Source organism: Melospiza melodia, chromosome 1 (assembly GCF_035770615.1).
Source record: "Melospiza melodia melodia isolate bMelMel2 chromosome 1, bMelMel2.pri, whole genome shotgun sequence".
NCBI classification, from domain to species: domain Eukaryota; kingdom Metazoa; phylum Chordata; class Aves; order Passeriformes; family Passerellidae; genus Melospiza; species Melospiza melodia.
In genome coordinates, this window is record NC_086194.1 from 4,025,941 (window position 1) to 4,086,888 (window position 60,948).

General features: G+C 41.7%; 1 protein-coding gene and 1 long non-coding RNA gene across 5 annotated transcripts; one reads left to right on the forward strand and one right to left on the reverse strand.

Moving 5' to 3' along the window:
- Window positions 1-9,097: 9,097 nt before the first annotated feature.
- AQP1 (aquaporin 1 (Colton blood group)) lies at window positions 9,098-27,529 on the reverse strand. Its single transcript, XM_063174919.1, has 4 exons — window positions 27,005-27,529; window positions 12,778-12,942; window positions 12,562-12,642; window positions 9,098-11,065 (listed from the first exon to the last, which is right to left on the reverse strand). The coding sequence occupies exons 1-4, from the start codon at window positions 27,392-27,394 to the stop codon at window positions 10,886-10,888; spliced, it is 816 nt and encodes a 271-aa protein (XP_063030989.1). The 5' UTR covers window positions 27,395-27,529; the 3' UTR covers window positions 9,098-10,885.
- A 168-nt stretch (window positions 27,530-27,697) lies between these two features.
- LOC134428337 (uncharacterized) lies at window positions 27,698-59,491 on the forward strand. Of its 4 annotated transcripts, XR_010030389.1 has the most exons (5): window positions 27,698-27,882; window positions 46,418-46,562; window positions 54,000-54,083; window positions 54,171-54,266; window positions 56,517-59,491. It is a non-coding gene; the product is annotated as an uncharacterized LOC134428337 (long non-coding RNA). The 4 variants fall into 4 exon arrangements; XR_010030386.1 differs by lacking the exon at window positions 54,171-54,266; XR_010030390.1 differs by lacking the exons at window positions 54,000-54,083; window positions 54,171-54,266 and having other exon boundaries at window positions 56,517-56,598; window positions 57,037-59,491.
- Window positions 59,492-60,948: the final 1,457 nt, after the last annotated feature.

Below are 60,948 nucleotides of genomic sequence, written 5' to 3' on the forward strand. Positions count from 1 at the left end.
TCCATCATTCACAGTCCAAGTCAAAGCTGTTCAGTGGGGATGCAACTGGGTATTTTGGCAGGGAAAATGAAAAAGAAACTCCTAGTTTTACCTACTCCAAGATATGGGTGTCCTGAATACATGGATGTGCCAGAAGCCCTGTGAGAAGGGTGGGAGCTGAGCAGCCCAGTGCTGCTTGCCTGGTGTGCTGGGGGGTGAAGAACATCTGCTCTGAAAGCCAATGAGGGAAAGATGCTGCAGAACCGAGAGAGCAAATTCCTTTTAAGGCATTGACAAAGGTGTGAAATACATCATCATCATCATCATCATCATCATCATCATCATCATCATCATCATCATCATCATCATCATCATCGATGCCTTGTGAAGGCTGACCTAGAACAGAGGCTGGACAGAGCTAAAGAATAAAGCAGGGATTTATTCAAAGGCCTCCATGGATGCACCTTGGGCAGCACCAGAGCCCAGCCAGGACCAGGTGGAATCTGAGCAATCTGGTTCAGTAAAATGTGTCCCAGCCCATAGCAGTGGGTTGGAATGAAATGACCTTTAAGCTCCTTCTCAACCCAAACATTCTATGATTCTAAAATTGGGGCATGACATATTCCAATGTGAAGAAGAGGTGAAGCAAACCATGTCAGGTTAAAAGTTAATGAAGAATATCTGAAATAAAAGATAAAAGAAAGGGAGACATGCAAAAAGAATTCAGCATTCTGACAAGGGACGTTCTCTGTAGCACAGCCAGCCCCATCCCATCTCCAGTCTGCTTGGCTGAAGGAACAAAGCAGGACAACCTTCCTGAAAGGCTCTGAAAAGAATCAGAGAGCAGCTCCTGCTGTGGCTCATTTTTCAGTCTCCAGTTCAAACACCACAGGGGCTGTTTGTTCCCACAGTGCAGGCCTGACCTTAAAATCGCTCACGAGCTTTTACAAACTGCAGCCCAGCTGGTTGCAGAGCTCCAGCCATCTGCTTCTATTTTTAAAACTCCAGGTTGCAGACGGTTTTCCTTAGTTACCACTCCTCTGGGATTGCCTTAAACAGAAGTGCACAGAGCAGCAAGGCCGTGTTTGCATCCCAGGGATCCTGAGGGACTGAAGTGCAGCAGGAAAGGCAGCAGGGCCGACCTTGTACAAATGAGGGTGTTTAAGGGAGCATCCATTCCTGGGAAAATTCACAGAATTCACAGAATTACTAGGTTGGAAAAGATCTTAAAATCATCAAGTCCAACCCAGCCCCAACAGCTCAACCAAAACCTCGCACCCAGTGCCACATCCAGGCCTTGTTAAACACACCCAGGGATGGGGACTGCACCACCTCCCCGGGCAGCCATTCCAGAACTTTATCACTCTTTCTGTGAAAAACTTTTTCCTGCTTTCCAACCTGTATTTCCCTTGGTGCAGCTCGAGGCTGTGTGCTCTGGGTGTGTCAGTGCTGCTGCAGACAGAGCCCAGCCCCAGCTGAGCACAGGCACCTTTCAGGAGCTGCACAGAGTGATGGGGGCAGCCCTGAGTCTCCTTTTCTCCAGGCCGAGCACCCCCAGCTCCCTCAGGGGCTCCTCACAGGGTTTGTGTTCCCAGCCCTTCTCCAGCCTCTGGATGCAATCTCAGCTGAAATCTCAGCTCCAGAGGGGTTGGGAGGCTTCAGGCCTCCACATGTAACCATCAGGCAGAAGGTGGGACGGCTGAGTGAACTACCAACTGGATTTGGATAAGGGAAAATGGAACTTTTATGTCACTGCCAGAGATTTCTTGGCTTTAATTGGCTGTTGGAGGCCACAGACATGGACAGAGAAAGATTTATACAAAGACATTTAGCTTCCCCTCCTGTTAGAAACCTTGCTTTATATATCCAAATTCAAGGTTTCTCCTACAACCCATGACCCCTTAGTCTGTCCTTCCTACTTCCATCTCCACTAGAGCAGATTTTGGCTCCAGGTATTCCCAGGGAATGCCCCCAGTTGTGTCCAGGTCTCATGGAAGATTGAGATCCTGAAAATCTCTGCAAAGCAGCCAAACTGCCTCCTCCAGCCTGAGACACAGATTAATCAGACATCTGTGTACTAAAATTTTAGTGTTCTGCTGGATTTCTATTCCAGGACTGGCAAATAATTTCTGTCTATATCTAGATGTGATTGAGAGGCAGTTGACACAGTTGAATATAAAATCCTTCTTTCTCACCAGACAAGACTACATTTAAAGTCTTCTCCAGTGCTTGTCATTCTGTCAAGGAAATACATTTTATTTTTGATAATTTATATATTTGCCTTTTAGTTGTCAAACTCAGCTATAAGGTAAAAACTGGAGTGGAAAGATCCATGTCAAATACTGCAAATCCCTTTATTTTTGTTGGATTTTCTTTGGTTTTAAAAATTCTCTTCGAAACTACAGATCCTGTCTTGGTGTCCTGATCATATAAATCTGTACAGGCATATACAAGGGAAACAGGTTTCTATTAGAGTCTATCAGGATCCCATCAATATTGTCAGGGAAGTTTTCAGTTATCAGTTAAACCCAATTTTATCATCTGAAGAATTTTCATGTTTCACTGAGTGAATTCAGTAGTGACTTTATTGGGTCTTTAGAAAATCAGCTCACAAGTGAAGTCCTGCCTTGCCAACATCTAAATTTATAAGTCTTGCCTTGCAAGTCAAAATATATCTTCCCTGGAATAACAGAATTATGCAGTGTTCTAACATTTTAAAAAATAATAATCTGCTTCAAAACATTCATAGAATGCTGCATGAAGAGATAATGTTTCCCTCCCAAATAAAAAAAAGCTATCATTTAAAAAAAATCCAAAACCCTTAAAGAAACAATAAAAACTGCTATCTAAATCATGTCTATGAACTTAATATCAGCTGCCACCTGCATCTCCATCAAAACTTACAGAAGAATCGTTTTATATCTTCAATGGGCTAACAAGAGTTGGAGATGTGTGTCCCACACAGACTCATCAGTAATTTTACGAAACTCTGGCCCACATCTGTGCTTTTTTTTCCATATGTAAGACCCCATGCACAGTTTTATACAGCTACACCCACTTTTTATTGAGTCACATGGAAGTCAGATGCCAGTCTGAGGATCCAGCCTGGCACAGTGGGGGATCCCACTGGTTTCCATACCTCAGCTACCACTAAATCCCATACATTGCCAATTAATTAAATCTGCAGACTTTGCAGCTCTTCCATTTCTATTCCATCTTCTTTATTCATGCAAAACATCCAAGTGACCTTACTAAACAAAGCTCATAAGACTGGGCACAATTTAGATCATTTATGCTGGTATATATTTGGAATAAATGCAGAGTGGTGAAACCCTAAGGTTTTTTCTGAGGCCATTATTAAAATTTAACAATGAATTCAAAGTTTGAATGGGTTCAGGAAAGAGCTATTATGTATCAAGGACCCAAAGTCAAGGCTTTTTAACAATATCAGACAAAGGCAGTTAATTGGACAAACAATCCTTTAGGGAAAGAAAGAGGCTATTGTTCATGCAGTGGAAACCACAGCAGAATAATTAACCACTCTGGATGCTTTGACAAAAGGTCAGATGCAATAGAAGCATGAAGTGCTTGAAAATCCATGTGAGGAGTCCTCATGTGACAAGCCAAAGTGTTCAGTTAAGGACAGAAACAAAACTCAAACATGTGAATCTCAAGTACCCGAATCACCAAAGCATTCACACAGGGACCAGGTTGTCTTTAAAGCCCCTCAAAGCCAAAAGTTCAAGTTCTAAGCAGAATCACAGCTTCATTCCTGCCAGAGCTTGAGCAGGAGACAGAAATCAGTGATTTCTCCAAGTTCTCCAAAACCAGTCACTCCCAGACTGCTCATAACAAGAGGACAACCTTGTTGGAGCTCAGTTTTGGACAAGATCATTTCTGTGCACATATTGGGCAGAGAGAGGTGACAACTGAGAATGACACCCTCCTAAAATGTCACCAAGACATATTTCAGGATATGTTTAAAATAGTAAATTAAATTATCAAGTTCTTGTCTGCTAGAGCCAAGAGCAAGTAGTGTGATATACTTCTAATAAAACAACTAAAATCTACCCCTCTGCTGGGTCTAGCAAAACCAGCACACCCTCCTATTCCAAGGTGGCTTCATCCAAGCTGCTTATGGCAAATCTTGAAAATTCTTGAGCCTTTTGGAAGGGTTTTCTTATTTTCTTTTTCAGTAGTGAAGTACAACTCTCCCATTCCTTCCTTCTTTTCCCTACAAACCATGGAAATGGAAATGTGAACTTAGAGTCATAAAGCATTTTCTGTGCATTCTCTAGGCAAAGGTTAATTAAAAGTGATGTAAATCTGGCAGCCTCAGAAATGACACAAATGGAAAAAAAAAAATGTCCCAGAGACAAAATACCCACCTGTGGCAAATAAATCCCAGTCTATCAGATCAGGTGTCCTTTATCAATAATGTTTACAAAGAAAGGCTCCTTGAGGTGCACTTAGAAGATTAACAGAAATGGAATGAGATGGATTAGCAAGGAATATGTGTAAAATTGGCACATCACAGGTCTTTTTTCACAGGTTGGAATAGGTGTTTGAGATTCCTGCCCTTGCCTGGCTTGAGTCGTGACAAGACAGAGCTGAGGTCCGGTCTCTTACAGCCCACATGAAAGCATGAACTGCCTCTCCCTAGTATCACTAAAAAAACCATTTCACATTGCCATGGCAACACAAACCACTGTAAAGCCAGATAGGAATATAATTCAGTTCCTCTTTCACTCCTTGAACAATGTTAAATAATTTTGAGTAAATCAGATCTGGCTCCAAGACAGAAAACACAATAACACTCTTCCCACACAGCACTGATAGGATATAGCATCAGGCAGGTCCCTCATTTCTCTCTCTCCCCTTTATTTCATGCCAGGTTCTTCTTGATTAAGCAATAATGTGAAATGGTGAAACAAGAAAAAGTTGGAGATCCCCAAAGGAAATCAAATGTGTGTTGCAGCTTGTTGTTTTTACAGTCACATCTGTCTTTTGGACAGATTGATACCTGCAAGCTCTCCATTTACTTTTCAGGGGAAGAAAAAAAAAGAAAAACTATGACTGTTTCCAGCAATTGCACTTAACAGGCACTTTTAGTCAAGAGTTTCTGTTTGGCTCCCATGCTTCCAGGAAACATTGTTCTGTTTGCTTTCAATGGCAAAGGAAAAATGAATTATTAAATGGTCCCTCCAGGGTTTTGTCCAGGAGCAAGGATACACCCTTCAGAGCAGGGAACTGAGCACAAGCTGAAGGGAGAAGAGATTAAATTGAGAGATCAGCTCTAATTGATAATGGTCCTTGTCATGACCTTGAAAATAAAGTGTAAAGGAAAAGATGAGAAAGAGGCAGAAATTTTGTAGAAATGCTACAAAAAATGGGCCAATATTAGCACTACACTGATCATTTTCCACCAGCTTCTCAATTCCTGCTCTAAGACAAGAATAGAAACAAAACAGAGGAAAAGGCACAATGAGGGCAGCTCATGGCAAACTTTAGGGCATGACAGATCAGGAAGTTCAGGAAATCATGAGCAGGGGAGTGTATTGAGTTTCTGGGGTTCTGTTTTTATCCAAACCTATAAACCTGATAATAAAATTATTGAAAAAAGGTGAAAACCTCTTATTCAAACAGGTAAAACTCCAGGGCAGTAAGGCACAGAGTTCAACCAAGGTGAAAAGAGAATGAATCCTTCTGAGTGCTATTAAAATCCACAAACCAGCCACCGTGTGTGCCCTGTGTCACTTCCCTCCATCCATTCTGTGTTCCTGTGTTTATTTTGTCGCACTGCCCTTACCAAATTCTGGACTATACAGTAATTTATCACAGAACTACAGGCAGCAGGCCTGTAGAGGAACAGGAATGGCCATGGGCAGGCATTCATGGCTACTTGGGAGTGGTCAGGAATACAGGACCCTGGGAAGTTTTACTTTCCAATAGCAAAGGGGAACCTTCAATTCAGCAGAGATTGAGCCTTCTCAGGAGCATCTTTTATAGCCCTGCCTGGCAAATTAATTTCAAGAACCTAAAGTGATCTCATCTCATCGATGGCTAATGTCTGATTAGCAATTAATCTATTTAAGAAGAGGTTCTATTTCATGGTTCAGCTTTGGAAGGTCTATAAAATTATGCATTTTCCCCCAGAAAGAATTCTGGGCTAATTTCGGTAATATCAGACAACTTATATATAAAAAATTTGATACTTTCAAGGGCATCAAGCTTGAATGAATCCCAAAACCATTCTTGACACAAATGTTTGCACACAGATGTTTGCACAAGCACATGCTCTAACTGAATCATAACATCCATATTCCTAATATAATTTGTTGTGTAATACTTGGCATGTCCAAACTTCAGCTGGGTAAAAGCAGCAAAAACATTGAAATACGACGAGAAACTCTATATTTGTATTATTGTTTTACCCTAATTTTTAAAAACATGAAGCTGTGAATTGTGACTGGTGCAGCTGGTGGATATGGAAGGACAATGGAAGCTTCCTGGAGCACTGGCTGTCATTATGTTAGGTTTCAATTGCCTTTCTTTCCTTGCACGTGTTAAAAGTCTATGTAGAGTGGAGCAAGATGAAATCTAAAATTAAATTTACAGCAGTTACAATGGGGAGGCAGAATATGCATTTAGTTCTAAAGATAGGTGGGTAAAAGTTAGGGCCCAAATCTCCCTAGATTGTCTATAGAGCCAGTGGAGCAACAGGGGTTTCTCAGGGATGAATCCAAAGCGCCTTCCTCAGGCTTTTTGTAAATTGCTTTGTTTTGGAATAAGCAGAAGATGCTTTGTCACCTGTGAAAACCACAGAGCGGGAACACCTGCACACTCCCGGGATGGCAACATGCACTCAGAAAAAGCAGATTGGAACATCTTTGCTTTGCCCAGGAAAAATCTGGGATATTTAGGATGGCCCATACAGGCACCGAGACCCATGCTCATGGATTTGGGAATGTTTCCTTGTTCTTTTTTCCTTTCCAGAGAGTATGGGTGTTTGGGACGCTGTGGGATACCTGAGGCTGTGGTAGGGAGTTCCTGGATAATCTAGGGAAGCATCCACCCTTTATCAGCTTCACTCAGAGGGTGCTGAGGCCCTGGCACAGGTGGCCCTGAGAAGCTGTGGCTGCCCCTGGATCCCTGGAAGTGTCCAAGGCCAGGTGGGACTTGGAGCACCCTGGGGTTGTGGAATGCGTCCCTAGGGTGTGGAACTGGATGACATTTCAGCTCCCTTTCAATCCAAACCATTCCTCTGTCTCTGGTCCAGGGGGATTTTCCAGGTGCTTTCTGTACTGCTGGAGTCACCAGAAACTGATGCCTTGAGAAGCTGCCCTAGAACTGAGACTGGATAGCACTAAAGAATAAAGCAGGGATTTATTCAAAGGCCTCCATGGATGCACCTTGGGCAGCACCAGAGCCCAGCCAGGGCTGCACCCAAGATGAACCAAAATGGCCCCAAAATGCACGAGCGCTGCCGGGGTCTCTCCCTGGGATCAGTTCTGCTCCATTTGCACCTTGCAGTTCATTGTCCCATTCCAGCTTTAGCCCAGGCAGTCCCACCCTGCTTGTTTTTCTCTCTCCAGCCCACGGTGTTTGTGCTCTGGGGCTGAGATTTGGGTCATTTGTCCTTGGTGCCCAGCTGGAGCAGGAATTGTTTTGTCTCCCTGCTCTGTGCACAGAGCTCACCATGCCCTGATGTGAAGCCCAGACCCACACACTAAAGCAGCACAGAATCTGAAAATATAAAAGCTAAACCTGAGGCATCACTAGGATTCTATGGCCTTTTCCAGTTTGGATGTGTGGTAAATAGAGATGTTTGTGCCCAGGGAATCACCAGGGCACAGACAGCCCCCATCAGTCCGTGGATCAGGAGCTCTCAGTGCAGACGCCACAGGAGCTGGTTGAACAATGTCCCAGGTTTGCTTTGTCAGGGACATTTTGTTGAGTTTCTAGGCAATCACATTTGCCCACTTGACACTTGTTAGCAGTTTCGATATTTCTGCTTCATGCCTTTAATTCCTTTCCTGGGTATGTTTCAACTATTTTAATGAGTTGATGATAAGTTTGAAGGGTGCTTGTCTAGCACAAAGCAAAACCATTTGTGCCAGGAGTGGGAGCACCATTAGCAGCCTGAATCCCTGCTCTCAGTTCAGGGTCTAAGTGCCACAAAAGCACTTTTAAATACACTATTAAGCTTCTCCTTCTTTAAGAAGAATAGAGGGGTTTAAGCCTGGAATTCACCTTAAATACATTTTTTTCTTAAGGGCTTTACTGTAAATTGGTTAAACATTATCACTGTGAATACAGGGTTTAGTGGAAATACTCCCTGCCCACAGTAGTGGATTGGAATTAGATGATTTTTAAAGTCCCTTCCAACATAAAACTTTCAATGGTTTCTGTGATTCTACGAAATACACAAATAAATCACACTTCATTTACTTTGATTTGGTTTATTTGTTTGTTTCTTCACTAGTGAAACAATTATTGTACCTCTTTAATCTATTTTATTTATTATTTTAATGATCGTAAGCTAGAGCAGCTAATATGGTGCAGTTCTATCACAACCTGAATGGAAAGAGAGTGGGTTTTGTCTTTACAGTTTTGGACTTAGAAGCTTAAAAAAAATGAGCCAAATTCTCTGCAAGGTGTAGACTAAGGAACAAATTGTGAATTTCACATTTTCTGCACCATTAACTCTTAAGTTACCTGAAATTTTTCAAAATAAACTATTTACTGTGGGTGAGTTATGCAACTGTTCTGGCTCTTTCTCTGGCCCAGAGATTCTGTAAGGTAAGAAAGGGTTAATTTGGAGTCAATGAAGGCACTGGGACAACAGCAAGTAAAATTGGAAAGATATCCTAGAAAGTGGGTACAAGATCCTGGTTCTCTGCTTCATTTCTAAGTACAATTTGGAAGAGTTCACTTCCAGCTGAGGGTCTGCTTTGCCCGCCATAAAAACAAAGAGCATTCCTTTCCCGAAAGGCAAGCATCAAGTGAAGAGTGGAAAAGTAGAAATTGGCACAGTCTTACAGGTGGGCACCTGGAAAATGGTGCAGAAAATTAAATTGCATTACACGACAAATTAAAAATGAAGAATCATGAACAGTTTGTGTGTTAGCACAACTGATTTTGTTTATTTTTAAACCACCCCAAAATCCAATCATGCTCTATATACATAGGCAATACATGGGATAGCACACCAAATGTAGACAAAAAAGATAAAATATATTCTGGTTTATTTTGCTGATGATTTTCATTTTTATTCTTTTTTTGTTGTCCATCTGCTCAAGTTAATGAAATGATCAAACCTATACAGATCCCTATGCCAATGCTACCTCACCTCCCAATCCCACCCTCTCTCTCAGGGAGGAGAATCCATCCCATTACCTCTGGGGGGTTTTGCTGAATGCTGGAATGTTCTGATTTTCCATCAGTTCCTCTGGGCCTCATTTCTTATGGAAATTTTTTTAGTACAGAACAAGTATATCAGCACGTGTCTGCTTGAACTATATTCTATAGTTAGTAGGTAAGACCAGCTAATGCTTTGTGTTACTCAGGAAATCATAAGTAGCACTCACACACACAAATTTAAACAGAAAATAATCTTCCACGTCATTTAGAGTGTTAATTTTCTTTCTCATTTCCAGTGTCATTTATTTAGCTAAGCACTGCTGCAATTCTTTCCACTTGTCTTTATGCTCCTATTTTCTTACAAAACAGTACACTAGGCTTTCTGTATAAAACATATATATAAACATTTATATATATATATATATATAAAAAACAAAGCAACCACCCCCAAAATGGATTTACAGGTATGTATTTGTCCCTTATTAGAAAATATACCGTGTGTTCATCTGTTTGTGGTCCCTGAATGTCACAGCGCTGGTTATTGGGATAGGGGCACAGAGAAAGGGGAATTCTTTTCTCCTTGTTTTGCTTTAAATCACATGATAAATTTTACGAGGTGAACAAAAGCAGAGTAGCCACAGGAACCATCAGATCCTGTTTGCACACTGACACCAGTCGCTCTTGTTGCCATTGTTGCTGCTCTCCAATTTGAATTCTAGTTATTACTTCCCAGGAGTTAATATATCTTTTTTTTTTTTTTTTTTTTTTTTAATCACATACATTCTTCCCTCACAAGCAGCTGGATGCAGGTTCAGGGAGAATGAAACACTAGAAAGTCTGAAAGATCCTGTGACTCTGGAAATTCTTACCTTGCCTTACTTTTCTGGCCCTCTTTTTCTCAAAGATGATCAATCATTTAGGAAATTATGGGTAATTTCACATAGCAACTAATCTTTAGTAACCTTTCCTTCAAAAAGATGTTTTTGGATGCTGTTTTGAGACTGGCTTTTTTCCCATTCATTGCTGGCATTAGATGCCACCCTTGCATTTTTGTATAAATACTGTTTTTTCAAGTGTAAGGCCTCTGTTATTGGTACAGATGATTCTCTGTCCTCAATATCTATTCTTTCATGAAAAACCTGGTCATTGGAACTATTTATCATTACTGAGTGATGTGGTGGGAGAACCCCCCATACTAAATACACCTCAAAATTGGGTGGTACCAAGGGAAGGGTTAAACTTTAGCCCAATTTATTTAGGTCGTGCAAAGGTGACCTTAATAAACTTCACCCCATTTTGTTTACATCATGACTTCTCAACCTAAAGACTCTGTAACTGAAAAACCCCAGATATAAAAAATGCTATTAGGATTGGGAACATAAAAAAAAAAAAAAAAAAAAAAGGAAAACTGTATTGAATTTAAAAAACAAAGTACTGCTTGCTGGTTTACAAAGAGTCTATAACACTGATAAAATCTTCGGAAACCAATGTGCTGCTTTTTTTTTTTTTTTGCTTTTTTTTTTTCCCTCTCTCCATCCCTTCTTTATTTTGGCTTCATCTCCACCCGGGAGTTCATATCATCCCCTTCCAGGTCATACTCTTCTACTTGGCCACTGGTCCACACCTTCATGCGGTCCGTGAGGTCGCTGGTTCTGGGTGCCAGGATGAAGTCGTAAATCAGGGCAGCACTTGCTCCTCCAATGATTGGGCCAACCCAGAAAATCTGGAACACAAATCCAAGCAATTGCATCAGGTCTTTCTGCATTTGAAGCTCCTCTGAGTATTTTCACAGTGAAATTTTGCAGCCCGTCGACCTGAATGTTTACTTAACCATGCGGAATTAAAACCAGGAATTTGTCACCATGAGAGGTGAATAACTGTGACTATGCTGTAAAATTGTGATATTTAAAACCAGATGTCTATTGCTAAAACATCTCTGCTACTCCATATAGAGCTGGCAGGGGAGCATAATTTCTAAAACAACAGGGCATTAGTTTCCATTCTCCTATTGAATTCCAGTCATAGGTGAATTTGGAAGTAATACTTAACGAGAACTTAATTAGGGGCTTAATTTGACACTAGATGCTTCTTAGCTGGTGATATTGCTGTGATTGAACTGGCCTGACCACTTAAGAAAATTAAAATTTAGAAGGAGAGGTAATAAAAGGAATTTTAAATTTTAGTAGAAAAGTTGATTTTGTTAGAAATAACAGAAGATATTGAAGACTTTGCAGGGCCAAAGCACTACTGAGTCTGGAAACTCTTTTATTCAGTAATATCAGTAGTTTAACACAAATTATTACATCTATCTTCCTCTGTATCTATAAAGGATAATAATTTTCCTATTAAATTCTGAAAATATCAGCTCCTCAGTTACTTCCCTTTAATGTCCTAATAATAATGCTCAAGTGGTGTAGACTGCCAAAATTTCCCCAGGGTCCTCCTTTTATGTTTTATTCTTTAGATGAAAATGGAATCTGTATCTAAAATTTTCACAACCCCATTCTATTACCACTAAATTTCCTGTGTGACCTGTGACTGTGCAACTGGCTGCCAAAATCACGAGTTGGAGAATTGGAACAAGCCCCATTTTATATACTCAAGAACACATGTTCATTTACAACTTTATATCAAGCTTTTTTATTGAGCTTCAGTGAAATAAGTAAATTTTTGTGAAGACCCTCATTTTAACCACATTTAAACACAAGAAATAATCTAAAATTTATAGTGTTTCCAGAGCACTTATCCTTGAAAATACATAAGCAGACACTCAGCTTTAAGAGGGTGAACATTTTATCAGCTGTTAAATATTGGATGATCTGTTTCAGTTAATAAACCTGCTTAAGAATCTTTCTAAATTGGGTTTTACCAGATTAAGGAGTAGCATTTTACAAATTTAATTTAAACAATAAATAAACAGTACAGGATTCTGTGTAATAAGGCTTACACAATTAAAATGTTTGAAATAAATAAATATAAAGTGGAATAACCAGAGAAAATCTATTGTATTACTTTAAGCACAGAGACTGAATGAGCCTGAGGACTTTTTTGTTTGCCTGAGGGTGGGTCAGGATGTAAAGGAGAATATTCTTTGTTAGATGAAATGGAAATGCCAACTCTTTGACTTTGTCCTAATGATAGGTGTTGAAATGTTTCTGATCTTGTAGGTTATGTGTTTTTCAGACCCTCTTGTGAGTTAAACAAATTTACTCAACTTACCCAGTGATCTTGAAAGTTGTTGGCGATGAGCGCTGAGCCGAAAGATCTGGCTGGGTTAATTCCACAGCCGGTGTAATCAATCTAGGAGGCGGAGAGAGAACCACAGGTGAGGCACAGATGAAGCTTCCCCATCATCTCACTGGCCCACTCCAAGGTGGGAGAGGGCAGATATAACCTTATAAAGAGGTTATATCTTATAAAGAGGCTAAAACTTACAGCCAGAAGATGGCCCAAGGCAACGGAGAGACCGATGGCCAAAGGCGCCGATCCCGAGACGTCGTTCCTTCTCCGGTCTGTGGTGGCCAGGACACACAGCACCAGCTGGAAGGTGGCAATGATTTCAATTCCCAGCCCTTGGCCTGCATTGATTCCTTCTGAAAGCTGCATGGAGGCAAGAAGGAAAACGTTATTTCATATCCCTGCATGACTTCATGCAGTGTAACAAAGTTCTGAGGTATCTATTTCTTCAATATGAACCTGAACATCCATTTCCCTCCTGGGGTTCCTTTTGCTTAACAGGGGGAAAAAGAGGGAGAAATAGAAAAAATTGAAGAGAAGTTAGTTTTGAAACACTGCCTGCTGTACTCAAGCCTAGGCATAAGCAGTTGTTTGTGTTTTTTTTGAGTGCTTGCTTCTTCCAGCCAAGGTGAACACTCAGCCACTGGGCACAGTGAGAGTGGAATTATCTATGTGTGAGAAACAAACCAGCCAGAGAGTCACCTCCAGCAGAGTTTACTTTTCAGAAGTGAACTGTGGTGCCTTAGGACAGTCACTCATTGCTTCAGGAACTTCCACATTAATATTAAGATATACTGTTCCACCTAGACTGTAAATTAATATGCCCCAGGAAATACCCTGAGATTTCCACGGAGTTATGGGGGACTGGTAGATGTGACAGAAGACCAAAAGTATGTAAAACATCTCCAGATATTAACATTTACTTAATGTATCTCTAATTTGCACAGATAATGGTGTAGTCAGTGGAGATGAGATCCATTCACCTGATGAAATGAAGGAGATCATTTGAAAGCTCTGTCTTTTCTTTTAATAGATCTCATTTGACTACAAAGACCTTAGACATCTAACTCACAGCTGAGCTACTTTTTGGTGCCTTAGACTCAAACTGAAGCTCATTTAACTTCTTTAGGATACATTAAAAAACTCCCGAGTTAAGGAATCCAAAGGGGCTGATGGGAGTGCTTGAATTTCCTGCTGAAGTGGATTATCTAGAAAAACTGAAACTGTCAGAGATAAATATTCCAATGGAATTATTAGTCATGAAATCAGCAGAGTTTCTTGTAAGTGCTGTAGAGCATATTGAAACCATGGTGATTCACTTAAATGGACACTACAGAGCAGAAATGCTGTCATATTTCAGGAGTACTGCTAAAATTTTGTTCCTAACAGGAAACCATGGAGGTAAACCATTTGATGTTAAAGCAAGTTTTGAGTTCTGCTTTTAATCGCTGTATTCAGTGGTGTCTCCATTAAGTCAAGGCAAGTCTGTTACTGAGCTGAATAACTTGATGTTAAGCAGAAATAACTCACTTGTATGGATGGGGTGAAACGTGAGCTTGGCCAAAGGCCAGAGAACTGAGAATGAGACTCAGAGTAGGAAGCAAACTCTGCAAAACTTGTATTAATTTGTGCTATCAGTGGGTTATCACATCTGTCAGAGCCCCTGCATTGAAAACTGCTGGGTTATTCATGGCAAAAAACATAATTACATGTTGTTGTGACCTGTCCAGAACAATGAAACCACGGGAAATCCTGCTGTTAATCTGATTTTGTGGTTTATGCCCTAATTTCCCCAAAGCTAATATTTAAAAAAACCTTAAAACTTCTAGATGACAAACTGAACTATTTCACCTTCCACAGGTGCTGTTCACATTTCTTGTTTCTTCTCTGTAGCAAAGTTTAATATAAAATTCCTAAGCAATGAAAAAAATTCATTTGAGTCTTTCTTCAGCATAAATCTGATTTTTAAATCCTGCTATTCTGAAACACTGATAATGTATTTTTATAGCTTGTTCTTTAACATGCAAGAGTGATATCCTCTGAACTGGAAGTAGTTTATTCAAGAATAGAAGGGAATTCTGGTTGAAAGGATGGGTATTTTGGTTCCTTCAGCATCCATAGAGTAGAAACTGAACTCCATTAATGAAACCTTTATCATTATTAGGATTTATACGTGAGAAGTGTGAGTCTGACATAAATGCATCTATACAAGATGCACTGAAATTTTTAGATCTAGAAATTCCTGCTTGATATCTCTGAATTAATATGCTGTTGCTTTTGTTAGTTTTAAAAATAAGCAAATTTTTTTTCACAGTAGAAACTGTGGCATTTTTGTCTCTCAACAAATTAGGCTTCCAATGTTCTTCCTTGTATCAAAACTAATTTAAGACTCTGGACTCTGTACCCTCTGGAAAATCTTATCTCACGTTTGGAAGGCCAGATGGCCAAACTTAAAAGCCAGGTAGCAAATAAGTGACTGATGTGCACATGGCCAAAAGCAGATAAGAAACCAAATTCTTTTCAATCATAATGCAACCCCAGAGAACCCAGAGCTGAGGTCTGACACATCAATGTTAGCATTTGACAAAGCCTTGACATTTTAAAATATTAAATGCTGGCCAGCCATTGGGCTTTCCCTTCATTTGAAGGGCTTCTATAAAAGACAATAAGAGCAAAATTATTCTTTAAAAACCTGTGATAATCCTTATCTTTGAGAGGAGGAAATCATATTCTTCCTTTCCCTCCAGGAAAAACACATCCTACAGCTGACGTGGCTTGAGGTCATTCTCCCTGCTAATCAACACTCATTGATGGGCTGAGTGGGATCAAAGAAAACCTGGAAATATCATAGGAAACCTTTTGCTTTCCTCCAGCCATGTAATTTTACACAGCCTGCCAGAAACATTAAGATTCTACTGTGAGAGCAAGGACTCTGGGCCGTGCTCCAAAATGGGACAAACCCAGGCAAACCTTGGATGTCCTGCTTTGATGGGGCCTGTGGATCTGCAGTGTGTAGGTGTAGGATAACAGAATATTTATTTGCCTTCTTATCAGAGGTAAATTTTCACTGCAGCATCAGCCTGGGCCATCTATGGTACATGTGGAATAGCACCAGTATTCACCATCCCAAGCACACCCCAGAAAAGCTTTAGAAAGGGAAGAGGAAAGTACATTTCCTTCTGTCAAGTTTACATTTTAACTTGTGCATATTTACATTTACATTGTGCATATTCATATTTACATTGTGCATATTTTTATTTTTTTATATTTTTATATTTTTATATTTTATGTTAATATTATAATCCTCATTCACAGAGGATTTGCAATTCTTACCCAGATAACATTTTGCACCTTTTGAATCTGCTCTTTTAAGCTCTTGACAGAACCAAGGAGGCACAACCAACATGGGTTTGTCATCCTGTTCTTGTATTTTCTTTATGTTATTCAGATTTTTAAGGAAAGTTTGAACTTTTGTGGAAGATTTTGTAGAATACCAGGCTCCAGAAGCTTCAATGGTGTCTAAAGCTTAATCTGAATTTAGTAGGAAGCTGTACCACACTTTAGAGAACTGACTAAAAATCAACAGCTGTTCTTAACATCTGCCCATTCTGTTGCTGAGAATATCCAAAATACAAGGTGTCCAATATCTCTGGTTCCTAAATAGACAAAATAATGCTTTGAAACGTGACACAGCCACTTCTAGTGCAGTGTTGGGGTGAAGAGGACCCTCTCCAGTGACCTGTACCCACACTGCAATGCCTTTTTCCCTGCACTGATATCTCTTAGCAGTGGTCATAGGGTGTGCGGACTGACACTGCATCTGTCCTTGATGCATCTGCTGGCAAATCTTTGACATCTTCTCTTCGCAGTCCAATAATCCTCATTAAGGTAACAGAAAAATTGTCAGAGGGCAGAGAACAGCACAGAAACTCCCTGAGGTTTTTCAGGCTTCAGATCTGGGACACTTGAGGAGTGGATTGAGAGCTTTAAGGAACCAAACATGCTCTAAGGGGTTAAATGAAACACACAAGCCCGTATTCATCTCCAAGAGAGTCTACATAGGCTTCTTTTCCTTTTTTGTTCACATGAATAATTCCACTCAACTTCATTTCTAATGTCAGTGTTTTGACAGCAGAAGCACCAGAAACACACATAAGAATCACTGGCAAGATGGGAGAGCTGTCTGTGGACACATTTTTATGATCAGCTGAATCAATCTTGGCTGCAGCAGCCTGCAGTGAGTAATTCCCACTCTACCTCACAGCTCCCTGACAAGAAGCAGAACATGCAGACACCCCAAGGGACGTGCATCCTCCTGTGGGCTGAATTCCACCATTCTCAGCCTTAACAATCCCATGATTAATATTTTTATGATTTTCGGATTTTTCCCTCTCAGTTCACTGTGAATCTGAACAAAGTCATGGAATAAAAATCTACCAGAATTCAGTAAATGAACAGAAGTCACATCTTATTCAGAAAACTCCTGAGATGCACCTGACTGGAAACTAAGGAAGCACTGAAGGCACAGTGGCTCAAGAGACATTCAAATGAAGAACATTAAACCCCCCAAAAAATTATCTAGACATGACCATGAGAGCAATTAGTTGAGAAGAACACCTGCTTTATATCTTAGGAAATGGGCAGTGGCCACATCACTTCCAGCTCTCCATAACATCACACAGGAGATGGGAACTACAGAATTTGTTTCCCAGAAGTGCCCTTAACTGCCACGTTTAGCTGACTGCCTCCCACAGCAATCATTTGGGCAAATTAATGGCATGTTTTCTTTCCTTCTGAATTATTTTTTTAATTTTTATTTTTTTTTTTTTTTAGGACAGGATATTTATGAGTTGTCCGCCTTTGGAAGAGAAACGGGGACAGGAAATTAAACTGGCCCAAGGTAAACCCCACTGTGTACTTCTCTAGTGGCTTCATATTTTTCTCATTACCAGAGAAAGTATATCAAGTTCAAACCTGTTTCCCGTTATATGGATGAGACACTTTGTTATGCAAGGTGGTTCCATCACGTGGGATGGGCTGAGCTCCATCTCATCCAACAAACCCTCAGCCCTGGACTGGAGCTTCCAGGGCCCAGCTTCCTTTCATATAACAGGGATTAGTTTCTCATTGTTCCAGAAAAAAAAAAAAATTAAAAAAAAAAGGACTCTGGTATTGCAAAAGTCTATTTTTCAGTAGGGGAATGTCAGCTTTGCCCATTCTTATGAAAAACCAGAGCAAGCCCTGCCTGCTGGTGTGGTTTGGAGGAAGAAAATTTAAGCCACAGCATTTAAAATGGCTGGGACTTCTCTTCCTTGCATATCCTCACCATCTCACCTAAATTATTACCTTTTGTCTGCCTTGGCATTTTTCTTAAAATTAGCTTTTTATTAAAGTAAATTCTTGCCGTCTTACGGCATTTTTTTCTTATAGCTTAAAATTTCCCTTCTTTGACGTTTCTTATTTTACTGAATAAGGAAAACTCTTCACAATAGCTTAGATGGTTCATTTTCTCTTCTTCCCCCTCCTCTTTTGAAATATTAATCATTCTTTTTTATGCCAACTAGCTATTTAAGTGTGTGGCTGGCAAAGTTCTTTAATGGGATGTTCTACAAATGTAATCTCAGAAATTCATCTCCCGACTTCCCTCCAAACCACATCCCACTGTCTTGCCTGTCATTTTGTTTGACTTTTCTCACTCTTTCAGCTCCAACTCAGTCATTAAAAGAACTTGATGATTTCCATATCGATAACATACCTTTATTCTCCTGGAAGTCTATCCCACATCTCCATAGCTATAAACCTTGAGTCACAGTCAGAATTGATTCAGAGATTCATCCCTGGCTGTTTAAGTACAGTTATTCACTTCTACCCTTGCTATTTAACAGTATCACTGTGAAACTGATGTTTCTGTACCCATTAATTGAATATTAGGGATTCAGGGAGTACAAAAATCTCATTTCTTTAGTAAGGAGAGACAGGCAAAGATCTAAAGAGTTTCACTTAAAATTATACGACAGGAGGACTCAGAAGCTGCTTATAAATTAGCTTTGGACTTTATCCTACATCAACAATGGAAGCATTCAGCAGAACTTGGGGACAAAACACATTGTCCTCTGCTAGATTATCCCTCCTATAAATACAGCCTTAAGAGCTCTAAAGGGGACTCATTCAATTCCCAGAGCAGAAATCATATTTTCCGTTCCTCAGGCAGCAGACACCCTCCAGGAACGAGGCCCAGCTCCCTCCTCCCACCCTCTGCAGGCCGAGGAGAAGCTATCCAGGGCTTTGTGTTATAGTGTTATATATGGAGAGAAAGAGGGGAGAATGATTATTGTATTAAACCAGAGCACATAAAATTCGTGTGTCAGACCAAGATAGGCAGTAAAAGTTCCTCTACAGGACTTGTTTTTAGCACAGCTGGTCAGACACAGACAATTTTTTTTTCTTTACACTTTTACTTTTTTGATGTGCCTCTGGGAAAGTTGCTTGGGATAAACTATTTTTTTTTTTCTTGTTGTTAAATGTTGCTGCTGAGAAATAAACAACTTCTATTCAGAGGATGAGGAAATGTGAGGTTTTGTATTTTTTTTCCTTTACCCAGCAACACCCAAGCAAATAGTTAATTTTCTGTAATAGTTGAAGCACTCATTTATACCACAGAGCTTTTTATTATCTCCTCTATTACCAGCCCAGAAGGACATAGCATTTCAGTGGGGAATTTTGGGCATATGTGAATTTTGAGCCAAATAGAATCATCCTTTTTATGTTGTTACTGGAATAACACCTGGATTTGCACAAACCTCACTTTATGGCTGTTGGCAATTCCACCAAAGTAATATTCATTTTATATTTCTAGACAAACTCCAGCAAATCTGTGAAGTTCTCAAAATTTATGAGCCATAAATAAGCATTGAACACTTGGCATTTCCACGGGGTTAAAAACCAGCTGTGAGCCTGTGCCATGCATTTCAGGAATTGGGGGAACAATTCCAGCTCCTCCATTCCTCCACCTTTCTCATCAAGCAAGAAATCCTAACAAAGGAACGAAAAGGGGCCAAACCTGACCTTACCCACTCCAAGCCCTCAGGAGGAGCTGTGTGTGTAAACGTGCAAGGAAACATGCCACATTTCTGCTCTGAAAGCCTCCATTGACTCCACTTGGCGCAGAATTAGCCTGGAAAAGTTGAGTTTTCTGTGACACCTCCCAGTGGTTCCTAGAGAGGGGATGCACAGGACTCGTCCAGGATTTCTTTACTCCTTCCTAGTCTAGGAGTTGTGCCTTGCAGAGCTCCCAGGCCACATTTTTGCCCTCCTGCTGTTTATAGTTTCCTCCAGGATGCCTGTCAGGCTCTGTATATTTGATTTAACAGGTTGATGTTGTGCCTCAGCCTCAGATCTCCTCAGTTCAAGGAAGCTGCGGCAGTCAAACACCAGCCCCGGCTCTGGATGCCAGGAAGATCAGCATTTCCCCATCAATTACACATTAATAAATACTCAGGGCTCAGAATGTTCCCAGCCAGGCCAGAAAAACCTCCAGGAGACAACTGTGGTACCAGGTAAAGACCCCTCTGTTATTGAATTCTTTCCATTAAGCTGGAGAATGGACAAATAAGCAAAAATGTACTACTGCCCTAAAGAAAACAGGCAATTTCCTCTGGAGACAAACAGAAAATTTTTCAGGGGCTATCTTTTCTTCCTTTAGTACTTTTGATATGCTTTAAAAATGCTTCGCTTAAAAATATCTATACAGATAGTGATAGTTTTTAGGATTCTCTGATTAAAGAAATGGTATTCTCAGCTCCCTGAAGGTTTACATTAACTGCTAAAACCCACGAGCCCTGCTGCAAAAACCTAGATTTTTTTTTCTTATCATTGCACCAATTTAACCAGATTTAATCATATTCATTCTCTTGCTGTGGGCATTTCCATTTGTTCTCAGGCTGTGGTCCTGGCCATGTCAGATCTTGCTTCAGAACCCACACCCATTATTAGATTTTTTTTTTAACTTTCCAATTAATTTAGATTAAAAATTTAAATTTGGATTTATCTCATCTGAAGAATCTTTCTGTCCATCTGTCTCTGGTGTGTGAGTGTGTCTGGGGGTGTGCAAACACATAACACACAGAACACCCAAATATATTTGGTGTAATCAGAGAACTCTGTGGGAAGGAAACCAATTTAAATGGTTTATTTGCCACTCAGGAAGGCTGGTGGCAAAATGAATTTTACTTAAATCTTACTTAGTCTGACTGTTGATCTAACACAGAAAAGAAATCATTACCTGAAAATCCCACTCCACTTGTATTACAATATTAACTAACCAACCAAATTAATAATTTTTTTACATCTATGGCGGCTCACTGTTTTAAACACTTCTGTGCATCCTTTTCAGGAATTTATACCATTTCTAAGTAGAAATAAGTGAAGAAAACTTTTAGTTTGAGGCCTGCAGATAATTTCCAAATGCTCATCCTTTGATCCACTGGCACAAAACCCACTTTGATCTTCTCTGTTCTAGCACAAAAGGACAGGGCTGCAGGAGGATGAGCACCAAGGGCCTCTCCTTGTCCCAGAAAAGCTGTGCTGCTGCATCCCTCCAAAATCCCGGGACACGGCTCGATTATTGGAGAGGCGCTCAGCAAATCCTCATGGAAACGGAAATCAGATAAAAAGCTCTGAGATCTGAGATAAGGATTCGAGCCATAACCCCAGATTCTCTGGGGGATGGGTGATAACCATCAGGTTTACATCTCAGCCCAGATGTTTCTGCTGTCACTGTGTGAACCCATTAAAAAGAGGCCGAGACCGTGGCCAGTTTTGAGCAGGTGCCTTTCCTGTGTCCCACCTGCCCTGCCTGGGGCCCCTCAGGACAATGCTGGCGAGCCTTGAAAGCCCTCTGCTGCAAAAACTGACAGTGAACAATGAGCTATTGTTGTGGCAGTCTTTGTTAAGAAATAAAAATCCCAGATCTATGTCATGTACGGGAACCATTTTGCTCATTACAAAAATGCAGCTTGTGAATGTTGGAGTCCTCCAGTATGCAGAAGCAAGGTTGTCAGAAGAAGCCTAATCTGGATCAAAAATAGGCAGGGCAGAGGGCAGAGACAGGGACAATTAAGCTTCTCACTATCCTAGATTTGAGAAAGGCACAAAATATTATCTTCATTGAAAAAAAAAAATAAAATAAGTTATCCAAGGATTTTTCAATAAGCACTAAAGGTCAGGATCTCAGCTGCGTGTCTCGTCCGTCCAGCAGCACCTCTGGAGCTGCAATTTTCCACAGTGACTCAGAGGAAAAGCAGCATCACTTACTCAATTGTCCCCTCACACTGTCAAGCTCTCAGTTTATTTTGGATGTTCTTCCAGCTGGAGCTGGCTTTGTTTAATTGGAGGTTGGAGAACGGGCTCGAAGGGCGCGGGCACGAGGAGCCGGGGAAATCACAAGGCAAACACTGAGTCACCCAGGGCAACCAGGCAAGTCCTGCTCCCCATGGTGAGAAGGCCACTGGTGGGCACCAAATGTGGGGAGTGTGGTGATTCCCCATGAGGAATCCCCTCTGAAACAAGTTTCTAAAGGATGGGAAGGATCCAACGGGGAATATCAGGATAAACATTTCAGTGCTGGCCCACAAACACCAGCAAAAGGTGTGGCAGGTCTCAACTACATGAAAGGGAATTCCCACTGCTGGTGCAACATTATGTTCGCACTGGAAATGCAAATTGGGAATTTATCGGGAGAAAATTCACCAGCATGGATGCCCTAGAGGTAAGACCATCTGCAGATGACAAGGATCTTATCACATCATATGCTCCACTATCTTGGGAACAAAAGATTCTTCATTTTCCCCAAGTAGCAGAATAAGACTGGAACATGTAGACAGTAAAGGAAAGAAAACCTAAAAATCTCCAGCATTCAGGTTCCAATTTGCTCTGATGCTGCTGGATCCCAATCCAGCTCAGTGGGAGTAGTTATGGAAAAAGGACTCATTCCCATCCCTGGAAGTGTCCAAGGCCAGGTTGGACAGGGCAGCTGGGACAGTGGAAGGTGTCCCTGCCCATGGCAGGGGTTGGATCTTTAGGGTCTCTTCCAACCCAAGCTATTCCATGATTCTGTGGTCCTGTGGCGCGCCTTTGGTGAGGCTGGAAGGTCAAAGCAGCAGATGCTGGCCTGGCATGAGGAGTCAAAGACAGCAAAAACCTCCTTTTTCCCTGCCCTTGGGCAATCCAGAGCTGGACACGGGGAGTTTATCCCCAAAGGACATGGTGTGCACCACCTGTGCCATGGCTGATCCTGACGTGGGCAGCCCCAGGGAGCAGCATGGACACAGCCCAGCCAGTCACAGCGGAAATTCAAAGGGCGTTCCAGCAACAAGCAAATCTCCATGCTCCAGGAATATTCATGCATCCACATGAATATTCACCTGTCTTAAAATGACCTCTGAATCCACTGACCACAGATCTCCTCTGGCTTTTCCAGAGAGCTCCTTAGTTACACAAACAACATTTATCAGTTCACTGGGTGTTTTCTAAACTCAAGGCCTCCTATTTGTTATTCTTGGTTGTTTTTCTTTTCTCTTTATCTACCCGAGCAACATTACCTTCAGGTCTGTTTTTCTTGCCTACAATTTTTGATCCACTTATAACTTTTAAAATAATATCTTTCATCATAAACTCAAAGGAAGAGTTTTCAAATAGTTTCCAAATTATAGCCCTGAGAGTTTGGGGACACATTTCCTGGCACTCTCATCACTATGCCAAAACACAGAAAACTGTGAAATTGTGAAAATTGTGAAATTGTGAAAATTGTGAAGTGGTGTCTGCATTTGTCACAAAATTCTAATTATTTATCTATACCTATATATTTAGCTCAGACTATTTTAGATATCTACATATATCTATATATATCTATATATATATATATCTACAGATAGATGGATAAACAAATAGATACACAAATATGAAATAACCTGAGCTAAAGAAATTTTCTGACCATGTTTCTAAGAGTTTGCTAAAAGTTCTCCAGATGAACATTGTTCAACAGCAAATATTGTGTTACTTTACAGCACAGAAGCCTCTTCTCTCCTGTCTTTCCTGCTGGAGCTCTTTGTTGGTCATTAACAGCCTGTGCTGAGTAGTTTGTTCCATTATCTAAACTCCAGATCTGTCCTCACCAGACAATAGCCAGCTCTGCTGGCAGATGAGTGCATTTTGGATCTGGTATTCTCTATTCTTACAGCTTTACCTAATGGAAATTTGTAATGTGTAGTAATCCAACTTTCAAAAAAAAAAAAAAAAAGATACAAGATGATGTAAGGAAAAATATTTAAATTTTTAGAAGAGCAAACACACTGCATGCTCCTCTTCCAGCTTCTCCAATTCTCAAAGTTTTTACTTTGGAGCCCACACCACTACTAAAATATATTGGAAGTTAAGTGTCTTAAAAGGATTCAGTAATCTAAATACATCTCTGAGCGTAGTCCAAAATGTCTTACTTGGGACCAGCCAAAGTAACTAAAAATATGTCTGTTGACTTAAGCACAGTTTGGATCAAAATCCTAATGTGTGACTGGTTTACTTGTCTTGGTGTAAACCAGACATTAATACTGAACATGTTAAAGGAACATCCTGCATTTTCATCCTCCATTCTTCCTCCTCAGGTTTGCACTGTCTTTGGCTGGTTTTGTGCTTCATTTGATTGTGTTTCCTTTTTTCCTTTTGTGCAATGAAAAAGACTTGGATTTATCCCACTTAATTTTGGATTCTTAGCCGAGGTTTGTAAGCCTGGAGCCCCAGCATGGCAAAGGGCAGCTGGGTGTCTCTGGAAGCAACTCAACAGATCCAGAGGCAGAAGTGCCTCCCTTTGTCCCTCATTCCCTGAGGATTAGAGAGCAGCCAGTGGAAATGGGTTCTCAGCTTGGTCCCCCCAGTGCAGGACCTGCAGCCAGGCAGGAGAAACCCAAGTTCAGGCATGCAACCCCACCCAATATCCACTGGGAGCCCTGGATGGCCACTCACCCCATCACACACTGCCCCCACCACGTTTTCCCTGTAAAACACACATTTTCAAGAGCACAGCAGGGTCAGAACAGAGGACAAAGCCACACACATCCAGACCCTCTTCCCAAACATGCAGCACTCTCCATTCCTATTCTGAACAGGGAATCCACACCTCATTATCCACAAGAAGAGAGAGCAGCTAGCAGGGATGCCATCTCTGAGCCTCCCCTTCTTGTCCTCAGGTTAAAAATCATAATAAAAGCAACTCTGTGGTTCCTCCTTGCCAGCTCTTTGCTGTGGATCCAGGATGTGCCCATTGAGATCAGCCCTGCACGAGCACAGCCCCTCTGCTGCTGCTCCCCCCTGCCTTGGGCTCAGACCCAGCTCCCCCTCAGCCCTCCCCAGGCACTCCAGGCTTCTCACTGGGAAATGAATGGATTTGCTTTCCTTTCCTTTCCTTTTCTTTCCTTTCCTCTCTCTCAAGGCAGAAGAACAGCTGCTGCCCCCACTATCCCCAGGGGGGTCTCCCCACTGCTCTTCCAGCCAGAACATTTGTAAGTGGATATGTGAAAGAAAAAAGAAACAAATATCTGAATATTTTCCTGAATATTCAAATATTCAGATATTCAAATATTCGAATATTCAAATATTTCCTGAATTTTCAAATATCTGAATATTTTCCACAACAAACAGTGAGACCAGAGCTTTCAGAAACTATATTCTCTGTTATTCCATTGCACAGAAATTGCTGATTGATTTGTAAAATTTATATGATGGAGACTTAACCCTGCCTGGTTTTGCCTCTGTAACTTGAGTCACTGACTGAGGAGCAAAAACAGCTTCACCCCCCTTCACAAAAGGCCAGGTTTAGAGCTTTGGTTAGAGGAAGGAACCAGTCATCAGGATTTTATGGAAGCAAAAGGGAAAAGCCAAGCTTAAGTGCTACCAAAACCAGACCTCCCGTGTTTAATGGCAGTTGGACCTCTCGAGGAAACCACTTGGGCAGACACCCTGTCCCATGCGGTTGAGCTGTTCCCTCTGTCAGTGGTTTCAGAGGAAAAGATCAAGTATCACACTCGCAGCCAGAACCTTCTGGAGTCAATAAAATTATTTGCTCTTCTTCCCCAAAATGTGAGTTAGCCCATCAAAATTTCCGAAGCACTGGCAGGATGGAATAGCTGCAGGCACCAGGAGAGAGGGAGGTGAGCAGCCAATTCATCAGGGTGAATGACACTGAGCTGCCCAGGAATCACCTCAATATCAGATTTTACTCTGTTTTGAAAACTTGACTCATGTTCTGAATTAATTGTAATGTCAAATTACAGTATGTAAAACCATATTGCTGGTTTGCCTAAGTTATTTCAGAAGAGGTGTTGCATTTGCAGTTTTATGTCCCAAATACTCTTGTGACTACAAATGGGCTGAAGATTTCAAATAAGCTCAATTTGCAAACTGCAGTCAGGAATATTTTGAAACAAAGAGGCCAAAGAAAATATGTAAAATACTTGTTCTTAAGAGATCAGGTCAAGTGAGTGACCAGAAAGAATTTCCATTTATAGCACTGTGCGTCCTGCAGTGGCTGTAGCACTGCCTCTGACAGTGGGATGATTTCAAGTTTAGAAATGTATTTACCCTTTTTTCTCTCCTATTATTCTGCAACAAACCAGCAAAATGACATTTTGAGGAGGAGGAGTTGTGGCCAGGCAGTTTTTAGGCAGCGTGATGTGAGCACCTGGCTGGGAGAGAGCTGGAACCTGCACCCCCCCGTTACCTGTAGCTGCCTCACGTTTTTCCACCAGTTTATACATGAGAATTCAGGATTTGTCCAATTTTTGCCCAGAAATGCACAGAAAGGGCAGCTGGGATTCTGCCAGGCTGGATCTGAGCACTCTGCCTAATGCAACAGGTACTGCTCACACCTTTGGGGATGGGATTTCTCCTGCTGCACACCTCTCTCTGCTCCCATGGGTTTTCACTGCAGTCATCACCAGCATACACAAACCATTAATTAAGTACTGAAAACTAATCACACTCACAGAAGCCAAAACAACACTGCTGTATGCACATTAATCAACATGCCACCTTAGAGACCCTCAGAACCACTAAAGGTCATAAAACTGCCAGTGATTTCAGCGTTAAATTGGCATCAAAAGCCACCTTTCAGCAACTGGGGTGTACAAAACTGAACACAAGCAAAACTGATCACGACCAGAATGTCCTAAAGCTCCAAAATGAGGGTGGGGAGGAAGCACCATCCCTATGACATCCTGGTTATCAGTCAGGACTGGATCCTCTCCTACAATAAACAGTCGCGCTCTCTGAGGTCACCAGCACCAACAGAACCCCCACATCTTTAGTAAATTGCAGCTGCTACATTTCTACTCTAAAAAAAAAAAAAAAAAAGGAGGAATTCAAAGTTCCTACTTACAGCATTAAGCCCCAGGGAGTTTCCTGGGAGAGAGGAGGTGACTCCTGAGAGGATGGCAGTGGCCACCACTGCCCCCAGGCACTGGGCGAGGATGTACATGAGCGCCTTGAAGATGCTGATCTGGCAGCTGAGCAGCAGCCCCAGGGTGACAGCTGGGTTCAGGTGTGCCCCACTGATGTGGCCCACGCTCTGAGCCATGGTAGCAATGGATAACCCAAAAGCCAGAGAAACCTTCACGTTGTCCTGAGACCTCGTTGATGTTTTGTTGGCCACCACGGGGAACTGGAAGCCCAGAGCAGAGCCAATGCTGATAAAAATGAAAAGGCTCATGGCCAGGAACTCAGCCACCACTGCCCTCCAGAATATTTTCTTTCTGAATTCGCTAGCCATCTTTCCTCTTTCTCTCTCCCCTCCTCACTTTCCCTTCTCCCTCTGTCCCTTCCTTTGCCTGATATTTTCCCTTAGAGGTCTGAAGAGAAATCTGGAGGAAAAATACAGTCCTTGGATTATTTATAGGGCGTTGGGTGGTCTGTAGGAGGGAAGGGGTGTTGCACAAAAGGAGGAAAGAACATCTACATAGATGCTGACTGCTAGATTGATGTAAGACACTGTTTGCCTGCCAAAGTTTTTTTCTTCCTTTTTTTTTTTTTTTTTTTTTTTTCTTTCCTTTTCCCCTCCCTTAACAGCGTTCGGTCTCTGCCGCCGTTTTTAAGAGGCTTTTTAAAATTCTTGGAAAAATCTTTAGGAGAGCCTTAGGAATTTCAGCCTCACTTCTTTAACTCCTGTGTCATCTTTCAGCATGTGGATATCGGGATGAAAGCTTTGGTGAGATTTCTGTCCGGAGCTGAAACAGAAAGCAAAGTTATCAGAGCAGGCTGGTAAGTTATTCACGCTCAGCTTCAGCGGCAGCAGATAACAGCTGAAAGTAGTAAATAAGACTGACAGCTAAATCCACACTCCAGAGGCTTCAGTAGCTCTGTTTCTTTTGAAAAAAAAAAAGGTAGAAATGTCCCTTCTGCTGGCTCTGTGGACTCGGAAGTGTTTTGGATGCCAAGTCCGGCGGCTGTACGGACACTCTTGGATTTACACAGCTCACACGAGCTGGTGCTCACTCGTGAGGGATCATTTTTAATCTCTGTGTAAATCTGCCACAACACTGTGGTAAGCTGGAAGCTTTAAATGCATGTCATTTGGGTGCCAAGGATGATTTTTATTTTAATTTATTGTTTCAAATTTATGTAATTTCTTCACTTTTCTGCTTCCAAGCACGGAAGCGTCTCGGGGTTTCCCCAGCCTGACTGGGAGAAGAAAAGCCAATCTGGGGGCTCCCTAGCCCAGGTGCCGTCTCTCACCAGCCTGCTGAAGGTCAGCTCAGCTGTCCTGGCTGTCTCCAGGGAGACTCTGCTGCTGCTGAGCCGCAGGACTGGCCAGACAGAGGGGACAGCAAGGGAGAAGGGAAATTACATGCTTGGTTTTGCAGACAAAATGAACCTCCCGGCAGTGCCAGAGCCTCTCGGAGCAAAAGGTCCCAGTGCCTGGCTCTGCCTCGGCAGGGCTGGGACACACGGCGCGGATTAACCCCTGAGCTCTCAGACCCCTGCCTGCTCTGCAGCTGGGGGTGCCTGCAGCTGGAAATCCCGGGGTCTGCTCTGCCTTCAAACCAAGGAAAATCTGTTCCAGAGGGAGGAGGTGACTCCCCAGGCACAGCTCTTGAAGGATGGGTGTTTAAAAGCAGCCTGCTTCTCTGCCTCCTCTTTCTTCTCTTCTTTCTTTAGTGCGCTGGTAACGTCTTCTGAATTGTTTTTAAATTAATTCAAGGCTTTTTACATGGGGACAATATGCCAGGAAGAAGGAAAAAATTGAGCACACACCTGGATAGTATTAGACAGCCAATAAGGGGGGTTTTAAAATATATTTGGTTTTCAAAAGATGATTCAGTGACAGAGCTGAAAACAGTTTCAATAAAAGCCCAGATGTCTGCAGCTTGACATACCCAAGTTCTTATTCTTTCTAGGCATCAGATGTTCTTGATTTTTCACAAAGCCAATTTTATTTCCTTTTTATTTTATGATACACTTACACAACAGGACTGCACCAGTGAACAAGGAAAAAGTAAAGAGTGAGACTTCAATGAGGAACAAAGTGACAGACAAATCAAAAATCAAATTTTGCCAAATAGTGGAATGCAGTGGAATTTTAATATAAGATACAGTTGATTGTAGTTGTATCCTGTCCAATGGAACTTTTTATTTACTGCAAACACTATCTGAGACAAAGATCTCCAGTGATCAGCTTCCCTGGTCCTTCCTTCCCTGAGTGCCCAAGACCCAGGCAGGACATGCATCACACACCTCAGGGAAGTGAGACAGCAGAGCTCTGTGTTTGCAAGAGTTTCCATGCGTCCCAAATTGGCCTCTGAGGGATGGAGCTGCCCAGATAGCCACCCTTGCCCGCAGGAAACTCCCTCTTTACTCACCTCTTCCTACAATTAGGAACTGGATGACCAAGCCACCTCTGTATCAGTACTGATAAGGTGAGGAAGAACGCCTCCAAGGAAAACTTTCAGAAGGTAGGAAAGTAGGCTGGGGAAGTACTGCAAAATGCTCCCCTGATTTCTGCAGTCTCCTCTTGGCATCCCTGACTGGCCTGTGCCACAGACAGGACCCCAGGAAAGCCAGACCTTTATGTGAGGAACACAAACATTAAATGTACGTCAAGAGGAGAAGGTTGGGCACCACCTTGGTGTTGAACCCATTGGTCACCTCACTCTTGCATTTTCTGGGACTCTCCATTTGTCTTCTCATAAATGCTACCAACCTCTCCTGTTATAGTTTGGAACTTGGTGCCACAGTAAATCAATAAAATGGTCATTCAGACAGAAAAGGAAAAAAAAAATCTGAAATGAATTAAAGACAACCACAGGGAATGCCCACAAATAAAAGAGAAGAGACAGACTTTTGCTGTACATAGAAAAACCACCAAGTGAAGAAACAGAAAGGGATGGCAACAAAAGAACAAATATTCTGCCCAAATAGAGGGAATTGTGGACAAATTAAATTATACAATAGTGTGAGTGTAAAAAGGAAGAAGAGGAGAGAAAATGTGAGTAGAAAAAGCACACATCAGTTGGACTTCTTCAGAAATGTCCACCACAGCACAAATCTAACTGGTGCCCAGGGCACTTTGTCACTTTTCCAAAAACCAAGCTCCATCCCATGTAACTCAGGCTGATGGCAAAGACCCCAGTGCTTGGTAAAGCAAACAACGTACACTCAGACCCCAAAACCACCAGAAGCCCAAAAAAGGGGCAAAATCCAATGTCCTGCATATCATATAAGCTGGGGTTTGTGCAGACAGCTTTTCTGAGCATGGTTTTAGCTTTACCACCACACTTGAAGGTTGTGGTGGTATAAGTTGTTGGGTTTTTTGTGTTTGGATTGAAGGCACTTGAGACGGTAGTTTATGTCTGGACTCAAGTTTTAGTATTTGTTATTAAAAAATAGTTCTACTATTGTGAGTTTGGCAGCTTTTTATTAGAAGGCACAAAATGGCCAACAATCTCTTGTTCCAAGGTCTTTTAAGACTAAACTATCCAATTAAGAACTGACACCTGGATTATTTTCCCTTTTAACCCAATAACTGATCCCACAGAGCTGCAATGGGGACTTTTCTGCCCAGCTACAAAATGCCACCCAAACCCATGGAGAAGGAAGAAAAAGCATGAAGAAGAAACTCAGGACAACATCTTATGCCTTTTATCTTGTTTCCATCTACAACATACTAAAAATCCTGAAACCTAAATTTTCTCCAAGTGATACAGCTACACTACTTCACAAAGGTGAAGCTGGGATTTTTCTAGAAATGGAGATGATTGCCAAACTTAAGTCAGTGTTTAGGACAGGCAATTAAGAACAAATCTGTTGGAAACAAGAAAAAGGAGTTTTTTATCTGAGGGTAGTTTCTTCACATTAGACTTAGACCAGAGTATTCCCAACCTCTCTTTGATTTAGCTACACTAGAGACAGCTGAATGAAAAATCAAGCTCAGAGGAATGGGGTTTTCACTGCCAAGATCTCAGGGCTGACTCCTTTTTTGTGTGAAACAAATCCAATTGTGGAGGGCTGAAGCACAAATGTCCCTCAACACTTCATTCAGAAAACAAAAGTACTTGTTGAAGTGTAGGCTTTGTTCTGGGATCCCACCCATCAGATTGTGCAGAATCTCTGCTTTTTGAGCAAGAAGCAAATGTCAGTAACTTCAAATTTGGTCTTGGCTAACATGAAATCTCCAGGAATTTCCCTCTTAGGTGAAGGAACAGTCAAAGGCTAAGGGCAGAAGGAAGGAACATAAGTCCAACAGTCAAATGATTGGAAGAACCAGGGAAAGTTCAGCAAAATGCAATTACTCATCTTTTGAGAAGAATTATTTATGCTGTGACCCTGCCAGACGAGTGTTTTAGCAGGCAAGCAGCAGTTCTGTGAAAGCTTCTTTACCTCCAGTTTCAGAGATGACACAAATTCCCACTTCTGCCCATGGGCTTTCACCCCTCTGAGCCATCACCACTCACACCACAACAGAGGACAGCAAAGCCATGGAGCAGGGAGGAACCAGGGAATCCATGTATCCTGCCTAAAACATCTCAGAAATAGGGGGGATTTGAGCACTGATGGGTGGAATGAAAGCATACAGAAAGTTGTAGTTCACAGGTGGAGTCTCCTGTAAGAATAACACAAACTTCAACAGATTTGCACCAACACTCAGGAGCTGCTTCCTGGGCTCAAATCACTTTTTGGATAAAAGCAGAACCCCTCCGTACTGCTGATGTAAAAAGTACAGGGTGGAAATTGAGATAAGGTAAAGATGTGTGGAGATTTCTCTGCAGCAGCTGCCTGATCACAACCAACACCTGTCAGTGTGAGCAAACTGGGAGAGGCTTCAGACTGAATCCCTGATTTAACACTCCTAAAGCTGGGGAGACCAGGATATTTCACACACTTCCTCCTCTCCAGAGGATTCACTACCAGCCAGTCTCAGCACTCATGTGTGCTCCATCTGCCAGCTGATGAAAATTCTCTCCTGAGCTGCTCGGCTGGATTTGCTCCCTGAGTGATGATCCAATTTGGTTTTGATTTAGTCTCAACCCTGTCAGGGGTGTCTGAGACATGAGAGGGGAGGAAGAGAGGGAAAGAGTGCACAGGTGCCACTTGCAGGGGACAGCCAGGAGTGGGGGAAGCCTCATCCCTGGGGAGGCTTGGCCTGGCAATACTTCACATGGGGCAGTCAGTAGGAGACACTGTGGAGGGGCTTCTCCAACCAGGTCATGAAAAGGTCTTTGGTGGCACCAAAGGATGGGTCTTTGGTTCCATCAATGGGTGGCAAAGAAAGGTTGGACTGGGCCAATGGTCTCTGCTGTCCCTGGGGCTTGCTGCTGTTTTTTGGCCAATTTTCTCCCTCCTTTGCCCTGCCCTCCTGGCTCTCCTAACCTGGCTGACGCTCCTCACCCTCGTGCCTGTCCTACCTCCCTGTATCACTGACAAATTCCCTGCTGTAGCACCGTGGGGTTTAGATGGTGGTTGCTGCTCCCTATATCTTATTTCCCAATGAGCATTTCCTGGGTAAGCATTCAGGAAAAGCAGTCAAGTCCATACACACCACACTCAGCATGGCAAGCTCAGTGAGGAGTGGCAGAAGGGCATTTTATATCAGTTCCTGGCACTATAGGACATGAAAGAACACAAGTGCACGCTGCTGCTCTCAAGGGGAAGAAAAAAGGGAAGTTTATTTTCTGATTTTAACACTTATAGTTTTCCAAAAGTGACAGTGGATTGGAGGGTGACAGTGCCACCTCTCCAATGACACTGGGCAAACCAACAGTCCACCAAATTTCTCTTCTTCCATAAAAGAATGCAAAACAATTGGTTATTGACAGAAAGTGTGTGAGAAAGTTCGTTACAAGAATGTAAACATCAGAAAGCTTAAAAAATCTTAAAAAATCAGGGTGACAAGTTCCAGCAAGGTTTATTTCAGCATGCCGAAGGCGAACAAGGGACAAAAGACAAAGACCAAGTGCTGTGCACAAGCTTATGGTAGGGCACAGGCGTGGTACAAAGGGCAGGGCAAAGGGCAGCAATCTGTATGGGGGGATGAGGGATGAATAATTGGGGTGGGCAGGATCAACTGGCCAAAGGGCAAAGTAATCTAATGTAGATTGGCAATAGTGCTGCAGAGCACCATGAGGAAGTCCTTTCTGTCTGCCCAGGTGGGGAAAGACTCTATGGCAAGTCTCTCCAAGGCAAGGCATTGGGGATTTCCCTCAGGGGGGAAGATTCAGAGGATTCCACACCCTGCCACTTTGCCTCTGCATCCTTACCTGGCCTGCATTCAACCCTCCCTCCCCAACCCAGACTGTTGGGATCTTTAGCTTGTCAGAGTGACCCTGAGATGTGGCAGAAAGTCTCTTTTCCCAGCCCAGCACTTGAAGAAGGAGTCAGAGCTCTTCATTTCTCGCTCTCGAGGTTGTTTATTGTATCTTATCTACAAAATTCTTTCTCCTGTCCTGCCAGGGTCAGCTCAGCAAGACAGTCCAAGGCACTCTGCCTGCTCCCAGGGCAGTGTTATGTCTTTATACTAAAAGCTACCTGTACAATGTTTGCAATTACTTTCCAATACCTGTCACCTATATTAGACAGTGAGCTTCTACTCTAAACCAATCTAAAAGTGCCAACATCACAGCAGAAGATGGAGGCCAAGAAGAAGAAAGAGAAAGGCTGGACACACCCAGTTCCCTCCATCTTGCCCTCCTGAATCCTCATTCTAAAAACCCCAAAATCTACTTTTTCACCTTGTGATAAATCCATTATCATTATACTCAATTTGTCATGGCTTGCAGATCTTCATCTAAGGTTGGTGACTTGCTCCATGGGTCATAATCAAACCCACAGGGGCATCTTGGGCTCTGTGCCAGGGTCTCTGAGCCACCTGGCAGGGGTCCTGGCTGCTCAGGAGAGCCAGAGGGATGTCCTGGGTCTTGACACCAGCCCATCACTGCCATCCTCACCACGACTCTGTCCAGGGTCCTGCACCTCCTGTCCGAGCGCCAATGACGGCATGTGCGGCCATCACCGCGGGAGCCGCGCCCATGAGCACCACAGACATCTTTTCATGAAAAATCCTTTCCTTAGGAATTTTCCTCCTGAGAAGCTGAGAGGCCTCAAGAACAAAATGTAAATAATGATTATCTGCTGCTGTGGAATGCAACAGGTGCATCTGTGATTGTTCTCATAGAGTTGTTTCTAATTAATGGCCAATCACAGTCAGCTGGCTTGGACTCTCTGTCTGAGACAGAAGCTTTCATTATCATTCTTTGTTTTTCTATTCTTAGCTAGCCTTCTGATGAAACTTTTTCTTCTATTCTTTTAGTATAGTTTTAATGTAATATATATAATAAAATAATAAATCAAGCTTTCTAAAGCATGGAGTCAGATCCTCGTCTCTTACCTCATCCAAGAACCCCTGTGAACACGGTCACACATGAGGCCACACAGGCCACCTGGACACCCACAGCTCTTCCCTGATTAGCTGGTGGGAATGCCCTTTTTTCCTCTCTGTCTTCTCCCTCTCTCCTTGTGGGAACCCAACCAGCTGGGATGAACAGTGATTTAGACCCAGTTGCATATACAGGAGGAATCAACCTGAGACCATGGGAAGCGGGACAGTTAAAGGAAAATATCTGATCAGCGTCACCCTGTTCTTCCAAGTTCTTCTAAACCTTCTGATGTTTACATTTTTGTAATGGAGTTTCTCATGCACTTTTATGTAAATAATGATTGTTTTTCCATTCCTTTCTGGAGGAAGAGAAATTGGATGGATTGTTGATTTGACCAACAATTGGTAGCAATTTCATCCTCCAATCCAGGGTCACTTTTAGAATTCTATATATATTGAGGTCAAGAAATAAACTTCCTTCTTTTTTACCTCGCAAGTTTCAGTGCCCGTGTCATTCATTTCGTGTCCTATTGTGACAGGCCAGGTCATGGCGAGAAGAGTGTGGTCATAGGAGTTGTTATGTTAATGGAATTATTCTAGAATAGGTCGTGTTTCTGGTCCTTGTTCTCAGTTGGTTCATGACCTGTCATATATAAGGCCACGTTTTCAGTTCATGTTCATGATTGGACCCCTGCCCCCAGAATACCTCTATAAATTGTTACAATCACCACACTCCTCATCTTTGGATCTTGTCCCTCAGATGACGCAGTTTCTGCATTTGTTATTTGGCTATTAAAGTTCTTTATATTTTTGGGCAATTCCATCGTTCCCCTCCCTCTATTTTTGCCATGCCTCTCCCCAGCTGGACTGGTCTTGGAGTTGCAGAGAGCCAGACTGCAACATCTCCACTCCCCCATTCCTTTTCCATTTCCTTTCCTTATTCTCTGTCTCTTCTATCTCACTTTGGTTTGGGTGACTCCTTTTCTTTCTCATTTCCATTACCAATAAGCAGTTCTCAGATATAGCACTGACTTTCTTTCATCCCTGGCTTGATCTAATTTCATTCTCAACCATCCATTTTTAAGAGGACTCTCTCTGCAGTTCCCCACAATGGAACACCATACCCTGTGTGGAAAACTCAGAGCCAGCAATACCCCCATGGGGCTGCACACCGAAATCCCTTTCACTGAAATCCCTGGACCTGCATTCTCACAAACTCCTCTAGGAGGGATCAGCAGTTATTTACCCACCACACGAGTCACCTGCTCTTTTGGGAGGCAAGATGGGCTGTCACCCTCTAACAAGCAAAATCCAAATGCATAAAGTTCTCATGATGAATTTTTATTTAGGTACTTCATGATTCAGTGAAATCAAAGCGGGTTCTGAAGACTGATCACGTTTTTCCATTTCTTATCTATAAAAAGTGTCTGTACGTTCCTCCACGTTCATCTAGATAATACAATCATCTTTTGATGGATTTCTAAAAAACTTTTCATTACATATTGAGCCTTCTTGCTACAGCAATTCCCTGTTTCTGATCCTCATTTTCTTTCCTGTTTTGTTTTTTTATTTTTGCCCTCCAGACCATAATAAAACAATAGAAGAGAAAAGCTTATTAGTGAATATAAAATGGAACAAAATCTGTGTTTGTACAATTGAATTAAAAGAAATTCAGTATCAGTAGAGGCTGATACTTACATCACTGACCATTTAGCCCAGATTGATAGAAAAGATGATTTAAGATTTGTTTTCTCTTGAAGGAGAATTTTAAGGTATCTGAAGAGAAAATCACTCATGAATGTCCTCAGAGAGTTTCCTTCCAATTTCAAGTTGTTCTCTCCTCTGAGAACAGAAGACCCCACTGGAATTCCAAAAAACAGCTATAATGCAATGAGAAATTCATCAGCACAGCAGAGATTTTCATCACAAAAACAACAAAGCCACATGGGTGGCATTTTGTCCCCAGCTGTAGGTGTCTACCATAAAAACAGCTGCAGCTGCCCTGATGTCCTTTGCCTGCCCCTCAACAAATTCTCATTGTGAGCATTTTCAGAGCATGATCACAGCCCTTGATTTCAGACATTTACACTGCACTGCCTCCATTTAACCAACTTTTTAGGCTGCCTGGGCTGCCCAGCTCCAGAGTCAGCACTCACCCTTCTCTGGAAATCCTGATTCTCTGGCCATGAGAGCTGCACAGCTGCCAAACAGTGACAGCACAGCTATTACCCTTTTTCTGACACTTTTGGGACGTGAAATAATAAAGATTACTATCTTCCAACCCAGACACAAAAGGGAATTTCCCAAACAACTTCTAAACCAGCCTGAATCAGGAAGCAGAGTTCTTTATCCTCTTGATTTCCTTGTGCCACCAAGTTTGACAGCAGCATCTCTCCAGATGCAGCATTGTGGACCATGAAGTCTTCACCAGTGCCTGTTCTCTGACACACAGCATGAAAAGGAACAGAAAAGTTGTCTCTCATCAGAAATATCTTCTGTCAGAAAGCAAAATTCAGACAAATTCTTCCAAACTGGGCATTTTTTATCTCCAAGTTTATGCTGGAGAGAGAAGCCACACACTCTTCTGGTAGCAGCAGCAAACTTCCAGCGGCATAAATATATCAATAATTGCCCTTCTCTTATCAGTAATAGATATTAACCAAACAAACATCAATGCACTGAGGGAAAGCCATTTTTGTGAGAAAGGGAACACTTATCATAAAAGAGAAGAAAATCTTATGTCTTTCTCCAATCAAACCATCTCAAATATTTTTTATTTAAACCCAGCTCTCTTGTGAAATAATTTTTTTCTCAATTTCAGAAAATGCCACCACACTGAGGGCCGAACTCCAAACATTATTCATTTTTCTTAGTGTACATATTTAGCAACAATTGTCCTTTTGAATTTCCTGTGCCCAGTTCATCGCTGGGAGGTTGACCAAATTTTTTTTTTTCTTTTTTTTTTGCCCCGCACATTGTGTTACATAAAATAATAAGTCTGCCAGGAATACAAGGCATGACACACCAGTGACTGTGCTAATGAAAGCCTTGGTAGTTCATCACAAACACAGGAGGTGAATAAACCATTGTTATTGCTATAGGAATATTTTCAGTGTGGATCACAGTTTGCCTGGTTTTTTAAAGCACAGTCCAAGCTGCTGCTGCTGCTGCCTTAAGCTGAAAATCTCCATGAGAGCAGTGCTGATGATTTGGTTGTTTCCAGGGAGGGTTTTTATGTGATTTCCATGAGTTTTGTCACCAGATTTGATCACTGTGTGTGCTCTGTGCTTTGTTTCCCCGTGGCTCCACTGCTCAGGCTCACAGCTTGTCTCTGGCACAGTCCGAGGTGCTGATTCAACATCACAGACTTCTTCAGAATAATGAATTTCTTTTAACTGCCAAGTGTTATAGGGCGCTGGATGTTGAACTGATAGGGAAAATAAAAGGGAGACCTCGAGGTGAAACTTGTGACCTATTTCCCAGGCAGAAAAAAGCCTTGAGGTGAACTTTGTCAGGTTTATCACACAGCCACAGCCTGGGAAGTGTCAGCTGGAATTGTCAGATCTGTGAGATCACAGTGCAGCAGCAAAGGAATTCAGCATTTGGTACAGGCTGCAGAAATGAGGCAATCAAACAAAATAACCATAGGCACAGCACTTGTATCTCTTACAGAGAGCTGCGCCAGAAAATTGTAGTGAATGGATCATCCTTGGGAGCTCCTGAGTCTTCCCTGAATTTTCATTACACTTAATCCCCCTGACAGCAGCTCCTCTGGGCTGTCCCAAAGACCTTCCTCCAGGAGGGAGATTCCTGCACCCCTTTAGATGTTTGATTCCAGGGTTTACATCCAAATTTTTCAAATCTCCCTTGTAAAAAAAGCTAAACCACATGGGTATTGAAAAATTTGAAAGATTTTTAAAGGTTCTCCATCGTTTTTATTATAGACTGATCAATTCATTTTCTTGCAAACTTTCCTCTTTCAGTTCTCTTGTCTCCTGTTAATGTAGTTCTTTATCTGATGATTTATGATTATAAAACACTGAATTTTCTCTACAGAGAACCTCCTTTGTACTTCAGAACAGTTTTATAATCCTCAAGATTCATTTTAATTCTAACCTTGTGGTTCCAGAGTACAGCTGCCCCATTTAACTCATGGGGTTATAATGCTTGTGACTTTTACTCCTGCTCATTGCTCTATCACTCCAGGCATAAACCAATGGGAAATACCACAACAGAACAAGATCCCAGCAAAGCCTTTACCTCCATCGCTTCCTCAGTTTTGATCATGAATGATTGATAATTATCTCTTAGCTGCATTTTTCCAGCTTACTGCAAATTCCTACTCCTGGCTGCTTTCATTCCCCTTTGCTTACAGGAGCAGAAAACTCAAAGCTTGACCAAGACCAAGGGATAACCATTGAAAATCACTTAAAAAAATAGAAAGTCGTTCGAAATAGTGGCATTCACCCCATCTAACACAAGACTATTCCTATTCTGTTAATTTTACTTGTTTCCCTTGCAGTCAGTGGAAAGAAAGGCACTTTTGGCACGTGACTCTGTTTATAAATCCACTTTGGATGCTCAGAGACACCATCAACCACAATGACCAGATCTTTACCTCAAAGTGAACTCTGATGCACAAAACTACAGTGCTTGTTTGTGACATCAATTATCAGCAAGACCTACCCCATTTCTACAGGAACAAGTGGGGAATGGATTAATTATTCCTTCAGCTACAACTCAGAATGGATTATTTATTCCTTGCAGAAGTAATTCTAAATCAATCCTAATAAATTCACAAAAAAATGTGTACATTTATAGGAAGCACCATTTTCCTTCCTTGTAGAAAAGCATCAGTGTGCAGCACCATGGAGCATAGAATGTTTGCCCAAAAACAGAGATGCACAACTAAAAAAAAAAAAAAAGGAAGAAAAAAAGACAAAGAAAAAGAAGAAAAAATTATATTGGGTCCCAGCTTTCCATAACAGAAGCAAAGCTGAGATCCAGTAAGCTTTAAAACATTTGGTCTTTTCAAAGACATCTCTCAGTTTTGTGGTTGTGTGACTCCTTTCTCATCTGAGCAATAGCAAATGGTCCCTAATAAACTCCCTCCTATTTTTCCATCCCTTCCTGATGTCATAAGGAAATAAGACTCCAGTGTTAAGTGCTTATGGATCTGTGCTCTGTAAGGGTGAGGTAGCACCTCCCTGAGTGTGTTCACACTGATGCTGCAGCAGGGCACAAAACAGTGATGCTGCCATAAAATGAGATTGTGTAGAGATTTCTGGGGAGGTTTAAGACCTGTTTGTGCCATCCCTGAACTGCAGTCCCCATCCCATGGGTAAAATGGGGTCAGGGTCCATGTCCAGGGAAAACTCAAAAGTGCCCACAAGGCAGCAACTTAAAATAAACCCCTTGGCTGGGACAGAAATAGATTTTGGATGTGCACATGGTGTGGTGGTGTGTCTCAGCCAGCTGGGGAGGAACTTTTCTTTAACAAATGGGAAAAGCCAGTCAGAGAGGAGCCCACGATGGCCAATGTGGCACGGAGAGAGCTGGGTCACACCCTCAATTTGTGCATTCGTTCCCTTCAGCCACTGAAGGCTGGGATAATTACACCCCCCACCAGGGTTTGCAGAGCTCTCAGTAATTCCAGACTCAGTGTTTATATTCTGCTCTAGAAATGTGTGTGTGTGTGTTTTTACGTGACACAGTTTTCCAAGCTTTTTCTTCCAGTGGGGCTGTCAGGATATCCGTGAGTATTTCAAATGCTTTGCCCGTGTTCACTGCTGTTAACAGCACGTAAGGATTGCAGTGATCTGTCCAACTCCCAGAAAAAGAATTAAAAATAAAAAGAAAAATGCTGCGTTTTGCCATAAGATTGGTTTAAAAGAAAGAAGAGATTCTGAGAAACAAGGCTCACAAGGCAAAGCCTAAGGACAATCAAGTCAGCCTAGGCATAGGAATTTGAGCTCTGAATACCAGTGAAGAGGAAAAATGGCTTCAATTGCCTGCTTTTGAGAGACTTGCAGGAGTTTGTGGGCTTTAGAACTCATCCCTGCTCTGCATTCCGACTTTATCCCATGGATTACGTGGTAGGAGGACTTGTGTGTCTTCAGGAAGGGTGGGGAAAATGGAAGGCAGGATGGCACTCAATGGCAAAGACCTTCTAGACAAGGAAGAAACAGGAAAAAACAGTCAGTTGCCTGGTTTGACTCAAACGGCAGTCATTTCCCTCCCACAGCTCTCGCCCCAACCAGATTTCTCCCATCATGTGGGACAGTGCATCCACCAGCTCCAGGGCAAGGAGAAAAGGTCAAAAATTGTGTCAGCATTCATTTTCCCTCTCTGTGAGAGAGGAAGAGTTCACTCACCACGACAGCTGGATCCCAAAACCATGGAATTAGATGGTGGATGACTTTCTTCAATTTTAGTGGCCCTGCATCTCTTTTTTGCCTTTGGAGGGAAGGAGAGGAGTTGGGAATCTCCTCCCCAGACCGTCAGCTGGCCTGAAAGTGAGGGGAGAAGCCCTTTAGTGTGATGGCATCCAGCAGAACTCCTCAGGGGGGACTTCAGCTTCCAAGGGATCCCCAAGGTAAACCTTCAGATCTTTGCCTCCTAAACTGCTCCAGCTTGTGGACGAACGAAACATCTATGATGGAAAAAAGTACAATGAGCAGGGATTTTGGAATTGGCACTGGGAAAGGTGTGGGGCCTGCAAGGATGTGTCTCTGCTCAGCTGGAGAGCAACGGGGGCGCAAGAGTGTTCCATAAATTAAGTCTGTCCTAGCGATTAATTCATTTTTCCATAATGACTGGAGGTGGGAGGAAAAGAAGAGTGAGTCTGGATGACAAGAAAAATAACAGGATTTGGCAGGCTTGAGCAAGGACATAACTTGAACATTTATAGCATGAATGTAAAGAGCACCTATGGGGGCTTCAGCTGTCCTGGAATTCAGAGCCTCCCAAGCTTCTCAAGGCACATCTGGACTCCTAAAAATCGAGGACAGTTGCCACTGGCACAGAGAAGTGACATTTTAATTAGCAAAGCAGTTGCAGATCTGGATTAGGGTGTAATCCTGTTTCCTTTGATTATCCACCACCATTGATTCAGACTAATGGTGGAAAGCTAATAACTGAACAAATTGTTATTGCAAAGTTTGGCTCAGCTGTGTATGTTTCAGATGAGAATTATGCTTGGATTATGGTGGAAAGAAAAATGTCAGTTTATCTGAGAGAGGGAAGCTCAAGGGAAATAAAAAAGGAACAGCCGGACATTGTTCTCTGCACATGCAGGAGTTTTGGCTGACTTTGTTGCACAAATTGCCTGAGATTTGAACAATAACTGAGTTCAGCTGGGCTTCCTAAATAGCTGCTTTCAAAATGAGAGACTTGTCCTCTGGGAGTACCAAACCACCTTCCAGGCTGCAGTCCCTGTAATGCCACAGAGGTGAAAGACCAGCCATGGCTTGGGTCTCCATCACTCTGAAATCATGTAGAGGACATCAAATTGTTACAAATTTTGTCTTTCAAGGCCAAGGAATTGGAATGGCTGGAAACACCCAGCTGACAGAACTGGGACTGTGATTTAAGTTATTTCAAATAATAGTTTTACCAAACATAATTCCCAGTCTTTTTAACACTCTGTGCAATGTGAGTAATCTGAAATGGGACTGAAATGAGGAGTAAATATGCATGTTGAATAAAATTACACCAGCTAAATGCTGGTTTATTACAGATTTTCCAGTGGATTGGCAATTTGAAATATTTTGTTTACATTTGATATCTCCCACTCCTAAAAAGCAGCGATGTCAGGGATATATTGTGGTAAGGTGGGTGGTTAGAACATCTCTAGAATATCTCCTGCCATGTGGATATTCAATACCATGCAAGATTTGGATGGAAACTTCTGATGCCTCACCCTGCCCTAAAATATAGCTGAATTCAAATTCTTCAAGGTGTTAACGTGGCAGTGTTTGTTTTCATTTTCTATTTTAACCTGCTGGAAAGCCACATGTAAAGCAGGCTACAACATTTTCCAGCCTTCTCAAAGAGGTGGGGATGGCAGTTCCAGGTAGAGCCATTAAGGTGGTGAAGCAGCAGTTGTTTTGATGGGATGACGTTGTTCCTTGGCCTTTTGATGAGAAATTTAAGCCTCTCAGGCTCTGTAGTGAAAGATTTGCTTTCTTGCCCTGGATTGTGTTTGCAGTTCTCCGTTGAACTCTCTCCATTGTTTATATGCCTGGACACATCATTTAACAAGTTTTAAATGGAGCAGTTTATAGAGGCAAGGTCACTTCCCACCTTCTGTTGAATGTTCTCCATGTGCATCCAGAAGTTCCACTGGTTTTTATTTTGCAATAGTTGCCATTGAGAAAGTTATCAGTGCCTCATTTGCCTCTTGCCAGGTAAATTTATCTCCTCCCACACACAGAACTTGCAGTCTTTTCTCCCAGACATTTTAGCCTCAGTTTGACTTTATTAAAACAACTTTGATCTAACTGTGAATTATTAATCCTTCCTTTCCTATTGATTATTTACTAACTTTTCTTTCTTGTGATACCAGAAAACTGAAGTCAGAGTTTTCTCATGGGATGGTTCCTAACCATTAGACAGCACTGAAGCAGCATTAACTTTAGTTTTTCTTCTCTTCAGTGGTTTCCTGAAGCCCAGGAACTTGAAAGATCAAGTTCCTGAATTTGAAATGTCAAGTTCCTGAACTTGAAAGGTCTCCGGAACACTTGAGAACACAACAAATGTTTAAGATATGATAAAATAAGATCATTGGCTGACAGGACAAACCACTTCCAAAAGGGTCTCTTCTGCTGACCACACAATTATCTGTTCTTGATGAAGAGTCTTTCATTTTCTCCCCAGGAGAACAGACAACTTCACTGCTGTTGGCTCATTGAAAAATTCCATCCAGTCTTTCCAATTTTTAAAATATAATCCTTATTGTTTCAGTACAAGACTGACCTGGCTTTTTGGTTTATCCATTTCAGTTCTGGAGGCCTTGTCAATTCTGTCCAATATCTACTGAGATTAAACTAAACAATTTCTCAGTTCCCTGTGTCCATGTCTATAACTTGTTCTGTGGAAGGTTCCTGCAGATTGCTGTTTTATTTATTGCTTTGGATTTTGAAGGTGCACTTTGCTTTTCCAGCTCTGGGGTTCCCAATGTTTGTATGCTCCCTGTCTGCCCTTATCTCCTGACCCTTTTGCACTCAGGTGCAATATTCCCACAATGGAAAAACCAAAGGAATTCCACCTCAGCCCTTCATACCCTCTGCAAGGTGGCCAGCAGCTCATGGGCAGCTGGATTCCTTGGTTCCTGAAGGATTATCAACATTTTTAACTCACACAAGACTTTCCAAAGTTTTATTTATGAATCTTTATGCCAAAAGCTGTAGTTACAAACAAAAGTTAAATAAAAAGCAATGGTGAAATTTCCTCTGTGACTTGCTGCTCTGTGCCTGCATGGTCTGGAGAGTGGCTCAGGACTGCCTGAGGTCCAAGGCTCACGCCTCTGTCCTTCCACATGCTCAGCAAATCTCCAAAACTCTGTTTTCCAAAATTACTGTTTTCACTCACACTAAGGACAGGAATCAGAGCTCTTGAGGGGCTGGGGCTGAGGGTCTCACAGTGTAGCTGACGTTCACATTTTGGTCTTCTAAAGATTAATTTGCATTGACTTTTCCAGAATAAACACTTTGAGTGAGTTACTATAACCGTACAATCTGTGAAAGAGTACAATAAGCCCTAATGCAGAGTCCTAAATGATAAAGATACTTTGTAGGAATTTTGCCTGCACAGGGGTGGGTGGTGAATTGTCCAGTGAGCACATACACTGCCAGTAACCAAAAGCCTTGATATCTTTGGCAGGATCACATAAATAATGTTTCTCCTAGAATAACATGTTCCTGAACTCTTTCTCCAGTGTATTCCCTGCACATGTGCTTCCTATTAGTGGCAGACTGGGAAGTCTTACCCAAGAGCACTTGTATATCCAATTTTCAGAGGTGAAAAGGAGAAAACTGCGAGGTCTCTAACACCATCTTAAAGTCTGGCTTGAAAATTTTCTATCTGCCCCGTGTTTCTTTACACCTGTGCATATGTTAAAGGACATGAAGCCTGGGAAAGACTTGGGATGCTTCAGCACCATTTCCCATAATTGTGATTTCCGTGATAGTTCTGAAGGTTAGGGGTGAAGCAGAATATTAAACACTAAAATAAAATAAAATAAAATAAAATAAAATAAAATAAAATAAAATAAAATAAAATAAAATAAAATAAAATAAAATAAAATAAAATAAAATAAAATAAAATAAAATAAAATAAAATAAAAATCCCTCTGAGGGCTGAGGCTGAGAGAATTGGGGTTGTTCAGCCTAGAGAAGTGGAAGGATGATATTTTTTTGGCCTGAAGGTACTGAAAGATGGGAATGCACCCTGCCCCAGCACAGCATCCAAGACAGGTGATGCAAACCATTCCCTGGAAGTACCAACTTCTCCCTAAAGAGCTGCTCCTTCATCTTCATATGGCCAAAGCTGACATGCATCCTGAGCTTTACATCAGGCTCAGGGCACAATTTTCCAGTACTGTTTCTCTTCCTGGGAGAGGATGGAGTGTAACTCATCCATAAGGAATCACTTCAGCCTCACCTAAATCCCTTTGGAAGCCTCTTTGACACACACACACAGGCTCACGCCAGCACTTTCCACCTTGACAAACATGCAGGACTCACACAATCTCGCTCCAAGCTTGGGAACATAATGAATGGTGTGTCAGAAGGACTCACAGCATCCCTCACCTCGTGTTTCCCCTTCTACCTCTCAACTCTGCCTCCTTTTCCAGCTCCTTCCCCTGTGCAGGTGTCACACTATTACAGCGACCTGAGTGGGCGCGGCTGGTGATAGAGAGACGGTGAATCTTGTATCTTGATCAGAAGGCTTGATTTATTAAGATATGATATATAATACATTATGACTATACTAAATAGAACATAGAGAGAGGTTTGCAGAGCTGCTAGCTAAGCTAAGAATAGATAGAAAAGAATCCCAAACAAAGTTGTGTCCAGGGACTCAGTCCCCTCGCTTGCCCTGGTGATTGGCCCTTAATTATAAACATAGGAAATGAGCCAATCAAGGTGTCCCTGTTGCATTCCACAGCAGCTGATAATAATTGTTTACCTTCTCTTCGGGGGCCTCTGGCCTCCCGAAGACGCAGAAATCTGAAAGAAAGGATTTCTGTGGAGAAATGTCTGCGACATCACACAGACCTGTCCAGCCAGGGCTGTCACTCTGCTCAGTGCGGCTTCTTCTCTTCACCTCACTGGGAGGAACCAGAGATGAGATGCAAAATTCCACAGTTTTCAAGGTTTCTGTGTTACTGGGAAAGACTTTCATGTCCTGAGTGATCCCACCTTATTCCACGTAATATTTTATTTAATACTGCTTTTCCTGTCCATCCACTGAAGGGCAGATCTCATTTGGGCTCTTATCATCTCTTTTATCTCACATCTTAAGCTACGCAATGTTGCCTGTTACTTTGGTTACTTTGCCTTGGGAACATCCAAATCCAAAATCCTCCATGTGTCTTAACTGGGAGTTATTGATCTGTTGTCTTCCCCCTCTGATACTTCACCTCATTCCTTTCCTATCATACAAAAAACCCTGCTTCTTTTCAGTCTCAGGGACTTGCTTTTCTTCTTTCTTTTTTTCTTCCTTCTTTTCAATCAGTATTTGCAAGCTGATAGAGAACTCTAAGCAGGCAGTGAGGACAAACTTCTTCATATTTTTCGACAAAAATGGACAATCATCCATTTTCTCATGGTCTCATCTTAGACTTTTTCTCAAGTTTTATACACCAATTGTTTTTTTTCCTTTGTTCTGAACAATTTTACTGTTCTACATTCTGCTTGTTCACAGAATGCCAGAGTGGTTGATGCTGGAAGGGACCTCTGGAGGGGATCTGGTCCATCCCTGCTCCACGAGGGATGGTGGCTCACATCTCTGTGACAATAACATCAACAGGACAAATCTCAGCATTTTCTTTGGCTACACATTTCAAATGGTCAGTAAATTCCAGAAGCCCAGGTAATTTGTTTTCTCACAGCCTCACTTCATGTAATGCATCCTCAGATTTCACGTGAGATAATACCGGGGGGTAAAACACGGCAGTATTATCACTGAAATATGGTATTCTCCATGGTATTTTTTTTTTTTTTTGAAGCATTATATTTTCCTGCTATTGGAAGTTCCTATAATCTTTCTTCCAGGACCAGCTAGGAAATTCTAAAATTTTCACATCTTAAACTAAGTAATCCATGAATTCTGCCAAAAGAAACAAACCTACATGCTGAAAAACTCATTACCTGTGTGAAAATGCAGGAACTTGTTAGGAACACCATGATTTATAGCTTTATTTCTTTTTTATTAATGATGATTTCTGGTGGCATTCAGCTCAAAAAATCAAAGTCTCAGTGTTCATATCTACATGTAAACGAAGTGCCTATGATCATTATATGTTGAGATCTGAGATTTAATTCATATACTTAAATATAGGTGTCAAGGCACCATATTTTTGTGTCAAAGGGAATTTATTTTATTTGGGATTCCGTTACCCATCTGATAATCTGTTGCTAGTCCATAAATTTGTAGATCCTGATAATGCCGACCTTTTCCATATGGGTTTACCCCAAATGGCACAAGACCCCATCTTCAGACAACTCAATCAAGGGGTAAAACTGCTGGAGCTTAGGGAGTTTTGAAGGACTGCTGTGAGGAAAATGAACGCATTTGATCACTTTTTTTATTCTCCACTGATTACATCCACAGACTGCAGTGGGAACTGGGACACAATTCCATGTAAACACCTCAATATCTACATGTCTTAATCTCTTAGGTGAAACCCATCACATGTTTCTAGACAACCTGGTTCCAATTTTGCTGTCTCAAACCCAATATATTCCTTGACAAGTCAGAGATTCACGTAACAGCTGTAAAAAAAACCACATGTAGAAATAAAATACCAAATATTTTGAGGGTTGTTGGTTGTAGTTATTTAAGCAGAAGGTTTGGAGATCTTCCAAGGAAAGTGAAATCAGTATAAATTAGGATTTGTTCAACAGCCAATTGCTGTGGACAGTTCCAATTATATACAAAACTGAAGAGTCATATGGAAAGGTCCAGTTTATTTCTCGTTCCAAGAAACGTCTCCAAAATAATTCCTGGATGCAAACACTGAAAATGGAAATACATTCAGTTCAAACCATTATGGGTTCTTTTAATTGAAGTGTTTATATATCGATTATTTTTCAGTTGTAACATTTATATATCAATTGTACATTTGCTTGTTTTTATATTCATTTTTATTAGAGTATTTTTATATTTCTCTCTCCAGCTTGAATTTAGATCTCTTCATTGTGGAGAGTTATTTACTACCCTTGGAAAACTGGTCTAGGATATGACAGGTTTCATGATTATAAAGCTGTTTATTGCATTAAGTTTAAATTACTCTTTTTTTTTCTTTCATGTTGTGTTATCCTCCTGGTGATGTTCAGAGAATCCTAGAATGGCTTGGGTTGGAAGGGACATTAAAGATCATCCTGTTCCAACTCCTTTGCATTAATAGCACCGGGTCTCTTATTCTCTGTTACAATCTCATGATTTTCAGATTATTCTTAAGACACTCCACTATTGCTTCATTAGATTATTTATAAAATTGTTTTCTTCATCAGTTTTAGCTTTTTCATAGCCTTTGCTGTTTCTCGGGATTCATTGCTGTCTCTATGTAGAAGTTTTACGTCAAGAATAACGTAGTTCACAACAATTTTTTTTCCAGCCATGACATGTCAGATTTAACTGTTAAACACTCAAAAACATCATTCTGTGGGTCATCTGCCTGTATTTTAAGATTATGGCATTTCCTGCACACTTAGCAACTTTGATAATTGGACAAACATGATAAGCCTCAGTGCCTAAGGTCTGCCTTGCATCATCTTTAAATCCAGCTCTCTTCTGTCAGGAGCTGCATCTATTCTGAAGAGAAATGAGGGGTTCTGCATAACCTTTTCCATCATGGATCCACAGTGCCATTTGGCAAAGCAATATGCCAGCTATTCATGAGAACAAAAACACAGTGAACTCAAAATATCCACTTTTTTTCCCCCCTCTTCTTACCACATGTTAAAATTAGAATAAAAATAATCGGCTAGATATAAACTTGGTGAACTTACAGTTTCCAGCTGCATTTTTCCTTCACCACCTGAAAATGTGATGTTTAACTGTCCTGGGGCTAGCTGTGACCCTTTTTACCCACATGTGAATAAGCAAAAATCCTGTGGAAACTGAGAATTTACAGAATGTGGGGATAAATAATTCAGGACCCTTCCATGATATTATTTGCCAGCACAGATCTTCCCAGGACAATAAATGGAAATGTTCCAGGAGAAGAAAACAATGGTGGTGCACTGTGAAGGAATAATGGAGGAAAAGCATTTTTGGTGGTGAAAAGGGCTGGGGCTGTGAGACTGCCTTTCTCATGGTACATTTGTGATGCTGTAACCAGCTCTCTAGAAATTAGAATAATGATGAATGGGGGCATTACACAGCGATTTATTCCAAGGAATTCAGCTTCACCCTGTCCATGTTGTGAAGATTATGGCCCTGGGCCTTTGATTCAAACCTAAAATTGCTCTCCAACGATGCTCCTTCCCAGGGCAGCAGTTCACAGACTGAAATTGCAGATTCATGGTGGGTTTTTCTGCCACTGACCACAACAGGCCATGGCCTGCAGCAAAACCTACATTCAGAGAGGTTAAATACCATATACAACTTCTTTAGAGCAACAACACACCATGAAAAATACACCATAGGCCTTCCTTGCTATGTGGCAAATCCACATCAGCACAGCAGATCTCTTCTGCAGGGGCTCAAGAAAACAAGCTTAAGAAGAAAACCTTTGCTTTTCAGGGGCCACACCATTTTTCTTCTTTAATTATTACTAGGAGTGGCACAGGGTGAAAAACTCTAATTTTGCTTAACTTCTTAATCTTGTGGACTATCTTTAAAATTTAAGTTACACCAAAATAGTCTTGATAGCAACTTCCATGATAACAATGCACGGAAATAAAATGTGAGATAAGAGACAAAACAGAGTCCTAGAAGATGAGAAACAGAAATTAATCAGTGATCTGTGGCCTTGTGGATGATACAGAGTGAAAGCAGATTGCTTGCATTGTTTTGAAGGTTTCAAAGAAGGAGAAAATAGCTTATTTCAGGCTGGGGTTTAACTGGTATTTGGAAGACTTCCAGTAGTCACAGAGTGCTTGAGCCTTGTGCTTTAAAATAAAATACAAATGGCTTGACAAACCATTGGGAATTTGTGCAGCCAAGGGAAAGAGGTGGGGAGGGGCTGGCAGAGGCACATTCCTGACTCTCATCTGGATGGGATGCTAGACTGCACCAGTCCTTGGCTGGTGTCAAGGATTTCTTGTAAAAACAAACCTGGGGGGGCCCACAGAGCTCTCAGAGCCTTTCCTGGGTGATCCAAGAATCCTGGCTCACTGTCCACTGCTCTGCACACCCTCTGCTTCTGCAAAAGCATTCAGAAATTCTGTTTGTATTTTGAGCATGGTATGTTGCTAATGCATAAGGCAGATAGTCTTTAATGGGTAAGAATTCCAAAGCTGTTTTCTAGGATTTATAAATACACTTATTCCATAGAGAGACTAAAAGCCTGAAAAGTCCTTAAAAAGAAGATCACTCAGAGCAATTTAAAACAATTTTTAAAAGAAAGACACGAAGGTAGGATGATGCAGATATTGATCTTGGCTGATTTATCAGTGCCAAGAGACAGATGGCACTCACTGACTCATGGTAATAATCACAGAGATCAGCTTTTAATACACTGATTGTCAACATGCAGAGAAAAACATGATCAATAATCTATTGCTATTTTCTATTATTTTCAACCAGTGCTGATGGAAAATAAGGATCATTGGGGCTGGGCTATACACCAGTAGTAGAGTGTTCAGTAGAGTGTTCAGCTGAGCACGACCCCACATGATGACAGAAAACATATTTTAAATGTTTTGTTAAACGTTTTTTATTTAAACATTTTGTTTCAAATCTTTCTGCATTCCCCTCCATATTCAGGAGTACTCTGAGACTACAGAGCCCTGCTAAAATCAAGTGCCTGTAAAAGTATCCACAGCACTTTCAGAGCGTGTGCTGTTCGAGGGAAGAATATGTGAATCACACCACGTAGGCTCAGCTTCTCTACAAATTCAATGGGGAAACCAAGGCCAAAATATCAGTAGAAATGCAACTGGATGCCTTCCAAAAGTTCAGGTGAGAAACCAGTGAACTCCAGCATCCCAGCCTGTAACAACCAGGTTCTCAGCTTCAGTGCTTCAGCCAAGAAGTTTGGTGTGTTTAAATCCTTCTCTGGTGTTTCTGAAAAGTAATCAGCCTACCTTTCCCAGAGAAAAAATTGTGGAGACAGCCACACCATGATAGAGATGATGGATGGCAGAAACTTTATGACACAGATGGTTTTCTGCAGGAGAAACACCCCAGGACCTGGACCTGTTCAGTTTTATTGTACAAACGCAGGCAGTTATAATCACCTGGATCCACTGTGTGTCTTAGAAGATGTATCTGGGGTGTGCAGCCTATCACCATCTGTCAGAGCTGGGGCAGTTCTCTCTGTCCATGGGGCAGTTTTTCCTTTCTCTCTCCCACAGCCAACCCTCCCTCCAGGAGATCTCTGCTGTCCATGGCCACTGAGTGTCCCTGCAGGGCTGATCCAATCCCAGCATCCCATGGGGAGATGCTCCGCCCAGGGGAGGAGCCAAGCATTCCTGCCTGGATCCAATCTGGGCCTGGCCCAGCACAGCAGCCTTTGCCCCCTGCACTGCCAGAGGAGCAGCTTTCTGCTGCCCTGCATGGCCAGAGGGAGCCCAGGCCCATCTGCAGCAGCCCTGGAGCTGCAGAGGAAAACTCCCCCCTTGTGCAGGATCCCTGCTGCAGCAGAGCCACAGCTGGCACTGCAGGAGGGCTGAGCCCCCCTGGGATGGGGCTGGGACACCCCCTGACACACAGGGGGCAGGGACTGCTCTCACTCTGGCAAGGTTGTTCTGTATTACTGTATTCTTTATTTTGTTTTTATTTTCTTCCCTCATAAAGAACTATTATTCCTACTCCCATATCTCTTCCTGAGAACGCCTAAGTTTCAAAAATTATAATAATTCAGAGGGAGGGGCTTTACATTTTCCATTTCAAGGGAGGCTCCTGCCTTCCTTAGCAGACACCTGTCTGTTCAAACCAAGGGACTGTTGTTGAAAGTGAAGGGAGATGACCCATCTTTGTTGATCAGCATCGACTCCAGATTTATTGATCCAAAAGGCACGTTTTTATAACCGTGTTAATTAAGATCATACATATTGCAAAACTTGAGCTCACAATAGGCTACCGAGCAAACACTAACCCCTCCCTTTGTTTTCAATACCTGTGGTTTGTTTATTGAAACCAAGATTTTTGTTCTCACCCTGATATGAAGGGTTCCCAAGGACAGAATGTTTACCTGTTATGAGAAGACTGTCTGAGAATCCTGCTGTTTATAAAATGTGCCTGAGAACCTAATTATTTACAGAAACGGGCTTGAGAACTGCTGCTTTACAGCTGCCTTTTACTTTTCCATCAGCTGTATATTTTCATGGCCTCTTTCTTTAAGCCATGTCTGAGCAAAATTCTCCAACAGACTGTGACAGGAGGATGAGGTGGTTAAATCAGCAGCTAGAACGCCTCTGTGGACTTTCAGCAGGACTGCTTTCAGTTCTTCTGGGCAGGCATTAGGATGGTGACATGGAATATTTCCCATTCATCCAGCTGTGCCACAGCAAGATCAAGCTGGCACTGGCAGCAAAAGAAATTATGGATGAACATCTTCAGGGCAGACATTTGATTTGGAAGATTCCTTTTACTCCTGCAGTGGAGGGCAGATGACAGAACTCCTGCCCCAAAGGCTTGTTCCTAACTATTCCAGGGGAGAGGCTCTGCCCCACTGCACTGTAATAATCTCTCCTCCTTCCTAGCAGGCTGCTGTGGTTTTCCATTTCCTCTAGCTGGCTTGGCCACAGGGCTTTTGCATTTTTTCTTTTCCTTTTATGTAACATGAATATCAGGTAGTAAAGATCAAGTGCTTTAATGTCTGGCTGATGCATCACCTGGGTTTAATAACTCACAGAGCCAGTGTGGGGCATTAGAGGGAGATGGGCAGAGAGGGGGGTGGGATGGGCATGAGAAATGATTTCCAGATTCTTTCTCTTCCTATTGTGTCCAGAGTTCAAAAGCAACAAATGCCAGAGTCTGCAAAATGCAGACAAAAGTTTCTCCACTTTTCTCTACTTTTGACTTTTCCCTCACACTGGACCAATAGAGCAGTAGCAGTTTACAATCAGTGTACTAGCAGTAGAAATATAATCAAGAAGAATTGTAAAAATTCCCATGATGGCAGGAATTGGTTCATATAGTACAGGAGGTAGGAATAAAGGAATTTGGAGTAGTTTCTGACCATGAAAGCCAACGAAGTCTAACGCTGCTTGAAATCCCTCAGGCACACCAAACAAAGCACCCAAAGAGGAACAGCTGGATTAAATTTGACTTAAAAGTCACCATAATTGGCACTGGCCAGTAGTCTCCAGTACAGGGATGAGCAGAGTGATTTTCCAATGGCATCAATTATAGCCTGGTTCGAGTTCTGACTCCGCTATTTCAAACTCATGAGCTGATTGAGAAATTTGCTCTGATCTTGCTGAATGCAATGAATTGGGCCATGAAGGAGTAATTTTACATGTGCATCCCCATAAAATAGACTGAGATAACCACACAGTTTTATTGAACACACAGCAGCCTCTTCATTTGCTGAGAACCACAGCCTGATTTCAAAAGCTTTCCTCTGCTGAAATCTTCCATATCCTGTCCTTAATCTCTTAAACCATCTCAACCCTGGAGCACAAATATTAGAGAAAAGCAGGGAGATACATTTTCATTCCGTGTGCTTCCTCTGCATGAATGTGAATGACATTCACAATCTCTTCACTGGCCCATGTGGTTTTGCCAGCATCTGTTTCTTGGAAGTGAAGTGAGTTGCATGACCTCTTCCATAATTAAATTCAATTCACTGCTGTTAAAAAGAATCCATATCATATTCTGACTTCAGTAAATGCATAAAGCTGCAGCTAACAGTCACCTCTACCTCTCTTTCCTCTGTTTCTCCTATTGCAAAGCTGTTTCCAAATTTCAGTGCAAGCATGGCCAGGAACATTTCATTTCAAAATACATTTATATTACTCTTCAGATAATTCCCACTATCCCTGTGCCATGCTTTACCTTAAACAATTATTTTTCACTCCTGCATCTTTCTGCAAAGTTACTACAAAAAAACCAGCCAAATTCTTTCTCAATCACTGCTTTTAGCCAAGTTTTTATATTTTCTGCTTTGCAGCCAGGATGACCAATTTAGAACAGACATAGAACAATGCCAGAGAGGAGACCTCTTTACATGCAAGACTAAAACAAGTTTATAAAGGTGAGCTTTGGCTCAAATTAAATTGTATTTCTGTTCAAGTTCATCCTGTCTCTTAAGATACACTCTTAAACTGACTAAATTTTCTAGAAGTCTCAGAGTTATCAAGGATTCCTGCACTGGACTGAAGCAGCCAGCCTTGTTTTTCAGGCTAATCCAGACTACTTCCACATGGAGCATCCTTAGGTAATGTGTGAAGAGCCTGATAAAGTCCTCATGCAGTATGGATGGTACTTTATGTGAAATAAAATCATGTTTGGGGGAAAAAATAGAATTCATTTTTTGGTTAATGTTCTTACCAGGAAACATTTTCTTACTTTTTTCCTCCTGATGCTCATACCCTTGCCCACACTAGGTAGGCACCATATCCAGCCAAGCCTTCTTTACTGGCAGATTCAAAAAGTGTTTCTTTCTCTTGTTTTTTAAGGACCTGAATTAAATTTTTACCAATGTCTTTTCTGGCCCCTAACTAAGAAAATCAGGTAACCTATTTCAGACCAAAGATGAAGATTGTGATGAAGAATTCCATTTATTTCCACGTGTGTAATATGAGCATCTCGTGGAGCAGATTCCCCTGGCTCATTTAGGTTTTGGGACCTGCACAATCCAGGCATGATAAAGAAGGGGGGTGGTGACCCATTAAGGTTCCCCTGGTTAAAATATCCCAATTTACATCTTAACCATGGCAATGCAAATCTTGCTGCTGCAGCTGCTGCCTTCTGACCTCTCTTCTCCTTGGCTTTCAGACACAGAACACAATTTTAGATGTGCTCTGGGCATTGTCCTTGGCTGCTGACCAAGGCTGTCCAGCACTTTGCTGCTCCCAGAGACTTTCAGCTGCTCACTCAAGTGTTTTGCACTGAACAGAGAAATGCAGGATATTGGAGGCAAGATTAAGTCCCCCCCATTTCCCAGCACTGAATCAAACAAAACCTTCGTCCACCCACACGTTGCTGTCTCAGCTTAACAACAAAAACAACCTGCCAATCTCTCCCCACACAGAAACCTTTAGAGTTTTCATCAAAAGTAGAGGAAACATACCGCAAAATTTCTCAAGCCCACCAGGCATAAATTGCCGTAATTCCTTTCAAATTATCTGCTGTTATTTTCTTTGAAATCACTGGATGAATCAGATGAGAAGTGAGGGAGTGGGGTATTTCCTGTACCAAAAACATGCCACAAATAAAGACAAGAAAGTTTTGCTTCTTTCTAGAGCAGCACTTGTTGGACAGAACTGTCAGTGGTTTTGAGCAAAAACTTTTTTTTTTATCTCCCAGAGAGACAGGGAGGTTAAAAAAAAAACCAAAAGGTAAAAATTGGAGCCTTTAAATGCCATTGCAGATATAGGGGAGATTAATCTGGGGAAGGCGGAAAGGGAAGGGAAGGGAAGGGAAGGGAAGGGAAGGGAAGGGAAGGGAAGGGAAGGGAAGGGAAGGGAAGGGAAGGGAAGGGAAGGGAAGGGAAGGGAAGGGAAGGGAAGGGAAGGGAAGGGAAGGGAAGGGAAGGGAAGGGAAGGGAAGGGAAGGGAAGGGAAGGAAGGGAAGGGAAGGGAAGGGAAGGGAAGGGAAGGGAAGGGAAGGGAAGGGAAGGGAAGGGAAGGGAAGGGAAGGGAAGGGAAGGGAAGGGAAGGGAAGGGAAGGGAAGGGAAGGGAAGGGAAGGGAAGGGAAGGGAAGGGAAGGGAAGGGAAGGGAAGGGAAGGGAAGGGAAGGGAAGGGAAGGGAAGGGAAGGGAAGGGAAGGAAAGGAAAGGAAAGGAAAGGAAAGGAAAGGAAAGGAAAGGAAAGGAAAGGAAAGGAAAGGAAAGGAAAGGAAAGGAAAGGAAAGGAAAGGAAAGGAAAGGAAAGGAAAGGAAAGGAAAGGAAAATTGAAGATGAATAGGGTGAATAGGACAAGAAGAGACTTGAAAACAACAAAGTGAGATTCAGTCTTGATGAAGCTGAGAAAAAGGAAAGGAAGCAAAATATTTGCGCTTACAAGGAATGAAGGGAACTAATGATGAATACTCGGAGTCTGATTCAAAGAATATGGCAGAGCAAGAAACTGAATTTTGGTATTCCCAGACCTGCAGCCACGGGGCTGTGCTGACTTTCTAGAAGCAAGCTGGAAAAATAATGAATATTAACAAAAGCTTCTTGAGATGAGTAGTTTATCCAAGCTGTAGGATAGGAAGGGCTCTGGGGTATCATATGATTTAATGATGTGTTAAAAGAACAGAATCAGGAACTTCTTTGAATTATATATATGTATATAAAGTAATCATATATCACATATATATTTTTATACATATATACCCCTAGGAAGAGAAAATCCAGGACAAATTATCAAAGTAGAGGAGAAACTTTCCCAACAAGACCTATTGTATAATAACTCCCCCGAGGAAGCGATGAGCACAAAGTTTCTTGAAAATACTAAACATGATTTTTTTTTCCAAACCAGCAAATGTGCACTGAACAGAAAACCTGTGCTGGCAAGTAATGAGAACATTGAATAGACCTCTCCTGTGGGAAACATAGTAAAGGTAAAAAGACTTTGAAAAGGTGTGAAAGCAGACCTCAGAATCACATCTCTGGTTTGTGAAGATCTTTGGGGATTGAAGGAGCCACAGAGATGTTGACAATCAAAAAAAGATGTTTTGCAGTAGTTTGTTATCAGTCCAAAGGGAGGAAACAGCTGGAGAGTTCCTAGAGCAGCTCATGCAATCTCCCAAACCAGATCACTCCTATCACCCTGTGACCCTGGAACGTGATGGAGCCAAGAGTGGAATTGTGGAATGCCATGGAACATCTGCTCTGCTCCAAAGACCATGCCCTGTCATTAACAGGGATATTCTAATTTCCTTATTATTGTGATTCCTTATTAATGTCATGAGGAAAATTCAGAAAAATGAGGAAGAAGATAATCAAAACTGATGAGGCAGAGGAACAACATTTTTTCTTATTTTCCAACTTCTTTCCAGTGCATGCCTGCTGACCCACCTATCTCCAGACCCACCTATCTCCAGACCAGAGAGCCAAGGGCAGGGTCTTTGCCCAAGAAAACAAACTTGTGTACCCTCTGCACGTGGGTTTTGCCTATGAATCACCTCCTGGTGTCATTCCAGATATTTTCTGTGCCTGCATTAAAACCATTCCAAGAGTGGGATGGATATGAGATGAAAGATGCCTTGATAGAAGAAGTTCTAATTTCATGTGGAATTGCTTCAGGATTTATGGATCTGAGAAAAACCTTGCAGATGTGTTTCTGAGCATTAACTTATCACTGAATAGGCACTGTTTCAACATAATTTATATTTCAGTCTTGGGATTTCCCTGACAGCCTCCTCCAAACCATTCCTGCCTGCTAATGTCCTGTCAGATTTAATGATTCTGGCTTCTCTGACAGTTTTATCCTAATGTGAAATAAATGCCTTCCTGATGCTTCGCTCTGTGTTGCTGATGATGTGATAGATCAACATTTTTATTTATGTTTGTCTTTTGGCCTTTAGAGGATAATCAAAGCTGGCCACTGAAGGCCATGAAATGGATCCTGTTGGCTTCACTGGAAGCCAGACCAGTCCCCTGCCCAGGTGGGAATGCAATGGTCACTGATGCAGATATGGAGGGGATCAGCCCCAAAGCAGGGGAATAAATCTCAAAGGAAACCACTCCTTCTGGATAACTAAAGACAGATGAGTGATTTGAGAGACAAAATATTTTTGCCAGAGGAAGTAGAAAGAAGGGAAAGTCCTGAGGCTCTTGGGATATCACAGGACCAGTTGCATTAGGAAGAAGGAAAGTTTTCCTCACTAAAGCTTCTTTCACTTTATACAACCCAATGTCCAGGTTTCACACAGCCCCCACAGCCAGCCCTGGTGTATCACCCACGGGGATTTACTCCGGACACAGCATTTCTTTACTCAGCCCTTGCAAGAAATAACATCTTTGACTCGAGGCTTAAATTTTGCTTCAGAGACACTGGGTCCAATCCAATGCCAGCAGGACAAATGGTCCTCCCTGGGAAGTTGTCATCTTTCCAAAGAATAATCTTTTTCTTCAGGTTTTGCCTTTTCTGGGCTGCAAATCCCCATGCTGTGGTCCCTCAGGACTGATTATCATGGGAAGAGGATCACAGTTATGGGATTTGTCTCCTAGATTGAAACAGAGGCTTCTCCAGAGGCTCTCACAAACACATCCCTCTCCTTTGGATAAGTGCATGGATCCTAACCTGCTGACTTTTGTGTCAAACTTTGGGTTTTAAAATGAGGTGACAATGTCTATTGCCTGAATTACGGAGCCTACAGAGGGATGCACATAGTTCTGGAAACTTGATAACTGCAAACTAATACACACCAAGGGACGTATTCCCCATGATAAGACTTGATTCTCACTTATTTCGTTGATTTTTCCGTGCCTGCTTAATGTGACCAAAATATCTTCAGAACAAGTCAATGCAAGAAAACAGGGCGGCCCCGAATAACAAAATATGAGGTGGAGAAGAAAATCCTATCTCTAACACAGAAAATATTTCAGAAAACATCATTTTTCACTCTACTGTTTCCTTCTCTGATTTTTTAATCTACATTTTTTTCCACAGAATAAGCCAGACCAAAAAAAAACTCCAACTAACAAAAAACACCATCCCAAAACCCCAAACCTTCTCAAAAGGTCAGAACGATGAATAATATTTCATACTGCAGGTTGCAGAGTCATTGCATTCCTTTTCAACAGCTCCAAAACCACATGAGAAAGTTTGAAAATACTTTTGAAGATAGCAGGCAATGAGTCCACTTACAGAGGGCCTCACTCTCCTACTTAGGCAATATTCAGCCTATAAAACCTAATAACTGGTAACAGCTTCCATTATTAACAGCAAATCCTCTATAGGTAAATTATCCCTTAATCTGCCATTACCACTGTCAACATTTAATTAATGTGTTTAAAGGCTTGGTGCTGCCTCAGTGAGGCAAAGGAATTTTTTACCATTTATTTAGAGCTAAATCATAACCCAATTGCCATTTTTAGACACCTGAACACTCTCTGACTTTCCAGGTGTGCAACAGCATTCTTTCCAGCAGCAGCAGTTGGTTTCTAGACAGATTTTGAAGCCTAATTTCAGGGCTAATTTCAGTGTTTTCCTGAAATATAAGTATTGTTTAAATATCAAGTACTTCAGTGGTGCTCAGTCATCATTATTTGTCTTCATTCTGTAAATGAATACTCATGAATTAATTAATCCTAGGGCATGATGGAGGGATAAACCACTTGTGTTTCACACGCAGTTTATGCATGTGAGAAATTTCAGGTTTAGGAGCAGTGCTTTCTTTTCCATAACTTTCTTTTCCAATTTAACCCAACTCCTGGAAGGGGCAATTTTTCCAGGAACCAGTTTGGTATGAAACTTCTTCTAATATAAAGACACCACTGCATGTGGAATTTCTGGTTTCTGATAAAAATAGTCAGGTTTTTTTGGTGGTATCTGCAGCACTTTCAGCAATCATTATAACAGTGAAGTGATTTAGGCCCATTAGGTCCCAGCTTCTTACAAATCCTTTCTCAAATCAAGTTCTGAATTTGAATAATTTGTTTCAACAAAAACAACAACATAAAGTTATTATATTACTGAAATTCTCCAGCATGCAGAAAGAGTGGAAACATCAACAAGATTCCATTAAAAAAAATAATATACATACATTTGCAAAGTCCTCTCTTTTGGCCAATGCCCACACCCAGAACAACCTGGAGTTCATCCTGCATCCATTTGTTTAAACAACTAAAGAACAATGAAACATTTCTGGACATTCCTGAAATTGCCTTCTATCCATCAGCTCTGGCAGCTGCTTGGCAACTCTTCCCTTGACCTCCAAAATAAACCCACCCTCTGAAGAAAACACTGCAAACCTCTAGAGCCAGCCTGTTTGCCTGCAAAGTGATTAATTTGGGTTTGAAACCAAAGCCAGTGTGCTGACAACATGGAGAAAACAGAGGGAGAAAAGTGTTGAACAGCTCAGAAAATCGTTCCTGATTTGCTGGATGTTCTTCATGTTTTTTCAAGGGATGGGAAATGAGCACTCTGGGCAGATTTGAAAGGTTTAGGGGGAGATCTTCCTCATTATCCACCTCCTCACACCCATGGTTGTGGAGATGCCCTTTTTAAACCTGCATTGAAGTCCTTCAAGTTGCTCAAGTCTCTGTCAGCTGAAATTCAAGGGCATCACTTTCTGAGACACCCCTGAAAATTCCTTCCATTATTCCACTGATAAAACAGGAATATTTCATAGAACAGCACAGACTGATAAGAGGTGAGGGCTGAGATGAAGAGGTGCCTTATGAAACCCAGTCAAGAAACACTTGGGTTATCTCAACCAGATGTTATGAAACTCACCACAGGAATTACTGGCTTAGATATGCTGGCCTGGGTTAGGAAGTGTTCAAGCCACATAATTAAAATGATTTCATTTAGCTTTAAAATCCACCTATCCTTGCAGCTATTGAACTTGCTAACTTCTCTGGAATTCATGGGACAATATCAGTTTCTACTATTTTTTTTTCAGAAAATTATTTGCAAAGAAAGGCTTAAAAAGCATCAAGAGAACAAAAGGTTCCCCATTCCTTTAATAATTTTCAATTCAATATTGAAATTGAGAGTCATCTGCCTCAGGATTTATAAATTATATGAAAAGTTAGAGTTCTTACCTTCCATGTACACTTTTATTTCATACTCATCCAGTTGTTTCTGGACATGCCCAGCTATATCCAAGCAAAACTTAATTAATCTTGACTTAAGTCAAAACAAACAATTTAAAGCATTTTAAAATCCTCTCTGGGGCTCAGAAAAGAAAGCAAACAAGCTTCATAACAGAAGACATGATTTCATTTCACAGGCTCTTACT

Excerpts from the sequence above, each read along its gene's own strand:
- AQP1 (XM_063174919.1), bottom strand. The coding sequence starts at position 27,394 with ATGGCTAGCGAATTCAGAAAGAAAATATTCTGGAGGGCAGTGGTGGCT. Across the intron at positions 12,943-27,004 it reads ACTCCCTGGGGCTTAATGCT|CTTTCAGAAGGAATCAATGC; the intron begins GTAAGTAGGAAC and ends GCCTCCATGCAG. Across the intron at positions 12,643-12,777 it reads CCTTGGGCCATCTTCTGGCT|ATTGATTACACCGGCTGTGG; the intron begins GTAAGTTTTAGC and ends TCCGCCTCCTAG.